Raw genomic sequence first — 72,089 nt, 5'->3', positions numbered from 1 at the left:
ATGATACGATTAATTGTTCCTTGAAATATTATGTGATATTCTTGTTTCATGTCTTCCTTGACTTCTAGATTACTATAAATAGAAAATTAAATGCTAGATACCATGATTTAGCTAATTATAATTTGATTAATACTTGACGGACTTGTGTGAAATAATTGATGCTCTAAATCTGGTCGTTATTATACTTAATCACAAATACGATGCTACGACCATTATTCTTGAGATTTTAAATTCTATACTTGAGTCGAAATCATATTTGAGACTTGTTAAAATACTTGAATAATAAAGTACTTGAGGTTATTGAATTGTTATTGGCTTGAAAGCCGTGATTAATGTTCAATTGGGACATTCACTTAGACATGTCTTTGATGTTATTTATGTTTCCTACCTTGCTTGTTAATGATATACATGTGCTTAGTAAGGAAGAGTGTAAAGCACGAGGGGTGATGTCTTGTCATTTCATATACATTATTATGTGAGGGAGAGTGTAAAGTACGAAGGGTGATGCCGTGCCATTTTATCTACATAATCATGTGAGGAAAAGTGTAAAGCATGAAGGATGATGCCATGCCATTTTATATTCATTATTATGTGAGGGAGAGTGTAAAGCATGAAGGGTGATGCCGTGCCATTTCATTTACATTATCATGCACATTATCATATGAGAGTAAAAACCACGAAGGCGATGTCGTGCCATTTCAGATATATTATTGTGTTTTATATTACTATATGTTCATGGCACGAAGGGTGATTCCGTGCAGGTGAGAACGAAGGATGTGCATTATATTGTGGTATCTTTTCTGAGTGTACGTATTCATGTCTTTACCTTGACTGTTAGTGTTACACCTATGTTTTCTATGTGGTTGTCGATGTTGTTAGGACTTGTCCTTTATTCATTATACTTCCTTGTTCATTATTGCTTCTTGTGTGTCTCTCACTTTATTGTTATTGTAATTGGCATTCCTCCCACCTAGTTGGTATTGTTATATGTATGCTCGGTGAGGAAGAGGTAAATGCACGAAGGGTATTGATGTGCCAATTGATTTGATATACAAACATACACTAGGTGAGAATGAGATAAATGCGCGAAGGTATTATCATGCCATCCAATTTGATATCTTAAATATGTTCCTTACACTAGAAAAGTTATGATAGAATGACATAAATGCACGAAGGTGATACCGTGCCAGTCGGTGTGATCTTGAACATATTTCTCACACCAGGAAAATTATGAATTTACTTCTGTTATTTCTCCTAGTAATCATTTACGACTTTGCATAGTTGTTTTATTGTACCTTTATCTTTTATGCCATATAACTGTTTCTATTACTAGTCTACTGCACAAATTATAACAGTGGGTATCTTTTTAACTAAAAATCCTTGTCACTACTTCGACGAGGTTAGACAATATACTTACGGGGTACATGGGGTCGGTTGTACTCATACTACACTTTTATACCTTGCGTGCAGATTTTCGATGCTGATGTTGCTATGTATAACAGGAGCTGGCATTGAGGATGTATTTACGATCTGGTTACAACTGCCTCTTGTCCTTGGTAGCTTTGGAATTTTAATCTGTTCACGTTTATTTCAATAGATGATGTATTTTATTTCACACAAGTATTGTAAGTTCTAATCTTAGAAGCTCATGATTTGTACTACCTATCCTTGGGGAGTGTATAAAAGTTCAATGATTTCATAAATTATTTTCTCAGTAAATCACATTAAATTGAATTGTTACTAATTGACTTACCTAGCGCTTTGGAATTGGTGCCATCACGACTAGTTAGATTTTAGGTTGTTATAGTTGATATCAGAGCCCTAGGTTCATATGTTATACAAGTCATGAGCAAATGTCTAGTAGAGTCTTGCGGATCGGTATGATGACGTCCATACTTATGTTTGAGAGGCTATAAGGCATTTAAGATAATTTTCCCATCTTTCTATCCTTATCGTGTGGCATTGATTCAGCTTGAAGCGTATATCTTTGAATTCCTTTCACTTACTTGTATGCATATGTAAACGCTTGGTATCAGTTGTTTATCGACGACTTGTAATTCTATGAACGAGGTATGAGATGCGTTCTCTATGTTTTGGTGATGGGCCATTTTGGAGGATATAAGTCCTGGTTTGGACCACAGCTTAAGATAGGTAGTTTCAGTTGTGTGAGCATGTTCTTTTGGACTTCTATGTCTAGTGGTATCCCTAGGAGTGGGACTGGTTGCTCGATGAGTGGTTGGATAGCGATATCATGAGTATAACATGACTACGAGATATGTTCAGATGGTTGGAAGGTGATAAGGAGAGTTCACTTGGGATGTAAAAAGGGCTATTGGGTGCTTGATTTTTGTGGATGTGTATACGGTCTAAAGTTAGGAGGATTTTGAGGGATTCTTTCATGTTATTACATTGGTAGGATAAAGTATATTTTCATGCCTTATTGATGAGTTCAAACTTAGGAAGATTAAGCGGTTGCGAAGTAGTTGTAGCTGTGAAAGGGTATATAAAGATGTCAGTTTGAGGCTAACAGGTGGGTTATCTCCTATAAAGTGGTCTACAGAAGTGTGATCCTTATAATGTTGTGTAGATGCCTTCTTTTCTACCAGTGGGTTATAGGCATTGCGAATTGAGTCTGGATTGGTTGGGGAAGTTGACTTGACTGTCACGAGGATGAATTTGACCTTAGCAGATGATTTGAGGTATTATATGGTTTGTGTTAGATGAGCTTATGAAGGATTTAGTTGAATTTCGGTGCGGTATTATGGCAATAAAAGAGTATGGGTATTGTGAGTTACCGAATATTTTATTATATGGTTTTGAGCCAAGTGGGGGAGCCTACTATTGTCGATTGATCGCATGGTTATGTGGTAAATACTAGTTTTGGTCTGAGGCGTACTTGTGGATCAGTTATGACTTGTAAAGGTTGAGATCGAGGATGACTCGAGAAAGGAAATTCCTGGATATAGGTTATATTGCACTTTATGAGTATATGAAAATCATGGAATGATTGAGTTGTTATTTTTGAAGGATGTAGTGCGCATGGAGTATGAAATTGATCAGTTGCATTAAGGTGGGATTTACTTCTTTGGGTATTGTTATGCTAATGGGGCATAAGTCGTTTGGTTGCTTGGGTGGTACAATTGAGATTTGGCAGAGTGGCTGACTCTCGAAGTTTCCAATAGATTCAAGATGTATATGTAGCAATTGAGAATTTTTTGGATTTGTATATGGCTAAGACCTGAGACTTGCATTTGATGGTGTCGTGACTTGTGGTAATTCTGTATCACTATGGGTTCTACATTTTAGTATTAGAAAGGTAAAAAGAATAATTTCAAATTAATATAAGGTCTCTTCAGAGTTAGTATCTTGGTTGTAGTACTTATGGGATGCTTAAGAAGGAATACAATGGCTTATGAGCCTTGGAGCGGCGCATTTTTATGCTAGGAACACTTGTGGTGAGCTATAAGAATCCTATCTAAACTTGGTCGAGGCACTAGTTGCCTGAATTAATTGTGATAGCCATGCGTTATGGGTGCGCATATCTATGGGGCTTGAGCCCATGTGCAAACACCAAAGTATGTATTCATGCTCGGGGAAATGCTCAGGCTATGATATGTTTAGAGTTGACTATAAGCTTAAAGCTATAATGTTTTCTCATAACTGTACCATCGTTGTGAACTGTTTGGGCCATACTTGAGGTTACCAAGAGGTTAACTCCCTGAATAAATTTGAAAATTAAATATTTCTATGTTAACTTGCTGATTTGAGCTATGATAGCACACATTGCACATGCCTACACTTTAGCATGTCATTAGTACCAGTCCAGGAGCATGAGAATCTTATTTCATTCATCACGTACGTGTATACTTATTTAACTTCTCCTGTAAGATATGTTTGGACTGGAGGCCTGTGACTATGCCGAGCAGATTATGTTATTAACACGTGAGTTGTTTGTGTAGTACGTGAGTTGTCCGTGCAGTTGATATTGATGTGAGCTCTTGGAGAACCGGTTATTATTAGATCAGGTTGTGCACCGCAGCTGTACTATGATGAGATGAAATTCCTCATGCTTATTTCGTGTGTTTTGCTCTTACTTGTTTGAAAATAGTTCATAGGAAATTGTTAAAAATTTACCTGTTTGCTTAACTTGCTCAGTAGACCTCTTATTAATTTTCTTACTATTATCTGTCATGTCTGAATTATTACTTGTTTGGTGTATGGAATCGCGTTGTGTGGGCCTTTAAATGACTTTTGGGGGGCTTGTCGGTTGGACTTCTTATATGCTGAGATGAGGTTTCTAGACCTGAAGATTTGGCGTATCGTATTGGGATAAGGAAGGTTTGGAAGAATGATGTCACGCCCAAACCTGGGGAGGCGTGGCTGGCACCCGGTGTCGTACTGGCCCGAGGGAACCATTCTGTAACTCATCTTTCTTCTAACTATCATGGGCAAACATGGCCACAACTTGTAATGTATAACAATAAGTGGGAAAATGTTACATTAATGAACCATTGTTCTTAAAACAAGAATACATATGGGCAGTCAAGTCCTCTGACATATTGTACATAATGAACCTGTGTTTACCAATCCTCTAAGGGGTCGTTTGGTTGGAATATGATTATACCGGTATAAGTTATATTGGGATAAGTTATTCTGAGATTAGTTATGCTGGAATTGTTGTTTATTCATTGTTTGGTATGTTATATTAAGAATGACAATTGCATAATTTTTAAGAAGAAGGTAAAAGTTATACCGGTGCTAATTACCCCACCTTTTATAAGGTATAAGTTATCCCAGTATTAAAATTAATACCGGGATAATTTATACCTGGTTTGCTAACCAAACAAAGTATTAAGGTGGTATTAAATTTTTATACCATCCTTATAACTTCTTATACCTCATACCAGACGACCCCTAAGAATATTTGATATCAAATGGGACAGGGTACCGGCCTACCTATAAGTCTGTAACAAAATTCTGATACGATGGCTCATAGACTCGACTGCACTCCGAATGAAGTGGAGTCTTACCGATCCTTCGTTGAATGCTAACCTCATCTACTATGAGTGCTCGTCAAATGGATTATATATATCTGTAGGTATGAATGCAGTGTCCCCAACAAAAGGACATCAGTACAAATAATGTACTGAGTATGTAAGGCATGTAAATAAGTATATAAAGGACATGGAAGAAACATGGAGTAAAGGACTCAACCTGTAAGTTTGGACAGCTTTGTAAATTATGAAATATTTATAAAATTATGCATATGCATATGAATGTCATATAATGCATAGGTCCATATATGCATAACATCATTAAACTTCTGAGGGCGTCCCATCATATCATCTCAGCCTCTGTGGGCAAAATCATCAACGTATACCAGCTGATCAGGTGGTGGTGCGTATATAACGTTGTAACCTTTTCTCATACCCCATATACATATACACGCGTATATAACGCCATCTGGTCATGTGTCAATGCACATGTATAAATGAATGCAATGCATAATGAAGTAACTCTATAAGATCTCTTGGGAAGTAATAGGATCAATATGCTTACTGAGACCCCTAATGCTTCTATGAATAGAGTCATTTATGAAAGTTGTGCATTTGCTCATTTCATTTGTATCGTATGGGTCATGTCACAAGGAAATAAGGGATAACCTTAACATACCTGAATTGCTCATACGAGCTCGTAGAAAGTCGTAGATGAAGAATCAAACTTGAATAAAGAATTATCCTCAAAGTGAGAACGTTGCTGCCAACGCTTCCTTATACCAAAGTACTTATTCTCAAGATCAAAGTATGAATTTTCTCAAATAAAAGAACGAACTCTTAGCTAAAAGTGTTGCTATATTTTGTTGGTACAAAAGAAAAGATCGGGAAAGACATAAAGTTGCTTAGCACTCCATTCATCCCCTGAACCTTTGCAAACGAATGTGAAAACTCCCATTTTTTTGCTCTTTCTTTGTTTCTCTCTAGCTAGATCACCCTTAAGTTTCTTAGCATATATATACAATATAAGATAGAAGTGAGCTCTCAAATGATGCATACATGTTTATGGACCATGGGGTCCACCTAGCAAGCTAAGCTCTTATCCTTTTAAATATGCCACCTACAATCCATTAAATGCTTAGTCACTTTGTTACTTTCCCTCATAGTGACATGCGGAGATGTTGCCCCCTCACCAATTATACAAATATGGCTTTAATAATATATTATGACATATATATCACTTCCTCCTCCTTACACGTGGAATCCTCCCCCATTCAATCTTCCTTTAATTGATGACATATGTGCACTTTGGTGCCACCCTTGGCCAATTTTATGCCATGTGGAGGCCCCTTAACCATCCTTATCCACTTAATTTAACAACCCTTTGGAGTCATTTATTGGGCTTAACCAATTTCCTAAATGTTCCATCTTGCTCTATGACTTTGGAGTCATTTATTGGGCTTTTCTTGGCTGCCACGCTGGGAAGTTTATCAAATCAAGCCTATCCAAATATTTTAATAACTTATCCACCCCAATAATTTGATGACTACGCCACCAAAACTCCCTAATCTTGCCACCTAGGTCCAAGACTTGCCTAATCAATATTGAATTCCCTACTTGTTGTCACCCCAATCCTTATAAAGTTGATTAGTCATGAGTCCCCCTTATCCTCATGATTCCATGTGGATTAATATAAATGACACTTATCCACTTATAATTAATTCCATATTTCATGACTTTATACCAATATTTAACCAATTATTGCACACAATAATTTCTAGGTCCCGATTCACTTAAATACTAATATATTTCATTTACCTTACTATCATGATCGCGTGGTATAGTACTAGTGCATAAATGCGGGGTATTATAGCTTGGATCATATTTTATTTCAAATTGACAACCTTTAACGAAACTCATCTTCTTTGATTTGTTTACCATCTAACCTTCATAACACTTACTTATCACTTGTTTCTCATATAATAAATACTTATAACCTCAAAAATGGTCTTCTCCTTGAACTTTTGTCAATTATCTTATGAAAACTCCAATGTAGAAAAGTACGAGATGTAACATCCTTCCTCCCTTTAGAAACATTCGTCCTCGAATGTTAACTCTTAGAGGCTTACAAAATTTTTGCCAAAGTCTCCTCTGTAAGTAAACTAAAACCCAACTTTTTTATGAAGTCTGGACTATTCACTACCTTCTGCACTTGAGTATCTCGTATTTTTTTTCACTACCTTACTTACTTTGCAATATCGCATTGTATCTTTCGTTGCTTTCATAACCTACCTTACACACATGTAGAAATTACATCTATGCCTTAAATATCTACTATGATACATGTACCTTTGGTGCATACAAAATCCGGTGGAAGCTTCATACTAACTTCTTACGACTCAATTCTATGGCACGATCTGGAAACAAAAGAAGGGTAACATTTCCTAAATGCCCTATAGCCTCAAAATTATAAATATGGTATGCAACACACCTATAAGTGAGACTCTACTAGGCATGGTTTTGTAGAATCCCTAGGACACGACCCGCTCTGATACCACTCTGTCACGCCCCAAACCTGGGTAGGTGCGGCTGGCACCCGGTTCCATACTGGCCCAAGAGAACCACTCTGTAACTCATTTTTCTTCTAACTATCATGGGCCAACATGTCCGCAACTTGTAATGTATTACTATAAGTGGGCAAACGTTGTATTAATGAACCATTGTTCTTAAAATATGAATACATATGGGTCGTTAAGGCCTTTGATATGTTGTACATAATGAACATGTGTCTACAAAGCCTATAAAATTATTTGACATCAAATGGGACAGGGTACCGGCCTATTCATAAGTTTGTAGCAAAATTCTGACACGATGACTCATAGATTCGGCTGCACTTCGAATGAGGTAAAGTCTTACCGATCCTTCGCTGAATGCTAACCTCATCTACTATGAGGATCGTCAAACTGATTATCTATGCCTACAGGCATGAATGCAACATTCCCAATAAAAGGACGTCAGTACGAATAATGTACTAAGTATGTAAGACATGTAAATAAGTATATAAAGGACATGGAAGAAACATGGAGTAAAGGACTCAACCTATAAGTTTGGATAGCTCTATAAATGATGAAGTATTTATAAAATTATACATATATGTATTAATGTCATATAATGTATAGGTCCATATGTACATAACTCCATTAAGCCTTTGAGGACATCCCATCATATCATCTCAGTCTCTGTGGGCAAAATCATCAACGTATACCAGCTGCTCAGGTGGTGGTGCGTATATAACGATGTAACCTTTTCCCATACCCTATATACATATAATATACATATATACGCATATATAATGCCATCCGGTCATGAGTGAATGCATATGTATGAATGAATGCAATGCATAATAAAGTAACTTTATAATATCTCTTGGGAAGTAATAGGATCAATATGATTTCGAATAAACTTTATCAAATTACGTATTTATTGAGACCCCTAATACTCCTATGAATAGAGTCATTTATGAAAGTTGTGCGTTTGCTCATTTCATTTGTATCGTATGGATTATTCCACAAGGAAATAAGGAATAGCCTTAACATACCTGAATTGCTCATATGAGCTCGTAGAAAGTTGTAGATGAAGAATCAAACTTGAATAAAGAATTATCCTCAAAGTGAGAAGTTAAAAGTGTTGCTTATACCAAACGCTTTCTTATACCAAAGTACTTATTCTCAAGATCAAACTATGAATTTTCCCAAATAAAAGAATGAACTCCTAGATAAAAGTGTTGCTATATTTTGTTGGTACAAAAGAAAAGATCGGGAAAGACATGAAGTTGCTTAGCACTCCATTCATCCCTTGAACCTTTGCAAACGAATGTGAAAACTCCCAGTTTTTGCTCTTTCTTTGTTTCTCTCTAGGTAGATCACCCTAAAGTTGCTTAGCATATATATATATATATATATATATATATATATAAAATAAGAGAGAAGTGAGCTCCCAAATGATGCGCACTTGTTTATGGACCATGGGGTCCACCTAGCAAGCTAAGCTCTTATCCTTTCAAATATGCCACCTACTATCCATTAAATGCTTAGTCACTTTGTTACTTTCCCTCATAGTGACATGTGGAGATATTGTCTCCTCACCAATTATCCAAATATGGTTTTAATTAGATACTATGATATATATATCACTTCCTCCTCCTTACAGGTGGAATCCTCTCCCATCCAATCTTCCATTAATTGATGACACATGTGCACTTTGGTGCCACCCTTGACAAATTTTATGCCATATGGAGACCCCTTAACCATCCTTATCCACTTAATTCAATAACCCTTTGGAGTGGATGAGTCATAGGAGGTGATACAAATATACCTACACGTATATGGTACCTTTACCAAGTATCTTTCCCTCTTAAATGATGTATAACAATCTCTTATCTTTGAGGTTCATGGGCTTTCACTTTTGGGGAGTACATAGCCAATACTTTTTTTTAAATAGGCCACATAGTCTTCACGAACCAAGAGTCACCATTTAGATGTTTGAGTCACTTTCACTTGTTGCCACGTGGGGGTGATGTTCCCACCTAACTTATCCACCAATTTCCTAAATATGCCATCTTGCTCTATGACTTAGGAGTCATTTATTGGGCTTTCCTTGGCTGCCACATTGGGAGGTTTATCAATTCAATCCTATCTAAATATTTTAATTACTTATCCACCCCAATAATTTGATGACTACGCCACCAAAACTCCCTAATCTTGCCACCTAGGTCCAAGACTTGCCTAGTCAATATTGAATTCCCTACTTGCTGCCAACTCAATCCTTATAAAGTTTATTAGTCATGAGTCCCCCTTATCCTCATGATTCCACGTGGATTCATACAAATGACACTTATCCACTTATAACTAATTTCATATTCCATGACTTTATACCAACATTTAACCAATTATTCACACAATACTTTCTAGGTCTCGATTCACTTAAATACTAATATATTTTATATACCTTACTATCATGATCGTGTTGTATAGTATTAGTCCATAAATATGGGGTATTATATCTTGGATCGTATTTTATTTCAAATTGACAACCTTTAACGAAACTCATCTTCTTTGATTTGTTTATCTCTGACCCTCATAACACTTACTTATCACTTCTTTCTCATATAATAAAAACTTATAACCTCAAAAATGGACTTGTCCTTGAACTTATGTCAATTATCTTATGACAACTCCAATGTAGAAAAGTACGGGATATAACAAATGATACCATATTTCTGCTAAAAATTTAGGTAATGGCCCTAGTCGGGCAAGTGAACTTCTTGGATTATTAATTAGATAAGTGGTTAAGAGATTATGCATGTTTCTTTCATCATTAGCAATGTACAAAGGTTTTGAACGAGGATTTATTGGATATGAGGTTTACTACTGATATCGGATTTGATTTGGGCTAAGCTATGGTAGTCAGCAGTTATTGTTGTGAGTATCTGAGTAATGTGGTGTATCACATGATTACATATTGAGTCATGGTTATGGCTTGGCATGACCTGTTCAAACTTATTCAGTATGTAAATGAGAGATTCAGGTCTTGAAAGGAATTTCGGATGCTGGAAATTAGGTTCTAAGGTTTACGGACTAAGGTTGAAGTAAGGATCTCCAATATTGTCGCATTGGCAAGGTTATATAGAGTGGGATAACGTGGGATCAACCCCAAGTATGTACATGGAAACGTTGCACAGTGATTTGACAGATTTGGAACAACGCTTGTCATGTCCAAGGACGAACGTATGTTTAAGTAGCGATAATTTGTAATGAACCGAATGGTCATTTTGAGAAATTGCAATCTGTTCAGCTATTTGAAGTGTTGAGTAGCTTTGTATAATGCATTGTGACTGTTTGAATCACTGGTTTTAGTTTTCAGGTATTCCCGAATTAGTTTGCAAGAATGAATTTCATGATTCAAGCTTTAAGTTGGAAGAGTTGATCAAGTTTGACTTTTTAGTATTTGACATCAGATCGGAGTTTTGATGATTCTGTTGGGTCTGGATGGTGATTTTGGACACGGGCGTATGCCCGAAATTTCATTTTGATATTTCTAGAAGGTTTCGGAACTAATTAGCAAAAGATGGATGAAGGTTTGGAATGTTCATTGGTTTGACCGAGAGTTGACTTTGATGACTTCGGATTCAGATTTTGGTTCCAAAAATTTCAATAGCTTCGTTATGTCATTTGGGTCTTGTACGCAAACTTTGAGTTTATTCCGAGTTGAATTGATATAGTTCGACATGAGGTTTGGAAATTGAAAAATTGAAAGTTCATTAAGTTTAAATTGTGGTGTGATTCATTATTTCGTTGTTGTTATGTGTGATTTCAGGCCTTGAGTAAGTCCGTATTATGTTATGGGACTTATTGGTTTGTTCGGACAGGGTCCAGAGTGGCTCGGGTGCGTTTCGGGGTAGTTTCAGACCATTTCTAGGCCATTTTTAGTTGATGGTTTTTGGCTATAGCAGTGTGCATTACTATTGCATAGAATTGGCTGTGATTGCGATGAGTAAAATGAAAAATTGACCTGTGAATTGCGATCACAGAAGGCTTTTTGCAATCGTGTGGAGAAATTTCTACTGTCAATGACCCAATTTTGAAAACTTATATCATGCAATCTATAAGGAATTTGAAGATGATCCAAGAATGAAAGTTGTATCCCTTGGTGTCTAGTTTCAGAAAATCAAACCATTTGTGATTTGGAGTTATGTAAAAAAAAAGTTGTGGCTATTACACTAAATGTTATCTGAGAAGAGTTTGGGAAGAGTAATAGAAGTTTGTTCATCGCGATCATGGGGAAGTGGCCGCGATCGCATATAGTAAAATTGTCTGGAAATTTTTGTGCTTTGCGATCGCATAGAATTTTCCACGATCGCGAGGGGTAAATCCCTAGGCAGCAGAATTTAATTAAACGAGACTTCATCTCATTTTTCCATTCTTGGAATTTTGAGCTCGGTGTGAGGCGATTTCTCGGGAAATTTTCAAGGAAAACATTGGGGTAAGAATTTCTAACTCTATTTTGGTTAAATTATATGAATCTATTATTTTTTATCAACAAATTAGTGAATTGGGTTGCAAATGGTAGAAATGTTTTAGACATTACATTGAGGATTTTGAGGTCGAGTTGATGTCGGAATTATGTAAATTTGGTATGGTTGGACTCGTGGTCAAATGGGTGTTCGGATTTTGTGACTTTTGTCGGATTCCGAGACATGGACACCCCGTTGAATTATTGGTTGACTTTGGGATTTTTATTAAAATTTGACATTTTTTATTTGGAATTATTTCGCTAGGCTAATTAATGTAATCGAGTTGCTTTTGGCTGGTTTTGAGCCATTCACAGGTTGATACGCGCGAAATAGAATTTTTGGAGTATTTTTAGCTTTCTCGACATTGGATTCAGCTTGCTTGAGGTAAGAATTTTGTATAACCTTGTTGAGAGAATTTTTCCTATTAATTGGCATTGTTTGCTACATGCGGGGGTGATACATATATGAGGTGACGAGTGTATATATATGTGACAGGGTTAATCATGCTCGGGGATAAATTATACGATTAATTGTGCCTTGAAATATTATGTGACATTCTTGTTTCATGTCTTCCTTGACTTCTAGATTACTATAAATAGAAAATTAAATGCTAGATACTATGATTTAGCTTATTGTAATTTGATTAAAACTTGACAGACTCTTGTGAAATAATTGATGTACTAAATCCGGTCGTTATTATACTTAATCACAAATACGACGCTACGGCCGTTATTCTTGAGATTTTGAATTCTATACTTGTCAATGATCATTTTTGAGACTTGTTGAAATACTTGAATAATAAAGTACTTGAGGTTTATTGAATTGTTATTGGCTTGAAAGTCGTGATTAATGTTCAATTGGGACATTCACTTAAACACTCTCCTTATTTTTATTTATGCTTCCTAACTTGCTTGTTAATGATATACATGTGCTTAGTAAGGAAGAGTTTAAAGCATGAAGGGTGATGTCGTGCAATTTCATATATGTTATTATGTGAGGGAGAGTGTAAAGAACGACAGGTGATGTCGTGCCATTTCATCTACATAATCATGTGAGAAAAAGTGTAAAGCACAAAGGATGATGTCGTGCCATTTTATATTCATTATCATGTGAGGGAGAGTGTAAAGCACGAAAGGTGATTCCGTGCCTTTTCAATTATATTATCATGCTATCATGCACTCTATCATATGGGGATGAGAGTAAAACTCACGAAGGGAAATTCCGTGCCATTTCAGATATATTATCGTATTTTATATTACTATATATTCATGGCACGAAGGGTGATTGTGCATGTCAGAACGAAGGACATGCATTATGTTGTGGTATCATTTCCTTTTGTATGTATTTGTGCCTTTACATTGACTGTTAGTGTTACACCTATGTTTTCTATGTGGTTGTCGATGTTGTTCAGACTTGTCCTTTATTCATTATACTGGCCTTGTTCGTTATTGCTTCATGTGTGTCTCCCACTTTATTGTTATCGTTATTGGCATTCCTCCTACCTAGTTGGTACTATTATATGCATGCTCGGTGAGGAAGAGGTAAATGTACGAAGGGTATTGTCGTGCCAATTGATTTGATATACAGGCATACATTTAGCGAAAATGAGATAAATGCATGAAGGTACTACCGTGCCATCTGATTTGACATCTTGAATATGTTCCTCATACTAGAAACATTATCAATTGAATGAGATAAATGCATGAAGGTGTTATCGTGCCAGTCGATGTAATATCTTTAATATATTGCTCACACCAGGAAAATTACGAATTTGCTTATGTGATTTCTCCTAATAATCATTTACTACCTCACAATGTTATTTTATCATACCTTTATCTGGTGTGCCCTATAACTGTTTCTATTACTAGTCTACTGCAAGGTTATAACAGTGAGTATTTTTTTAACTAAAAATCTTTATCACTACTTCGACGAGGTTAGACAACATATTTATTGGGTAAATGGAGTCGGTTGTACTCATACTCCACTTCTGCACCTTGCATGCAGATTTTAGATGTTGATGTTGCTGTGTATAATGGGAGTTGGCATTGATGATGTATCTGTAATCCAGATAAAGCTACCTCTTGTCCTTGGTAGCTTTGGAATTTTAATTTGTTCGCGTTTATTTATCCAAATGATGTATTTTATTTCACACCAGTTTTGTAAATTCTAATCTTAGAAGCTCATGAATTGTACTACTATTCCTTAGGGAGTGTATAAAAGTTCAGTGATTTCATAAATTATTTTCTCAGTAAATCACATTAAATTAGATTGTTGCTAATTGGCTTACCTAGCGGGTTGGGGTTAGGTTCCATCATGATTAGTTGGATTTTGGGTCATGATAGTTGATATCAGAGCCCTAGGTTCATAGGTTATAAAAGTCATGAGCAAATGTCTGGTAGAGTCTTGTAGATCGGTATGATGACGTCCATACTTATCTTCGAGTGACTACACGGCATTTAGGAAAAACTTCCCATTTTTCAATCCTTATTGTGCGACATTGATTCAGCTTTAAGCGTATATCTTCGAGAGACTACACGGCATTGCAGAGGTTGAGATCGAGGATGACTCGAGAAAGGAAATTCCTGGATACGGGTTATATTGCACTTTATGAGTATATTAAAATCATGGAATGATTGAGTTGTTATTTGTGAAGGATATAGTGCGCATGGAGTATGAAATTGATCGGTTACATTAAGGTGGGATTTACTTCTTTGGGTGTTGTTGTGCTAATGGGGCATAAGTCATTTGGTCGCTTGGGCATTGCAATAGAGATTTGAGCAGAGTTGATGACTCTCGAAATGTTTTCAATGGATTCAAGATGTATATGTAGAAATTGAGAATTTTTCGGATTTGTATATGGCCAAGACCTGAGACTTGCATTTGATAGTGTTGGGACATGCTGTAATTCTATATCACTATGGGTTCTATATTTCAGTATCAGAAAGGTAAAATGAACAATTTTAAATTCACATAAGGTTTCTTCAGAGTGGGTATCTCGGTTGTGGTACTTATGGGGTGCTTAAGAAGGAATACAACGGCTTTTGGGCCTTAAGGTGATGCGTTTTTATGCTAGGATCTCTTGTGGTGAGCTTTAGGTAAGAACCCTATCTAAACTTGGTTGAGGCACTAGTTGCTTGAATCAATTGTGATAGCCATGCATTATGGGTGCGTATATGTGTAGGGTTTGAGCCTATGTTCGAACACCAGGGTATTTATTCATGCTCGGGGAAATGCTTAGGATATGATATGCCTATAGTTGAATGTAAGATTAAAGCTATAATATGTTCTCATAATTGTACCATCATTGTGAACTATTTGGACCATACTTGAGGTTATGAAGAGGTTCACTCCCTGAATAAATTTGGTAATTTAAAATTTCTATGTTAACTTGTCGATTTGAGTTATGATAGCACACAATGAACATGCCTACACTTTAGCATGTCATTGTTACCAGTCCAGGAGCATGTTTCATTCATCACATACGTGTATACTTGTTTAACTTCTCATGTATGATATCTTTGGACTGGAGGCCTGTGACTATGCCGAGCGGATTATGTTATTAGCACGTGGGTTGTCTGTGCAGTACGTGAGCTTTCCGTGCAGTTGATATTGATGTGAGCTCTGGGAGAGGCGGTTACTGTTATTGGATTAGGTTGCACGCCGCAGCTGTACTATGATAAGATGAAATTCCTTATGCTTATTTCCTGTGTTTTGCTCTTACTTGTTTGAAAATAGTTCATAGGAAAATGTTAAAAATTTCCTTGCTTGCTTAACTTGCTCAGTAGCCCCTCTTATTAATTTTCTTACTATTATCTATCATATCTGAATTATTACTTGTTTGGTGTATGGAATCGCGTTGTGTGGGGCTTTATATGACTTTCGGGGTGCTTGTTAGTTGGACTTCTTATATCGACTGAGATGAGGTTTCTAGACCTGAAGATTTTTCCTATCGTATTAGGATAAGGAACCTTTGGAAGAATGATACCATATTTTCGCTAAGAATTTAGGGAATGGCCCTAGTCGGGCGAGTGAACTTCTCGGAGTATTGATTAGATAAGTGGTTAAGAGATTATGCATGTTTGTTTCATCATCAGCAATGTACGAATGTTTTGAACGAGGATTTATTGGATATGAGGTTTACTACCGATACCGGATTTGCTTTGGGCTAAGCTATGGTAGTCAGCAGTTATTGTTGTGAGTATCTGAGTAATGTGGTGTATCACGTGATTACATATTGAGTCATAGTTATGGCTTGGCATGACGTGTTCAAACTTATATAGTATGTAAATGAGAGATTTGGGTATTGTAAGGAATTCTGGATGTTGGAAATTTGATTAAGGCTTACGGACTAAGGTTGAAGTAAGGATCTCCAATATTGCCACGTTCAAGGACGAATGTATGTTTAATTGGGGAAGAATGTAATGACTCAACTGGTCGTTTTGAGCAATTGCACTCCGTTCAGCTATTTGATGTGTTGAGTAGCTTTGTATAATGCATTGTGACTATTTGAATCGTTGGTTTTGGTTTTCATGTATTTCGAAATTAGTTTGGAAGAAAGAATTTCACGATTCAAGCTTAAAGTTGGAAGAGTTAACCAAGTTTGACTTTTTAGTATTTGACATCAGATCGGAGTTTTGATGATTCCGTTGGGTCCGGATGGTGATTTTGGACTTCGGGCGTATGCCAAAAATTTTATTTGGATATTTCTAGAAGGTTTCGGCACTAATTGCTGAAAGTTGGACATTTGAAGGTTTGGAATGTTCATAGGTTTGACCGATAGTTGACTTTGATGATATCAGATTCGGATTTTGGTTTCGAAAATTTCAATAGCTTTGTTATGTCATTTGGGACTTGTATGCAAAATTTGAGTTCATTCCGAGTTGAATTGATATAGTTCTACACGAGTTTTAGAAATCGAAATATCGAAAGTTTATTAAGTTTAAACTGTGGAACGATTCATCATTTTGATGTTGTTATGTGTGATTTGAGGCCTCGAGTAAGTCTGTATTATGTTATGGGACTTGTTGGTATGTTCAAATGGGGTCCCGGATGGCTCGGGTGAGATTCGAGGTAGTTTCGGACCATTTCTAAGCCATTTTTAGTTGTTGGTTTTTGGCTATAGCAGTGTGCATTGCGATCGCATAGAAGCTGCCATAATCGCGATGAGTAAAATGGGAAAATTTGGCCTGTGAATTGCGATCGCGGAAGGCTTTTCGCGATTGCATAGAGAAATTTTTGTTGTCACTGACACGATTTTGAAAGCTTATATCTTGCAATCTATAAGAAATTTGGAGATAATCCAAAAATAAAAGTTGTAGCCCATGGTGTCTATTTGTTTGGAAATTAAACCATTTGTCATCTGGAGTTATGTACAAAAAGTTATGGCTATTAAACTACATGCTGTCTAAGAAGAGTTTGGGAGGAGTAATAAAAGTTTGTTCATCGCGATCACGAGAAAATGGCCGCTATCGCATAGAGTAAAATTATTCTGGAAAATTTTGTGCTTTGCAATAGCAAGAATTTTCCGCCATCGCGAAAGGTAAATCCCTAGGCAGCAGAATTTAAGTCCCAAAAATGAAATTACGTCTCATTTTCCATTTTTGGAATTTTGAGCTTAGTTGTGATGACCCGGCCAATCGTCTCATAAGTTACCGCTCTATTTCCCCCATTTATACTTCTTACTGCCTTGTTCAGCTGTATTTTGTGTTACCGGGTTGGTTGGCTCAGGTTCGGAGAGATTTTGGTAAAGCTTGAGACATTTATTCTCTTTTGAGGAAGCTTAAGTTGGAAAAGTCAACCGGATGTTGACTTATGTGTCAAAGGGCTCGGATGTGAGTTTTGGTGGTTCGGATAGCTTATGGAGGTGATTTGGGACTTAGGAGCATGATCGGAATGTGTTTTAGAGGTCCGGAGTAGATTTAGGCTTGAATTAGCGAAATTGGAATTTTGGCGTTTTCCGGTTGATAGGTGAGATTTTGATATAGAGGTCGGAATGGAATTTTGGGAGTTGCAGTAGGTCCATTGTGTCATTTGGGATGTGTGTGCAAAATTTCAGGTCATTCGGATGCGGTTTGATAGACTTTTTGATCGAAACCAGAATTTGGAAGTTTTTAGAATTCTTAGGCTTGAATCCGATGCAAATTTTGTGTTTTGATGTTGTTTTGAGCGTTCTAAAGGTTAGAACAAGTTTGAATATTATGGGATATGTTGGCATGTTTGGTTGATGTCCCAAGGGCCTCGGGTGAGTTTCGGGTGGTTGAACGGATGAAATGCATAGTTGAGAAGTTGCAGATTTTTGGCTTCAGCTGTTGCAGGTTTTTCTTCTTCGTGATCGGGTAGGGAGTCTCTTGATTGCGTAGAGCTTTGTGGGGGCAGTTCAGGTTGTGCTTCGCGATGACGTAACTTAAGTTGCGATCGCATGAGTTGGGCAAGTTATGAATCGCGAACACGTGGCTCTAGTCGCGTTCGCGTAGGTGTAAGGTCATGTGCATCGCGTTCGCGTGGGTCTATCCGCGTTTGCGTAGAGTAAATTTGGGGTCTGGGAAGCTTATGCTTCACGATCGCGATAAGGGTCCCGCGATCGCGATTAAGGAAATTTAATAGCTTGGCGGAATGTTTAAAAAGGCCATTTCAGCGATTTTGAACCTAATTTCTTCCATTTTGTGCGATTTTGAAGCTTTTTGAAGGGGATTGAAGAGAGAATCAAGGGGGAACACTTAGAGGTAAGATTTATGGACTTAATACTCAATCCTCATGTGTTTTCTAGCTAATTAATCATGAAATTTAAGCCTAATATTGAAGAACTAGGGCTTGTAATTGGAGACCTAAAATTAGGGATTTGAGGGAACATTTGTTGTTGGATTTTGGTGATTTTGATATGAATGAACTCGGGGAGTGATAAGGAGTCTATTGATGCAAATTTTATCGAATTTAGAGATGTGAGCCCGGGGGTCGGGTTTGGAAAATTGAGTGGTAATTTGATTTCTTTCGAGTGGGCTTTGTTCTCTTAGCATATTTTGATGGTTTTGCACTGATTTTGGTTAGATTTGGAGCATCCGGAGGCCGATTCGAAAGGCAAAGGCATCGCGGGCTAGAGTTTGGACCGGATTGAGGTGAGTAATGATTTTAAATATTGTCCTAAGGGTATGAAACCCCGGATTTCACATCGTTATGCTATATTGAGGTGACGTACACGCTAGATGACGAGCGTGGGGTCGTGCACCGTTGGGGATTGTGACTTAGTCCATCCTGAATAACTGTTTTACCTCGTAATTAATTAAAAATTATTTGCTATCATCATGTTTTGGGCTGAATGCCATATTTGGGCCTCGTGCCAACTGTTTTGGACCCTTAGGAGATTTTTATTGTTATTTCCTCACTGTTTTGATTTTATATCTGTACTCAGTCATGCTATATTCTACTAATTTCATAACTCAGCCATGTTTACTCTGTTTTCACACTTTAAATGATATTTTGGGTTGAGCATCATGTTTTATTATGCCCGAGTGGCTTTTAGAGATTTCTCACTGAGTAGGCTGAGGGCCTGTGTTGTGAGGACTATTATGGGATCAGGCTGCACGCCACAGCAATGTTGTATTGATTATGATTATGAGGCCGAGGGTTTGAGTTGTACGCCACAAGGTGACTTGATATGAGGCCGAGAGCCTATTGATTATGCCACGAGATGGCTTGATATTGGGGGCCCTTCCCGGAGTTTGTACACCCCCACTGAGCGCAGCTACTCATTGTGATATGAGATATAGCCAGAGGGGCTGGTGTTGTTCTATGTTATTGCCCGAGGGGCTGATTTTGTTGACAATGTGCCCGAGGCGCGGATTTTATGTGTTTATCTTTTCTAGCTGTTTTTCTTTTACTTGTTTAACTGTTACAAAAGGTGTTTTAAAGAAGCTTATTCTGAACTAAGGTATTTTTATAAGATTTCACTGTTTTCTTGCCTTTTATTGGTTTTACACTACTTCTTTATAGCATGTTGTTGTGCTTTACGTGATTTCTTATCGCTCAGTCTTCATTTATTGTTTTTACTCACTAAGTTGGAGTACTCACTTTACTCCCTGCACCCTGTTTGCAGATTCAGGAGCTTCAGGTCCCGCCAATGAGGGTTGATTGCTCAGTAGGCTATTCGGAGTCCACTAGGTAGCTGCTCGATGTTCACAGCCCAGTGTTTCTCCCTCCAATTTTATCTCCCTTGTTCTAGTTATGTAATAGATTGTATAAACTCTTTCATAAACTTAGACTATGTTAGATACTCATGACTGGTGACACCCCGATGTCGGGCTGTGTTTGATTTTTCGTAGTTAATATATTTCACTCTATTATGGGATTTATCATTATTAATGACTTAATTATGAATTATTATCTGTTAATTTAATTAGGAATTTGTGTCGGCTGGCCTTGTCTTCACGAGAGGCGCCATCACGATCGGGTCTGGGTTTAGGGTCGTGACATCGGTGTGAGGTGATTTCTTGGAAGATTTTTAAGAAAAACAATGGGGTAAGAATTCCTAACTCGATTTTAGTTAAATTACATGAATCTATTATTGTTTTTATCAACAAATTAGTGAATTTGGTTGAAAATGGTAAAAAAAAATTAGACTTTACATTGAGGATTTTGAGGTCGAGTTGATGTCGGAATTTGGTAAATTTGGTTGGTTGGACTCGTGGTCAAATGGGAGTTCGAATTTTGTGATTTTTGTCGGATTCCGAGACGTGGGCCCTGTGTTGACTTTTTGGTTGACTTCAGGATTTTTATTAAAATTTGGCATTTATTATTTGGATTATTTTTTTAGGCGTTAATTGATGTAATCGAGTTGCTTTACGCACAGAATGGAATTTTTGGAGTATTGTTTAGCTTGCTCGGCATTGGATTCGACTTGTTTGAGGTAAGTGTTTTGCCTAACCTTGTTGAGGCAATTTTTCCTACTAATTTTCATTGTTTGCTACATGCTGAGGTGATACATATACGAGGTGACGAGTTTATATGTATGTGTCAAGTTTAATCATGCTCGGGAGTAAATTATACGATTAAGTGTGCCTTGAAAAATTATGTGATATTCTTGTTTCTTGTCTTCCTTGATTTCTGGATTTCTATAAATAGAAAATTAAATGCTAGATACCATGACATAACTTATTATAATTGATTAAAACTTGATGGATTTTTGTTAAATAATTGATATACTAAATCCGGTTGTTATTATACTTAATCACAAATACGATGCTACGATCGTTATTCTTGAGATTTTGAATTCTATACTTGACTCGAAGATCATCTTTGAGACTTGTTGAAATACTTGACTAATAAAGTACTTGAGGTTTATTGAATTATTATTGGCTTGAAAGTCGTGATTAATGTTCAATTGGGATATTCACGTAAACACTTTCCTTGATGTTATTTATGCTTCCTACCTTGCTTGTTGATGATATACATATACTTCGTAAGGAAGAATGTAAAGCTCGAAGGGTGATGCCGTGCCATTTCATATATATTATTATGTGAGGGAGAGCATAAAGCACGAAGGATAATGCCATTCCATTTCATCTAAATAATCATGTTAGGAAAAGTGTAAAGCACGAAGGGTGATGTCGTGCCATTTTATATTCATTATTATGTGAGGAAGAGTTTAAAGCACGAAGGGTGATGCCGTGCTAATTACATTATCATGCTATCATGCACATTATCATATGAGGATGAGAGTAAAAAAGCACGAAGGGTGATGTTGTGCTAATTATATTATCATGCACATTATCATATGAGGATGAGAGTAAAAAGTACAAAGGGTGATGCCGTGCCATTTTAGATATATTATCGTGTTTTATATTACTATATGTTTATGGCACGAAGGGTGATTCCGTGCAAGTGAGAATGAAGGAAATGCATTATGTTGTGTTATCTTTTCGTTGTATATGTATTCATGCCTTTACCTTGACTGTTACTGTTACACCTATGTTTTCTATGTGGTTGTCAATGTTGTTCTGACTTGTCCTTTATTCCAATTGATGTTGTGTTGTCCATGCTTTCTATATATTTAACTTGCAATTATCATGCTTTTTCCATTTGTCTCATCTACATCTATACATTTTCCCAGTTTGTTTCTGTTGTCCATATGTACTGCCTTGTTCGTTATTGCTTCCTGTGTGTCTCCCACTTTAGTTTTATCATTATTAGCATTTCTCCCACCTAGTTGGTACTGTTATATGTATGCTCGGTGAGGAAGAGATAAATGCACGAAGGGTATTAAAGTACCAATTGATTTGATATACAAACATACACTGGGTGAGAATGAGATAAATGCACGAAGATATTATTATGCCATTCAATTTGATATCTTGAATATGTTCCTCACACTAGAAAAGTTATGAATTGAATGAGATAAATGCACGAAGGTGTTACCATGTCAGTCGATGTGATATCTTGAATATATTTCTCACACCAGAAAAATTATGAATTTACTACTATGATTTCTCCTAGTAATCATTTACTGCCTTGCATAGTGGTTTTATCGTACCTTTATTTGTTTTGCTCTATAACTGTTTCTATTACTAGTCTACTGCACAGGTTATAACACTGAGTATCTTTTTTATTAAAAATCCATGTCACTACTTCGACGGGTTAGAAAATATAATTATTGGATATGTGGGGTCGGTTGTACTCATACTACACTTTTGCACCTTGCGTGCAGATTTTGGATGATGATGTAATTGTGTATAGTGGGAGCTAGCATTGAGGATGTATTTGCGATCCGGTTACAGGTGCCTCTTGTCCTTGGTAGTTTTGAAATTTTAATCGGTTCATATTTACTTTAACAGATGATATATTTTATTTTATACCAGTTTTGTAAATTTTATTTTTAGAAGCTCATGATTTGTACTACTAGTTTTTGGATTGTTGTTAATTGACTTGCCTAGTGGGTTGGGTTAGTTGCATCACGACTAGTTGGATTTTGGATCGTGACATAATTTTTCTTGACTTTATTGTTGCTTGAGAGCAGTGAGTGCCTAGTTATGATGCATAGGCTCAATTCTTGACTCATGTATAAGTTTCTTAAGATATTTAATTTTTATTTCTCTTAATTGCATTGACTTGAGAATCCGGATAGATCCGGTTCTAAGTAAGTTAGGTGCCATGGTGTGAGCTACGTTTGTTGATATTCTATGCACGTCAATTAAAGTCTAGAACTTGCTCTGTGTATTTGCAAAACGAAATAGTAGTCTTATTCGGCTTAGGAAGTGATAGAGGTGTTCTTTGTTGAGCCAGATATATGATAATACCCACCTAATTAATGTGTATCTTAGTTAAATCATTTGAGTCTATAATCTTATTTCTTTGATAATCACACTACAAATCTTGCCTCTTTTTTTGAATTAGAATATTTATTTGAACCTTTTACCTCTCTTTAGCACTTGAATTATTATGAGCATGTTAAAAGCTAAGTGGAGGTATGATTGTATTTTTTAGTGGAACTATAGAAAAAGAAGAAAGGCCTATTATTTTGAAAGAAAAAAGTGAGAGCCACTTGTAGGGAATTGAGAAAAAAAAGAAGAAGAAAATTTGCTTGAAAAAGATTTGGAACTTAGATAGAAAAAAAAAAAGAAATAGTGTTTGTATATATTAGACAAAATTAGTTCTTGCTAGTGGTAAATCTTATTTTATTATGCTTTAAGAGTTGGGAGTATGGTGCTCTTATTTTGTAAAGGTTAGGTTGTGGTTTAACACAGGATTTGAATTGGTAATGTATATATATTAAAGTGCTTAGGGAGGTGTACTCACTATATCCAAATATATCATACTTCTCTCATAGCCTACATTACATCCAAATTAAGTCATACTTGATCTTTGACTGAATGAGCTCAAATTAGTAAAGTATAATACTACGGGCAAGCCTATGATACGTCTTCTGTGGCACATGAATCTTAATTCTAAGAGTGAGTAAATTCTTTCTATCTTGAGTTACTATTTGTTCTTGAACTTTATTATGTGTGGAACTACTCTATATTGTTTGTGTGAGGGCACATGACTTGCGAAGGAAAGGTAATGACTTTGGCCTCTGTGTTAAAGTAAGTAAGCGGGTTTTGAAAAATATGGTTGTGTTTGTGAGTTGAGTCTTGAGGCTAGGATGTTACGGTATGGTACTTAATAAGCTTTAAATATTATTGGCATGATGAGTTAGGGAGGTTGTTTGATGAGAATGTCGTTGTCTCTATTTAAAGTATAGTTGTATTGTTCGAGGACGAGCAATGATCTAAGTGTGGGATATTAATGGTAGACTACAATTATGAATATTTAGCTACTTTGCATTTATTATTCGCTACAATTTAAATTTGTTTGAGCTAAAATATGAGGAATATATACTCATTATGTATTTTTTATTTTGTAGGACGTGATTCCGAACTAAGATGAGTTTTTTGAGCTAAAATTAATAAAAGAAAACTTTGAAGTCTGTGTAGAAGTTTGAAAGTTAAGTCGAGATCAAGTACGGAGATTAAGGACGTGTACCTACGTGAACAAAGTGAAGAAATTGCTTAAGGCCAATTAGATGGCCTATCATGGCATGACAATCAAGGTGTCACACGAGGTGGCTTCCGAAATTCTCATCGTGTTAAGGAATTGAATCCTCTAAAATTGTGACATGCAAGTTGACGTGTTCCCGCTAGGTGGCTTTCCAATTCATCATTAGGCAAGAGAAAACAGTAGCAGAAATGAAATTGTCCAAGTCTCTGAAAAAAGGCCACTAACGCAGCGCAAAGTGCATCGCCCAATGCGGTACACCTGTGCCATTTTTCGCCACATTAATCTTAGTTTGACTCAGAAAGTATATTTTAGTCTACACTACAAACAAAATTTTTTAAGGGGATTCGACCTAGGAGAGTTTTGGAGAGCTACCATGGCTTGAAGACACAAGATTTCATCAATATTCTTGTCAACAATCGGTGCAAGACGGGAGTTTAAATTGTAAAGTTATCTTTGATATTTTTTATGTTCTTAAACTTATTTGTGATGACTTTCTCCATATCTATGGAGTAGTTCTTCCCTAGGGTTTTGACGGATATGGTGCTTTGAGCGTTGTTTGTAGATTTAACTCCAGTTTAATTGTTTAAATAGGCTTATGGATCTTTGAATTGATTGTGAAATTATTCACCGATTTATTTATTCGAAAGAGGAATATTTTGGTGATTATCTTTGCATTATTTAGTTTGGTTTAATTTAGTAATTCTTCTAAGTAATCGAGAGAGCTTTTTGAATTGTTGATTAAATCAAGTTAGGATACTATTCGAGAGACGTTTTCCTAAAGACGAGTCCATTAATGTGTTCTTGCATATTTTCACAGTGCTTCATATTAGTTCATTTTGTAGAGTATAGATTTAATCGAGAGATGAATCTTGTCTTACTTTTATGCTAATTATCGAGTGAATTCGTGAGAATCATTAGAACATTAGAAGCGAATTCAACTAGAGTTAGATCCCGAGTAGCTATCTTACACCTATCCTGTCGCGACCCTTATTTCTTATATTGATTATAATCCGATTTAGTTCAACTCTCACTCTCTGTGATCAATTTCAATTATTCGTAATCTTAATTTAGTAGTTAATTGTAGTTAGTAATTACCTCAATCAAGTGTTGATCATCCTGTATAGCAAAAAAACATAAGATATTTGAACATTGTTTAAATTCAATCTCTGTGGAGACAACAATTTTACTATACTATCTTTGGATAGCGAGCATTAATTTTGTGTTGTGTTTTGCGCTCGTCACCATCACAAATGCGAAACACAGGTCGTAAATGCGAACTGTGCCCCCAGCCTGCATAAGTCGCAAATGCGACAAAAATATCGCATTTACGATAATCCATCCCACTTTCGCACTTCCGAACCTATCTAAGTCTACTCCTCAGTCTCAAATGTGACCAAGCCATCGCAAAAGTGAATCTTGGGATGTCCGCAATTGCGAACATTTCTTTACAAATGCGAAGACTACCCTGCCTAGTCCCTCGTCGCAAATGCGATCATTTGATTCCAAAAGCGAGCTCGCAAATGCGAACTAGATATGCAACTAAACACCAGCAAATGCAAAACACCAGTTATCTTCATACCATCCAAACTCATTTGTATCGCATCTGAAGCTGACCCGAGCCTCTTTTGCTCCAAATCAAACATGCACACAAGTGTAATAACATCATATAAACTTGTTCGCTATCTCAAATCAACAAAATAACATCAAATTATAAGGATCATTCATAGAAACCCATGAAATTCAAAAGGAAACTCAAGGGTAGCTAGAAACACAACCAAGCGTTTGATTCCTACCAACCAACTCAGAATTATAACAAATTTTGTATACATGTTTTAAATAGCAAAACGGACCTATTTCAAGTCCCAAAACTAAAATCTGAACCCGATAATCATAAAGTCAACATACGGTCTAACCCAGGGAATATCCAAACATTCAATTTGCTAATTTTCGGTAAAACAAGTCAAATCAACCTAGGGACCTCCGAATTTAATTTCGGGCATAGGCCCAACTCCAAAATCACAAATACGAACCTAGTGGAATAGTCAAAATATCGATCCATGGTCGTTTATCCAAAATATTGACGTAGTCAACTCAAGATGTTTTTAAAGCCAAAAATCACATTTTTTTTTGACTTTTTATATAAAAAAAATTTCGAAAAATAATACGGACTATGCACGCAAATCAAAAAATATCAAATGAAGTTAATAGAGATCTCGGAACACGAAAATAAGGTCCAGTACTTTAAACAACCTATCAGGTCGTCACACCTTCACTTCATTCTTTCTCTTTTTGAAGTTTCAATTCACACCTTCACTTCATTCTTTCTCTTTCTGAAGCTTCAATGTAAAGAGTCCTCTATCAACGCATTTAATTCCATTTGTTAGAATAGTTTCCATTAAGTCTCTACAACTGTCCTTAATTTTTCTGAACTTCTATTTGTTTTCGAAAAACAGGATCATAACTGCCACCATCCACCATTATAAACTATCGACACCGCCACCACCTTCATCAATCATAATTACAACTACCAATTACCACTAGCTACTACCCAAAACCATCTTCATCAACCAAAACCACCACCAATCGCCATCTTCAGTCGGCATCCACAAGCACCATCGTTAGCCATCATCACTACTATCATATTATTTTAAAAAATATTTTATTAATAATACTAAATTTATTACATTTTATTTGAATTTATTATTTAGTAAATTCTAAATATAAATAAATTTTATACATTCAGATTTTGAAAAATAATCAGTCTTAATTATTTAATATTTAAATATTAATACACATATTAATATTCAGATATATATATTCAAATTCAAACGTTTAATCTTTATACCTTCCTTAATATTTAGATGTACATTTAAATTCAAATTTAAAAAACAAAAGAGGCCTAGGAAACCAATTAGCACCCTAAAATAAAATTGCGACACAAGGAGTTAGAAAACGAAGAAAAATAACAGTATTCGGTATGAAAAATACGTAAAATACATTTGACAGAGTAAACAAGTTCGATTTTGACTCAGATTCAATGATTGTGTTCTCCCGTCAGTCAAGGGGGAATAGGTTTGCGTGGACTTTGACCTAATGCACTTTATTTCTAAAGAAAATGAACTGAGATTCAACCACTGGGCCGGCAATGCCAAATTGCCAATTGAATACGCTTGTTTGAATTAGTCAATAAGCCAATTGGATGAGATTATTCAATTATTTAAAATATTTCTTTCTTATTTTGTGGTTAAGAGGAGGAAGAAAGATTCCACAACATGCCAGTTTTGACTTAAGCAGCTAAGTTATACAAATGAGTGTCAACAAAACCAGGAGGTCCCTAACATTATAAGAGGGAAATTTACCCCTTTTAAATATTATGGGAACCAAAAAGTAATAGTCTCAACAAGAAATTAAAACTAATAATTTCTCGTTGAGAAGTAAGGGTGGCAAAATGATTCAAAAAAATAGTTAACCACTCATATTATCCATTAAAAAATAAGTTTGATAATGAATTTTTTAAAAACGGATCAAATATGGATAAGAACCATATTATCCATTTAGAAAATGGATAACCAATGGGTCTAACTTTTACATTTGTAAAGCCTCAAATTGGGGTTTCCTCAAGTTAGAGAGACTAAGAATTCTCCCAAAAGTAATCATATATAAGAAGTCATGGATAATATGGGTAACCCATTATCCGCCGGTTAACCCATTTTTTATCCGTATTAAATATGAGTCGGATCAGATAATTGATCCGTTTTTCATTACCCATTTTCAACCCGAACCATATCTGACCCGACTCGTCCGTTTGCCACTCCTATTAAGAAGTAAGCATTTGCTCTTTACTTTACTACTTCCCGTTTATATGTTTTGCACGCTCTTAAGAAAGATATTTAATAATTTTACTGATAAAGTATTTATTATGTAAACTGCACTTTATCTCACAGTTGATTAACACTTCACAAATATTAGAGCTGTCTTCTTCTTCTCCTTTCTCTTAATAATAAAAAAGGAAAAGACAAAAAAAGGAAATATCATATATTGAATACGCTATAGCCTATAAGCCTTCTGCCTAAGATCAAGAAATAAAAATTAGCAAAAGGATTCAGAGTCCAATTCATTTGGATCAGAGTCAGGAAAATATCACTATTATTACTATTATTACTATTATTACCATTTTTTTCTCAATTTATGTGACATTTTTTTACTTTTAGCCGGTCCCAAAAAGAATAGTTTATTTTTATACTTAGTAACAATTTAACGTTTTTTAAATACTTATTTTACTATAATGAGATAATTTATACCTATTTATTTTTTTCTTTTTAAAATTTGTGTCCGGTCATACAATGTTACGTAAATTAGGATGGAAAGAGTCTTATTATTGTAAACACTGTATCCAAAGTCAAATTCCCCGAGTTTGTTTGACCAATTCGATGCAGCGTGCAGCCTATGAGGGTAAAAATTGCACAGGACGCCCTATTTGGTCGCCCCCATTTAACCTATACCCATTTTTTTTAAAAGGTTTTAACTTGTACCCACCTTTTAAACAACTTCAGCCCCATTTGTCTTCCTCCTTCTCCTCCTTCGTTTTCTTCTTCTTCTTTTTCTTTCTTCTGCTGCTGTTGGTGCTGCTATGAAACTTCAGTTCATGCGATGATTGTCATAAGTATGTTTATCAGATTATTTAAAAATAATTTATAAATAATTACGTAAGTTAGTAGACAATAATTTATGAATATTTTCACGTAATTCTGTTCTTTTCACGTTTATTGGTTCCAAAATTTATGATTTAGATAATGTTGGCAATCTGATTATTTTATAGTAGTAATACACTATGAAAGATAAGGTGATTATTTATCTAGCATGTTAGAAAGCTTTTTCAAAAACTTCAGCTTATATAGTGCTGAAGTTTTTACAAATGAATTAAATAACTTCAGCATCTTCTGCTGAAGTTTTTGAAAAAGCTTTATGACAAAACTAATCAATCCAGGACAAAAAAAATTCAACTATTTTAATGCTGAAGTTTTTACAAATGAACTAAATAACTTCAGCATCTTCTGTTGAAGTTTTTGAAAAAGTTTTATGACAAAACTAATGAATCCGTGATAAAAAAACTTCAGCTATTTTAGTGCTGAAGTTTTTACAAATGAACTAAATAACTTCAGCATCTTATCTAGGATAAAAAAAAAATTTAGCATATTGCCTTTGTTACTTCAGGGCCGTCTACTAGAATGCTGAAGTTTTGCGTGATTGGCTTTGCTACTTCAGCCCCGTATGCTGAAGTTACGCGAAAAAAGTGGGTATGCTTGCAGTTTTTTTTTGCAAAAACGGACACAAGTTAAAACGTGACCCAAAAGCGGGTATAGATACAAATCCCCATGAGGAGGCAATGATTCTTAAAGAAACGACATGAAATGACTAAAACACCCTTTAGTGTGTGTATATATATATATATATATATATATATATATATATATATATATATATATATATATATATTACTACTATTAATACGGGGGAATGGAGAGGAGCTTCTGGTCAATGTGAATTGACCAAAAAATAAGTCAAGAATAATCAGGTAGCTCTACATCATAGGGCTAATTAGGTCATTCCGTAAACATGCATAGATACGCGTGGACATTTTGAGGCAAAACTAAGGCCCACTTGAATTTTTCTTGAGAAATTTTCATAAAGCACTATCTTTTAGTAGTAATTAACTATTTATAGATATCATTTGCTATATTACGGATTATAGATACATTTTATGTGGTTATAAGATGTATTTGATGTATTTAAGTTGTTGTATTCATGAATATCGTAGCAAAAATAGGCGTGAATCAGGGAAGTCCAGCTAATCCATTGTTGTATTCGAGTGTATTTGACTGTACTCATGGAGTGAAACATGAGATTCAGTTATAAAAAAGATTCTCAACCGAAAAATACTCCAAAAACATCAATCTTCAAAGAAATTATATAATACATCTGAATACATATATTATATTTATTAAGAAAAACTTATGAATACATTCATGGCATATAGCGAGACAATGAATACAATAAAATACATAGGATATGGCGGGATACATTGAAATACAATGAGAAAAAAAGACAGTGAATACAATGAAATACATGGAATACAACGAGATACATTGAATTACAATGAAAAAAAGACAATGAATACAATGAAATATATGAAAATACATTGAAATATATTGATAGAAAATCAAGTTGCTCAGCCCCAAACTCCATCGTCTTTGTTCAAGAACAAACCCTAATTTCCGGCGAATTAGAGTTCAACAAACCATAAAAATAGCCAACGACTATTCATCAATTGGAGTTCCGGTAATCTTCACAATCTTCGTCTTCAATGTCACAACGTTACCGTCATTTTGCACGACGAAATCGTACTTCTTAGATCTGTCAGTAGCTAACGTGTTCAAACCAGGCACCAGCCATCTCAAACGACGTATTGCCCTGGGTATTTGCCCGGTGAATCGAAGCAACCAGGAGAAGAATCAAACCAGGAGAATACATTCATGACATATGAAGCAATACTGCAGAACCCCAAAATATGCCATTATTGGATTTCAAGCTATCCATAGATTGATAAACTGGAACTCCATGATACTCAAGCAAAGATCATTTCCATTCCGCCATCGAAAATTTTAATGGGATAGAGGAAGAGAATGAGATGTATCAAAGTAGAGAGACAAAGAAAAAAGTATAACTGATTAGTGTATTTAGTGGCTTTGGGCTAGGAGGTAACCAAAATTAAATATTTTGCTATAAACCTTAAAAGGTATCTATAGAATATAATTTTTTTAAATGATATTTATTTAAAATAAATAAGGTGTTAACCTTTGCTATAAGAGGTAAAAATTTCATTTTTCTTCCACATGCCGCCTTCAAACACTAGCACTTAATCTGGGGCCCACTTGAATAGGTGGATCTCTTGGAGGTCCCTTTTTTCCTTATTACTGAGATATTAATACGGCAGCTGATATAATTTTGCCTTTTATTTAGCTCCTTATTTACTACTCTTAATATCTTTACACATTTTAGTAAACTAGTATATAAAACAAGAATGAAACAACTTTTTGATATAATAAATCCCTCCGTTCACTTTTACTTATTCACTATTGACTTTGTATACCCCTTTAGAAATAATAAATAAAGTGTATAATTTACCATGATACTCATATTAATTGGTATATTATTTTAATGAATTTGAAAAATGATTTGAAATGAGTAATTAACGCTAAAGGCAAAACAGGAAAAATAAATTATTTTCTCTTGATAAGCGAAAAGTGACAAGTAAAAATAAAGATTTATTTTTGGAATACTTGACATATAAGAGTGATACTATATATGTGCATTGGCTCTAGCATGATTACACCAAAAATAGAAGCAAAAAAGAAGGGGGAGAAAAAAGGAAACAACAGAGACCTTGTAATGCCATCTAATGGAGGAATTAGGGGTGTACAAAGAAAACCGACAAACCGCACCAAACAGATAATTCGAGCCAAACCGAGAAAAAAAACTCGATTATGGTTGGTTTGATGTTAAAAATATTCGACCATAATTGATTTGGTTTGGTTTTAACTAAAAAAAGTCAAACCGAAACCAAACCAACCCGACATTACATGTGCACACATTTTAAAAATATTTTAAACATAAAAATAATTATTGTAGTGTAATTTATAAATTAGTTTAAACTCTTTAATAGTTCTCTCTTTTAATATATTACTTCAAGCGTGGACTTAAAACTTTTGAATGGTCAAATATGTTTTATATCCCATAAAAATTAGTAACTCAAATAAAGCCCAAAGAAAAATCAAAATAATACTAATGCCAACAAAAAGAAAATCAATTCAATACTAGAAATGACAATAGTATTGGATATTTGTTTTTTAGTTTTTGCATTAATTTAGATAGTGAAAATGCATAACTCACTTTTAATATTATTTAGTCATATAATTAATACTTAGTACTTATTAGTCGTACTTATTTTAATATGACTTAGTACTTTTAGATTATGTTTATTTTTACTATGATTTATTATTAGCAATATTTATCTTATGCAATTTGCTGAGTATTTTAGTATAATCATGACTCATTTCCTATATTTTATATTATTTTATTGGGTAACATCTTATATAGTTTTATCCTACTAGGACCTAAGAAATATTAGAGTACAAATTATAATTTTATGCTATGAAGATTTTGTCAGAAAAAAACCCAAAAAACCCGAGAAAACCGAAAAACTCGAGAAAAATCGTGATTGAAAAATCCGATTTTTGTTAGTTTGGTTTAATTTATAAATTTAAAAATCCGAGACAAATGGTTTGCTTTGGTAATAGAAAACTCGAACTAACTCAATCTATGTACACCCCTAGGAGGAATAATAACGTGAGCATTTTATAATAAAAAGGCAACATGCTTATTTACAAGTAGATATAAATTGCAAACATAAATTTGCTACACTCATTATCTTTCTGGACTCTTAATCTTTTTAGTGATATCAAAATTTTCATTTAGTTTTTTTTTCCCCATTTTCGACTCATGGATATGACTACAAGCGGCAAGCGGGTTGGGTCAAGCGGATATATTACGGGTCGAAAATAGGTAATGCAAAAATGGATAAATTATTCGATTCGACTCATATTTAATACGGATAAAAGGGGTTAACCGGCGGATATCATGACTTCTTGAATATATATGATCACTTTTGGGAGAATTCCTAGTCTCCCAAACTTGAGGAACTCCTAATTTTAAGGTTTTGCAAATATAAAAGTTAAACTCATTAGTTATACATTGGTTATCCCTTTAGAAAATGATATGATTGTTATCCATATTTGACCCGTTTTTAAAAAGTTCATTATCCAACCCATTTTTAGTGAATAACATGGGTGGATAACTATTTTTTTAAACCATTTTGTCATCCCTGGATATGACTTTAGATGGAGAGCAGAGACATACACAAAATTTTTAGTAAGCGGTATGAAAATTTAAAAGTGAATGAAAGAATGAATAAATTATTATAATGAAAACTGGTGTCATTTTTTATATTTATACCAAATATTCTGATTTTGAATACTATCTTTATATACATATTTAATAAAATTCTACGAAAAAGGGCCTAAAATGTCCCTTTACTATATGAAATAGGACATGTTAGCCCTCCGTTAAAAGTTGGTCTCTAATCTGCCCATGTCGTCAATAAATGGGCTCGTATTTGCCCTCTATCACTAACGGGAGACTATTAAAGCCACGTGGAATATATTTTTGCATTTTAAAAATCCAAAACCTGATTAAAAAAGCCACATGTATATGTGAGGGTAAGTTAATTGTATAGGGGCATATATGAGTCAGTTATAATAGTCATTTCTTAAATACTTCACCACTCCATATCAGTTTACTTAGACACCTATTTAACAACACTAAACTAATTATCAAAGCAAATAAACTCAGTCATAGATACAAATATTCAAATGAACGGTAATGACATCATTAAATCCTTGTTCAAAAACATAATGCTTCATTACATAACGAAAGACAACAATTAAGCTACAATACCACTAACATTACATATCATTTCCCCCTGATCCAAAGAACAGAACAAAACATCCCAATATCATACACATGAAAATTCACATCTTCTTCAGAAATTTAGCATCAAGCACAACTGAGTACTCTGAATCAGTCCCTTTCTTCATTATAACATTTCTTTTCAATTCTAAGACTTCTATTCCACCATGATCGACAAGCATCATAACATTCTCAAGATCGACAACTTTCCTTTGGAGAGCATTTCTTTCATGGATTAGAGCTTCTTTTTTCTTCTTTAAACTGCATATGAGATTTGAAACTCCAGGAGGAACCTCTTTATCTTGCCATTACCAATAGGAATATTTTTCATCCTAAAAATAAAAAATAAATAAAACAAATTTACAAGCAAATTGGAATAATAAAAAGAACCCATCAAAAAATTTACTTACCTCATGCTTCGGGTACTTGAAAAACTTTCTCCCAGCATTTAAAGGAGACCATACCATGAAATAATTGGCAGTAAGTCCACAACGACACCTCCTATTCGACCCCATTGAGCTATTTGAACATTCTGACATTGTCTTTTGTTGTCTTTTGTTATGATTCGACCCTTTTGAGCTATTAGGATTTAATGAAGTCATTGCCGTTTATTTGAATGTCTTAATTTATGACTAAATTTATTTGCTGTGATAATTAGTTTGGTGTTGTCAAATAGGTGTCTAAGAAAACTTATATGGAGTGGTGAAATATTTGAGAAATGATTATGATAACTGACTCTTATATGCCCCTGTACAATTTGAACAGGGTCTAACTTGCCCTGGCAAATACTTGTGGCTTTTTTAATCAGGTTTTGGATTTCTAAAATGCAAAAATATATTCCACATGGCTTTATTAGTTCCCTGTTAGTGATGGAGGACAAATAAGACTAACTTTTAACGAAGAGCTAGCCTGCTATATTTTATATAATAAAGGGACATTTTAGGTATTTTTCTGAAAAATCTAACGAAATGATATCTGACACCGCTTGTCGCAAGGTGTACTCATCCCCGACGGAGAGAAACAAGAAAATGTTGCATTCTTTTACGAGTATTATCACATCAGAAGTTGATGCTTTACAAGAATCAAATTATGAAAAAATAACGAGAATGTTTAGTTAACAAATAAAACATTATTGGAGATAGCGAAAGAGAGAAGGGAAATATGACTCTATTTTTCACTCTTAGATTCTATTGAATTGTATTGAATTCATTTTCAATTTTAAAGGGAATAATTACCTTATAAAACTAGAAAAAAAAATTCTTACCTGCTTGAGGCCAATTATTTTAAATTTAAAAGGTAAATCACTCTCTACTAAAATTAATTTTTTAAGGCTCAAAATCTTTGATAAAGAAAAAAATGAATACTTACCGCCCACAGCTACTTACTCCCAGAGATGAGCACTTGTACAAAAGAGGTGCACTTTTGTGAAGTAATTATTACCCCTCTTGTTCGAAATAAGTGATTTCTGACCCTTTTTTTTGTGATCTAAAATAAGTGTTCTTTTCAGATTTCAAGAATGAATTAATTATTTTTTTCTATATTGCCTTTGAAGTAAATAATATTGAAGTATATGTTAGGAGTATTTATGTGAAGATATAGCAAAGGTTAATATGATTAATTTTATTACTAATTAATATTAAAAAGTGAATTTTTTAATATGTGTGTAAAAAGTAAAAAAATCCCTTATTTTGGACGGAGAAAGTAATAGCCAATGCTTTTTCACCGATATGCATTTGTTACAAAAGATGACATTTTAATTTCCATTTTGTTTATTCCAATGTGGTCCTTAATTTGGACAATTTAGGAAAACAAGGATAGGCCGAAAAACACATTCACAGATTGTGGAGCAACAGGCATAGGAGGGAAGTTTCCATGAAACCAGTTTTGACCATTGCTCTCTCACTCCTCTCTTGTTTATATTGAGTTTCTTCAAACGTTAAATTCCTATTCACATCCTCTTCTTCATCCACAAAATCTCCCCATTTCATTTCTTAAAATCCTCCTTTCAAGAACCTTAGGGTTTATTGCCCCCTTTTACCTGAAAGTTTGAAAACCCAATTGGGTTTTTGGAGATCTGAGATTTTGAAGTTTTTCAGATTCCAAGGAACCCCACTTGCCGCTTTTCTTGATTCTCTGTAAATCACTTAGCAAAGTTGGATCTTGATTGCTGTTTGACTAGTGCCTAGTGGCAATCTTGAGACTCTTTTGGGTGGAGATCAGCACAGTAAAAATTGGAGCTTTATCTGTGAAAGTTGAGAATTTTTTTGCTGATTTGGTGGGGAAAGGCAAAATTTTGAGACCCTTTTAGGTGAAGATAAGCTTGGTCAAGTTTGGAGCTTACCTGTGAGAATTGAAGCTTTTTGTTGTATTTGTTTGATGAAAAAGTTATCATCTTGAGACCTTTTTGGCTGGAACTTTTGAAGATCTTGGATTTTGAAGAATTTGTTGTATTAGTTTGGTGGGAAAGTTAGGATCTTGAGACCCCTTTGGCTGAAATTTTTGAAGAAGTTGGGTTTTAAAAATCCGTCTCATGGGTAATTGTTGTGCAGCACCAAAAACTTCAGATACAGAGGGGAAGAAAAGGGGAAAAAATAAGCCAAATCCATTTTCTGTTGATTATGCCCATGGGAATGGTGGATACAAGTCTTACGTGTTAGACAATCCGACTGGAGCTGATATTGAGGCAACATATGAACTAGGTCGTGAGCTTGGCAGAGGTGAATTTGGGGTTACATATTTGTGTACTGACAAAGCAAATGGAGAAGTGTATGCTTGTAAATCAATATCCAAGAAGAAACTCAGGACTCGAGTGGATATCGAGGATGTAAGGAGAGAAGTTGAGATCATGAAGCATTTGCCTAAGCATCCTAATATTGTTACTTTAAAGGATACTTATGAGGATAATGATGCAGTCCATATAGTTATGGAGTTGTGTGAGGGTGGTGAACTGTTTGATCGGATCGTTGCAAGGGGGCATTATACTGAGAGGGCAGCAGCTGCTGTGACTCGCACAATTGTTGAAGTGATTCAGGTGAAGATTTGTTTTTTCTTGTTTTTAAGATAACCTGTGTTTTATTTAGTGGTATACTCTTCATAGTGTTGTTTAGATTGAACTTTCTATTAGCAATGTAGAATGTGAGAATTGTCTCAACGGTTTAATGATTTGCCATGCTTGCTTAATATGATTTTAGGGTGCTAGTGATATAGTAATGTATTTAATCATGTTGAGGAATGAGAAAACTAGTGTCATGCTAAGTAGATCAGCTTTCTATAAAAGGAACTATCTCTTGGCAATTAGGATTTGTAAAATTTAAAAAGGAGTGAGATAGCTTGAGCCTTTCTCATTTTCTCATTAATTGCCATTTCCGAGTCAGTTCATGGTGTAAGTTGTCCCACTGGGAAAATGACTTTTTGGTGGAGTAATTGGCATATGGTTTATTTGCACCATTTGTCCCATAGATCTTGTGTCTATTCAGTAAACAAAGATCAACTATCCGACACCTGTAGAATGAAATAGATTAACTGCTTGACAAGATGCAAATTTACCATTTCTTTTTGTCATTCTTCTCATCATTTCTGGTTAGTTATTCAATATTGAATAACCTTTTTTTTTTTGGGTTACAGATGTGCCATAAGCATGGGGTCATGCATCGTGACCTCAAACCTGAAAACTTCTTGTTTGAAAACAAGAAAGAGACAGCACCATTGAAGGCAATTGACTTTGGTCTCTCAGTATTCTTTAAGCCTGGTAAATTTCCTAATATTTATATCTTGCTGCATTTGAATAATTGAACATTATGCTCATTGTTAGCTGTCGTGTTGGTTTTACAGGTGAGAGATTTAATGAAATTGTGGGAAGTCCATATTACATGGCTCCCGAGGTGCTGAAGAGAGACTATGGTCCAGAAGTAGATGTATGGAGTGCTGGAGTAATTCTCTACATCTTGCTGTGCGGTGTTCCGCCTTTCTGGGCAGGTTAGTGTCCTTACTCTTGAAGGGTAAATTATTGGTGATTCACATTATGAAATAGTTTGCATGTTGCTGTTCTACTGCTGGTCAGATCCGACAAATTCTCCACCCAGAGGGCAGCCTGCATCCCACCCCACTCTCCATATTTCAGTATTAGGATCATTAACTCTCTTTGTTTCTGGGGATGGAAGACACTACAGGGGACTTACTACTCCTTGACAATTCTATGGGAAAATTTTGAAACAGAATGCCTGAAGCTTGTTACATCTTAGAAAGAAGAGTGCAATTTTACTGTCAATTCTAGAGCACGAGGGTACTTCTTCACCAGACTATTTGGCGATGCAAACTCTTTATTCCATATTCTCTTGTTGCTTATTTGTCGAGGGAAAGTAATTCTTCCACATCTGTCTCGTCTCTGACGAGCAGAAGAATTCTTAAAATGAGATTCTTGGAGTAAAAAGGGACAACTTTTAGTGATGTAGATTATATGGAGTATTATTTTTGTGTATTGCAGTTCTTTTTCTTTTTGAATTTTTGGGCCAGGACACATGATATTTACCCTTTGAAAATGACTTGCTGAAATGTATCTTGACTTTCCATCAGTACCGATCCTTCCCTATAAATTGATACTTTAAACTTCCAAAATAGCTTGCTCTTATCTTATAGTATTCATAAATAAACATTGCTGGTCAATAAATTTCTCATTGGAGTTTCTTTTGCTATATTAATTGTGTGATCCGAATGTCTGTTTCCAAGCCAACTGTGATTGACTAATAAATTATACTAGCTCCTTTAGTTTATACTCCACGATAACTGCTGAAAGGAAGAAGGTTATTAAAAGTGATGCGGTTATAGTATTTTATCTAACTACTGTTAACTTACACCATTTCTTTTTGCATCATTGCAGAAACTGAACAAGGTGTTGCTCAAGCGATCATTCGTTCTGTTGTGAATTTCAAAAGGGATCCTTGGCCTAAGGTCTCTGACAATGCAAAAGACCTTGTGAAGAAGATGCTTAACCCTGACCCTAGCAAGAGACTTACTGCTCAAGAAGTTCTAGGTAAACCACTGGCTAAATTAATTCAAGTGATTTACTTCTTATGCCAAGCGAAAATTCATCACTCCTCATAGTGTAACTTTCTTTGGTCTCCGACTGCTTACAGATCATCCGTGGATACAAAATGCAAAGAAGGCTCCAAATGTTTCTTTGGGTGAAACAGTGAAAGCAAGGCTCAAGCAATTTTCTATGATGAACAAGCTAAAGAAAAGAGCTTTAAGGGTGCGATTCCAACTCTGTAAAATGAGCAAGAGATTGATGTTTCTTCTTTTCTTTCTTTCTTTCTTTCTTTCTTTCTTTTTTTCGTTCTTTCTTTACTATGAATGTTTTTCTCATAGAAGCTGCTATACTTGGGTTGAACATTCTTCAATAATTGCCTTTCTACCTCACAGGTGATTGCTGAGCATTTGACAGTGGACGAAGTGGCTGGAATAAAGGAGGGATTCCAATTGATGGATATAGGTAACAAAGGGAAGATTGATGTTAACGAGTTGAGAGTTGGGTTGCAGAAACTTGGCCATCAAATTCCTGAAAGTGATGTACATATTCTTATGGATGTTGTAAGTGTTAAAATTCTATTCGGCTTGTTTACCTGTTTTATTACCTAGTTGAATCCTTGAACCATCTAAAAACACTAAAATAGACAAAAATAAATCAATATTCTGTTGCTGCTGTTAGGTTTCCTGCACCCAATCAAAGTACGTAATATAATGTTACTTGGGAGAAACACAGGAAACTAATCAGTGATATATTCACAGGGTGACGTTGATAAAGATGGATATTTGGACTATGGGGAATTTGTTGCCATTTCAGTCCACCTAAGAAAGATGGCAAATGATGAGCACCTGAAAAAGGCGTTTGAATTTTTTGATAAGAACCAAAGTGGCTATATAGAGATTGAGGAGTTGAGGGGGGCCTTAGCTGACGAGATTGAAACCAACAGCGAAGAAGTTATCAATGCTATTATGCACGATGTGGACACAGACAAGGTCAGTGATATATTCATGTCATAAAACTCATCTGGCCTCTTTCCTTGTATGTTTTGTTTACTTGTGGATGACGCCGTGTTGATTCTATGGACCTGGGATTGGGAAAAAGAAAATGGTGTCGTCTGTTTTATGTGCTTACATTTCATTCTCATGCAGGACGGACGGATAAGTTACGATGAATTCTCTACAATGATGAAGACTGGCACAGATTGGAGGAAGGCGTCAAGACAGTATTCACGAGAACGATACAATAGTCTCAGCTTGAAATTAATGAAGGATGGTTCCTTACAAATGAACAATGAGACTAGATAACTTAAGGCAGAGTATGACATCTCGAAGAACAGAACTCGCCTTTTGGCTTTCTAAATTTTTATGTTCTTTCCTGTTCAATTATCATTTTGCCATTTTTTGTTGTATGTATGATTTCTCCTCTGGGGGAATTATGTTGTTCTTTTCGTTTGTTTTTTATATCGACGATTTGAAGAAATATGGTGAAGGATAGAAAGGTGGCTATTTTGTTATTGTATATAGGTTGGCATGTATCATTGTATTTAGTTATGTAGACTAATTATTTAAGGATCAACATTTGAACTCGTTCCTTTTTTTTTTTTTTTGTCATGGGGTTGGATATGACAGCCAGTATGTTTGTAACATAATGTTTGAGGTAATATTAGTCCCACAGAGCACAAGTGACCATGAATGAGGTGTTACATTTCCATACATTACTAGCAAATAAAAAGTAATAATTCTTCATCAAATCTTGTTTAGTACATTATACATTAATCAAACCTACCTATATTTTTAAAAACCAAGCAGCAGAGTACATAGAGTGAATTAAAAATAGAGACTACTGACAGTTGCTTCCTATTTTATGTGCATCAGCTAATGACTTGATTCAAGGAGCCTGTCTACTGAGTGGGCATCCAACCTAAGTCTGCTGCAATAACATCGTCATCATCAGAACCCAATAATTCCTCCATTCTGAAGCACTCGTCGCTGCTTATAACTAAGGATGGCTCAGCATAATAATCTGATGATGTTAACATATCAGTAAAAGTGATAGGTGCCCTCTCTTCAATGTTATGCACTTGCTCTATTGACCACTGATCAGACGCAAATCCAGCATTAATATTTTCTTCATTAACCATAGCACTACAACTTCCTTGAGCCATTGGACACATGATGTTCTGCTCATCAATGCAGATAGGCAACTGGGGTTCTGCAGTATTAGATTTTTCTGCTAGCAAACTACCGAGGTACTCGTACACTTTCATATCCACATGATCAATATTGTTCATTATCTCAACCAATGTTGATGGAACAGTAGCCCTATCATCGCATTCAATATTACTATGGTATTGTTGCAACTGAAAGCCATTATTATCAGGCAAGTAGTGTCACACCTCCTTTTTCACCTACACCCCCGTAAAGGAGTGTATAAGGGAGTTTTTCCAATTAAAGGACAATCGAAACGGGATTTATGGTTAAAAGATTCAGAGTCGCCACTTGGGAGATTTATGGTGTCCCAAGTCACCGATTGAATCCCGAATCGAGGAAAAGATTGACTCTGCTTTACAGTCTGCGAACACAGAAATCTGGGTAAGTAATTCTGTTAACCCGGGAGAAGGTGTTAGGCATTCCCGAGTTCCGTGGTTCTAGCACGGTCGCTCAACTGTTATAATTAGCCTATTAACTGATTTTAATACATGTTTTAACCTATGGTTCAATTTTAAACTTTATAACCGCTTTAATTATTTTTAAGGAAAATTGCAACATTGTTAAAACACGTCTTGGACCACGTTGCATATGCACCCGCAGTCTTCAATATATTTTGACATTGTTGAGATTTGGATTTGATCACATAAATGCGCAGCCGAATTTAGAAAGATAATATTATTAAATGACGCGCCTAAAGCAGCTACGCGTTTGCAACTTTGTGAGGGCCATGAAATTTTGCTAAATGGCGCGCCTCGAATTCTAAGGATTTTTTTTAAAAAAAAAATTCTTATTTTTAATCACGAGGGCCATAAACTATTGGTGTTATTTAATATGGCACACCTCAACTTAGGTAAAAGAATTATTTAAACAAACACAATTTGGAATTATTGTTCGCACAACCACTAGAATTACTAAGGGCTTTTTTAAAAAAAACGTACAATTGGGCTCGAAATGCGGGCCCAAACGCTATAAGGCATGCCACTCCCATTCACAAGTGAACTTGTAATACAAGCACAAAAGAATCCAGTTCATACGAATAAAGAAATGACAACTGAGTTTTATGGCAATATGTAAAACCTTTGAAAGAGGAAAGCAATATGTTTGAACTTATGGAGTTTAAACCTTCATGCATTTTTGCGCTAGGCCTACTGTGGAAAATCCAGCAGTAGCAAATAACGAGCTATTGAGCTCGAGAAGCAGGCCCAAGTAGCAAATGGTAATGCAATTCCCATTTGCAAATAACTTCAAAGTCCAAAGCCCGAAAGGGACCTGAACCTTGCAAAAGCTAAAGGCCTGAGGAGCAGGGATTGGGATCGAATCCATACCAAAGCAGAACTAACATTTGTACTCAAAAAAATAACAAATAAGCTCAATGGACTTTCAAGCAGTACACAGTAGCTTAATACACAAGGAAAACTTCAAATGCTGTTGGCTTACATTACTCCCAAAAAAGCAACACATTCTTGAATTCAATTGTATTGGTAGCCAAACTATCAAAGTGTTCATGCTTAAATTTAATTCTAGGCTAACTCACAAACAAACATATAAATTTAATCTCAACTAATCCTTTCTCAATACCAACAGTAACAGAACCCAGGAGATTAACATGTCATTCACTTGAATCCCAAAAATCACACCTAAACTCTTCACAGAATCAAATCGACAAACAACATTGATTCATTTTACAACATTTCAATAACATGAGAAAAGCTAAAATAACATACATAGCATTGGATTTACTATATAATACTAAAGAAATGGAAGAAACAGAAGAAATAAAACTCAATATCAACTTGTATTCAATCAGGTTTCCCTTCGAAGTACATATTCACATTCACTTGTCATCCATGGTCTGAGAAGTACCTGGAATTCGAAGAGAAAATCAGAGAGAATGAAGGATCAACAGCTACAGAGCAGCAATCAACAACAATTTTTAACCAGTTTCAAGCCCAGAAAGTGAATAAAACAGCCCAGAAAAAACAGTTTCAAACCAAGTAATGAACCAGAAAACTTGAACCACACTTTATTTTAATTCATTTCAACTATCAGCTACCCAGAAATTGTTTCAGCACTAGGAGGAACTTCAAAAAATCACCAACAGAGCTCAATGAAATAGTGTTTGTTCTAGAATTTTCAGCTGTTTAGGATTTTCAGAATTTCTTAGCTCTCCAAAATCTAAAAAAAAATCCCTCTGGAACCCCGAGTAACTATGCCTTTATAGGCAAGTTACTGGGCAGCCTTAAGGGTTCAATTTTTTTTTCATTTTAGTCCTTTTCCTATTTTTCTTTTTGTTGCTTAGCCCTTCATTTACTGACTTGTTGGTCAAGTAAGTATATCATGCAGCTTCTGGGAAGCTTCCTAGGCAGTTACCAACAAATTCCCTACCCCTATTTCCCCAAATTACCCCTTTAGAGCCCTGTTTTTGCTGCAGCATACCACATGGGTCAAGTTGACCCAAGGCTCAAACCACGACGAACGGGCTTTCTTTAAAAATGGGTCAGAAATGACCCCAAGGCCGAAAACCAATCAGAAATCCATTTGGTATTTCATGAGAAGCAGAAGAAACCAATTAAATGATTTCAAAATCAAAATCTAAACTAAATGACCGACTTCCTTTTAAACTAAATAATGAGTTAGAAATAACAACATCTGATTAAGCTAATTATACGACTAGAAAAATCAGAAAACTTAAATGTCATAAATAACAAATAAGCACGGCGAGTGAATAATCTAAACAAAAATCAGAAAACAACATTCAAAAATTTGAAAGAAAAAACTGAGAAAGCAAACAGAACAAAATACGAGCATGGACCAATCGAGAAAGGAAAACCTAGGTTCAAACCTTGACCAATTTCCAGTCTATTTAGAGAGAAGTAGAAGAAGAGAAGAGGAATAGGAGGTGAAATAACAAAAGTGGACAGAAAAATAAAGAAAACTTACCAACTAAATTTGAAACCAACACTGGATATCTCGGTTTAACACAACCAGTGTTAATCACTTGTTCTTTGCCAAGAACAAACGACCAACACTGCTTTATGTCAAAATAACCCTTGAAAACTCGAAAATTCGGGAGCCTAAGGTCATGCATGCCACAGATTCAAGAAATTCTGATTTTGGGCTTCTAAAACTTCAAACTCCGATTCAAGATTCGACGAAAGATAGGGTGATTCGAGGGAAAACACATAGGGATTTGGAGTGAGGGAGCCCTGGAGGTTCTCCGGTGTTAGTTTGGGGTTGAACAGAGGTGGCGCCGCCACCGGAGAGAATAAGGGCGGCGCTAGGGTTTCGATCTTTGATCTGAAATTCGAGAAGTTCTGGAAGGATTTGAAAGGAGTTGTTTGGAGATTTGGGATGTGGAGGTGGAGAAGATTGTGGGGTGTTATTTTCAGGGTGGTTGGTAGTGGCGCCACCATTGGATGCTATGGTGGATTCATAGACGGCGTCTCTAGGATTAGGGCTCTAGGTTGAGAAAGACGAAGAGGTGGAGGGATTCTGAGGGGGGTAGGGTCTGTTTCGGACATATATATACTAACAGGAAACCAGTTCCTGTCCGTTGGATTGGGAACTATCAATGGCTCAGATCAAGCTTGACGAAACGACGTCGTTTTGGCTTTAAGGTGGAGCAGACCGGGTTAGGGGACGGGTCTGGGCTGGGTTTACATGGGTTTGGGAAGAAAAAATGATTTGGACTGGGGAATTTAATTAGTTTGGCCTAAAAATTTGACCCTTTTCCATTCTTTCCTTCTCTTTTTTTTTCAATTCATTTTTCCTTTACATTTCTTTTTTTTTTCAAAAATTAAAATTAAAAACTTAAATTAAATCCTAAAACTAAATTAATCTATCAAAAATACTAACTAATTCTTAATAATAACTAACACGACCAATTAAAACTAAATTTAAAAAAAAACTACGTGAAAATCAAAAATTAAAATTAAAGGGTGCAAAATGACTATTTTTGTGATTTTCCTTTTTATAAAACAACTTAATTCCTAAATAATTCTTAAAATGAAAAATTAACTCCTAAATGCACCTGCAACACATTTTTTATATTTTTCACTAATTAAAATGCACAAACCAAAACGCAAAAAATTAACAGAAAATGCCACAAAAACCCACAAAATTGCAAACAATGGAAAAATTATTTTTTGTTTTGAATTTGTGGGAGTAATTCATATATAGGGCAAAAATCACGTGCTCACAAGTAGTACGTGAATTGATTTGAAGTTGTCGAAGAACTTCCAACATATTCAACATGACTTTGAACTGAAGGTGCGATCTCTTCAATATTCTGCGCTTGTACATCCACTAATTGCAACTGATCAAACGCATTATTATGTTCGGATGATGCGAATTGATTGGAAGGACACAAATCGTGAAAACCTATCCCTTGATCCTCTGAAGAACTTGTAACATAGTCAAGCTCATGTTCTTGAGTTGTCGAAAGCATGGTATTCATAACATCAACAACGTTGTTTCCACTGTCCGCTATTTCCATATGATCTCCTAATTCCTTATGATCATTAGCATGTACAGATTTACGCTTAATGCAGCACAAAACATAGTCCTCATGCTGAATTATATTTCGTTGTCTTAACACCTTTAGTATGCTGTCATTAAGACTATACTCTTTCATATTCCAAACAATATTTTTAATTTCTTGATCGACACTTTTCTCCGTGCGGCTGTCTTTTTCAAGATATCGAAAACTTTTCTTGAACCCAACCAACTTTGACCCTTTAAAAACTGGTTTGTGTTTGTCAAGTCCTTTCCAACAGCCTCCTCCGATCAGCCCTCGACTGAACCTTGAACCACCCGCTTTTGTTCTCTTCAACTTAGTAAAGAAATAGTTTACCTTTGTATCATCTCCCAGAAAATTGTTTTCGAATATATCCGATGGCTTCTTTTTTCCGTAAAGATTCTCAACTCGAATATGATCAAACGAGAAACTCTTGCACGAAACGAATTTGAGTAGATAGCGAATAAGCTCTTCATCAGTGGGTCGAAACCTGAATCCCAGTACTGGATATGGACCATAATTATGGCTGCTGATAGTCATGTTTTTTGTTTTCAGTGGAAGAAATTAGCCTGAAAACAAAAAGGAAATACTTTCAAGAACGCTCTTCAAGAATGGTACTGAACAAAGGGACTGCTGAAGGTTTAATGTAATGTAATAAAGTTGTTGCCTATTGGTACTACTTATATAGGTAGGGTTGAGCCCTACGCGGGAAGCAACAGAAAGCCGACGTTAGGAAGAATTAGGAAATTTTTAATTCCACAGTTCTAGACATTTGTAATAAACACCCCTATAATATTTCTTATTTGTAAATGTAATGTTCCTTATATTTCAAAATTATATACTAAAATCACCTATATAATGAAAACGCAAATACTGAAAAACTTTTACGTTTATTTCTCTTTTATAAGCTTCATAGAATTTAATATGTATGAATTTTTAATTTATTTCGTTTTGAATGTGTGACTTCAGTTTATCTAATCTACTTGATTACACATATTACACCCCTTATATTTCAAATTTAAATACTTAAGCCCCCTTCCCTAATGAAAATATTAATATAAGTTAATGTTTGAGTATATGATTTTGTTGTACAAGCTAGGATTAAGTGGCCGATTTTGAAATATATTCCCATAGTTGGTTATGTTATAGGGGTATTCAATGTGATACTCTAATTATTTTAACTGTGAATTGTTTTCTTTGATTTGTAAACAACAGACAATTAAAATAAAAACTATCTTTAAATTGCGAGATATGAGCCTCCGAAGTCAGACCTATGCAATAGAGATTTCCTTCTTTGCGCACGCGAGGATCTCTTTGCGAACGCGTAGAACAAAGTCCCTGGAGCCAAATCCTTTTCTGCGAACACGAGAGGATCCTCGTGATCGCGAAGAACAACACCAGACACCAGCATCAGCTATTGCAAAACAGCCCGAAATGATCTGAAACCACCCCGAAATACACTCGAGGCCCCTGGGGCCCCGTCCAATCACACAAACCAGTCCCATAACATAACACGAACCTGCTCGAGGTCTCAAATCACATCAAACAACATCAAAATCATGAATCGCACCCCAATTCAAGCTTAATGAACTTTAAAACTTCAAACTTCTACATTCGATGTCGAAACCTATCAAATCACGTCCGACTAACCTCAAATTTTGCACACAAGTCATATTTGACATTACGGACCTACTCCAACTTTCGGAATTGGAATCCGACCACGATATCAAAAAGTCCACTTCCGGTCAAACTTCTCAAAAACCTTCAAATTTCTAACTTTTGCCAGATGACCCCAAAATGACCTACGGATCTCTGAATCCACTTCCGAATGCGCTCCCAATACCAGAATCACCATACGGAGCTATTCCCAGACTCGAAATCCCAAACGGATATCGATAACATTGAAATGCACTGCAACCCAAATTTATGAAATTCTTCCAAAATGCCAACTTCCACAATAGGCGCCGAAACCCTCACGGGTCATCCAAAATCTGATCCGAACATACGTCCAAGTCCAAAATTATCATACGAACCTATTGTAATCTTCAAATTCCGATTCCGAGATTGTTTACTAAAAAATCAAACCTTAGTCAATTGTTTCAACTTAAAGCTTCCGAAATGAGAATTTTCTTTCCAAATCAACTCCAAACTTCCCGAAATTCAATTTCGGCCATGTGTGCAAGTCATAATGACTGAAGTGAAGCTACTCATAGTCTCAAACTGCCGGACGACGCGCTAGAGCTCAAAACGACCGGTCGGGTCGTTACATTCTCTCCCACTTAAACATACGTTTGTCTTCGAACGTGCTGAGAACTGCGCTGGAGTAGTCTAAAATTACTGTTTAACACCTCGTGCACCTACCCGTGCTACCACAATTCAGTCGAGCACATTAGCTCGATCAAATCTGAAGATATCCTCTTTCATTTAGGCAAATAAGCCTTAGAGCCTAGTTCCAACATTCGAAATTCTCTGCCAAGCCTGCTTTCAACATGTGAATGTCGTATCAATCACCACACGTTGTACTAGAACATGATTGAATACCCTTGATGAATTCACACCATGCACCACATCATTCACAAGACCATAATAACACTCTTTGATCATAATAACCTATATTTTCTGAATCTGATGCTCACAATGCACCCCATGACATATATAAGTCCTTTTCCAACTCTCGCAATGCTGCCACGACGGAAGAGATGTGTAGAAATTTATAACCAACTACCGAGTCAACAATCGTTGAGTCTATACTCCTGACAAGAACCATTACCTCATTATGGACTAAATAATGGTACTTGATCTTTGACATACTTCATATAAATCCGATCGCAATCGGACGTTTAGTGGCGACAAGAGTCGCTACTAAATCATGCAAAGTCGCTACTATACACTTTTAGTGGCGACTTTCTGGTCGCTCCATGTATTACCATTACCAAATGTTTTTTGTGACGACAACTGAAAGTTCGCCACAACAAGTGCAGTAAATACCCACCCACAAAATAGGCTTGAGGTAGGTCGCCAGTGATGAACGACTTTTAGTAGCGTTGGCAGTCGCCGCAAAAGGAATTATACTTTAAGTGGCAGCTCTTGTCACTACAATAACATTTGGTTTAGTAGCAATATTGGTCGCCACAAATAGTAATTATTTTGTAGCAAAGTTTGGTCTCCCCTGAAACCTATTTTTTCCAACAGAATTTAATTTTTTAAAAATAATTAAGCAGCAACAATATTTTTAATAATATTACACAAGTGTATTAAAGCAACTCATTAATGTAAGAAGAGATATATCTCTTATCAAACAAAAAGATCAACAAACTTTTTATTAAAATTCAGAACATATAGGAATTGTCCATACACATGAAATGCCCCGGAAAAAAAAACAAGTCAGAGAAAAAAAGAGAGAACAACAACTAGTGAGCCAGTGTATCAAAAGAGACGAATGTTATAAGAACTGATCTATCACGTCATTTTCATCGTACTCGAAGAAACACATTTACTAAAGAGAACTCCCTTGCAACCCAAGAGGACTGAACTAGGATTTACATTGAATCCGAATCAGTATAAAATTCCGGTGTCTTTGATTCCTGCACTTACTTTCTGTGTGTTATATTCTGCCATTATAGCTGTTAGGTTATTGCATCTAGTCGACTAATTGAAAAGCCAGTCAACTAATAGAGATTAAGATTAAATATATAATTCACCCCCTACTTTCATAAAGTAGACTTATTGACTTGGTATGATGTTGATGCACTATTGAGTTGATTACTTAGAAGGAGATTTTGTGCTTTAATTGCTTGAGTACAAGCAATAGTTTAAATTTTGGGGTTTGGTATTTTACCAACTTATCTCGTCTTTAATCTTAGATTTTTGCTATGTTTGATTGATAAAATAGTGTGTTTAATGTCGTTTACTTCCACTTTATAAGTTTTATGTGATTTAAAAATAATTGGGAAGAAACCAAATGAAATAAGTCAAAAAGGAGCTAAAATGAAAATAAAAACAATGATTTACCCTTCGAGATTGCGAAGGAGGATCGCGAACACGATAGTCAGCTGATCAACGAACCTTTCGCGAGCGCGAAGGACGAATCGCGAACGCGATGATCAGAAAATCTCTTCTTCGCGAACGCGAGGCCTTGACCTCGAACACGAAGAAGAACTAGGCAGAAAAACTGGGCAGATTTGAAAATTTATATTTTTTTTTCCAAACCATTTAATACTCGACACAACTCATTTGGAAGAGATCTTTGGCATTCTTTGACTAGAGAATACAAGTCTTGGAGCTAGGGTTCTTGCACACACTTGGGACTTGAAGATTTGAATCTTTAGTTGAGATTTTCTTACCCATTTTACTCATTTTTTCGTTTTCTTGCTTTGTATTTAATATCTAAGTGTGTAATATTTATTTCAACACTTAAATGTTGTTTATGAGAATATTCATTATTAAAGTGTGGATTAAATCGCTTGTTGTACTTTTGTATTGAATGATTTTCATTAAATATTTTATGAGTTATTGTTTCTTTAATTATTCTTGTTCTTTAATGTTTCCAAATGGATTAGCTAACCCTAAGACTCACCCATTAACTTCGAATTAATCTTGGAAAAGATAATTTGTGGTTGGGAAAGATTAATTAACAAGAACTTGAGGCGTTAACCCTCATTTTATAGATTCTACCTAGGGATAGGATTGAACTACTTGTAGCTACATTTAGTGCACTTAATCTCTTAATTCTTTTAGGGATAATTCAATTAGGAAGGCTTGTTAGTCTTCGAAAGAAGCTAATAAAGTATTAATATCCGAGTCTAATTAATTTAAACTCGCTCATATTTGTAAAATCGTTAAATACATTGGATCGTTACTTGAGTGTAATTCCCCGTGTATCCATGCTTGTAGCCATTGATCATTTTACTTGCTTTCTAGGTTAGTTTATATTTTTGCATTTAGACATAATATTTTTTCAAAACCCTTTTAAATGTTTGGCTAACCATAATAAGCGATAGTTCTCTTACATTGTCTAATAGCCTACATGTTGTTCTGTGGGATTCGACCCCGACTTATAGTTGGGTATATTATATTGCATATGACCATTTCCGCTTACTTTTTAGTAGTGGATTGGATGTCATAAAAAATTCACACATAATTTAGTTACTTAAACGGGACAAATTATTATTATTTTTGTTTAATAATTTTGATGTTATAGTGAATAAAATTTAGCGGTCGTGTGTCATATTAACCTAATTTTTGGTGACTGTAGTTCAGGAATGTCAAAAAAAGGGCTAGCTCATTTACAGTGTCACAAACAGAACTATCTACTTCATAATGTAGTTTTTAACACAAGTTATGTACAGATAATAAAGCTTGAAGCAGCTTCCAAATGGAGCATATGCACACACAAGGCATGCTTCTTTAGCACATTTACATAATCAAGTAAAATTTAACAATTCACTTGACATATCAAATAGTAATAAAGATTAAGCCTTTGATTTGGCTATACATAATGTATATACTTAAGCAGTTGGATAAGAGGCATCCATGGCAATCCCACATAGCCCTTCTTTAGCATCAATGTCACGTTCCATCCTTATATATCCATTTTCACCCCAACTACTACCCCAAGAGTTCTTAATCAACCAATATTTAGTACCATCTTCAGCTTTTCCATATCCGACTGCTGTAACACCATGATCTAACTCCGTCCCACACGTTCCTGTAAAAACTCCACTCGTGTAGAATTGGAAGGAAAAGTCACTGGCGTCAATTGACACTGAAATTGGCTGATTTGCCACAGCATTGAGGAGTGCTTTCTCATTGTATTTGGGTACTTTTTCGTAGCCTTTGATATCTGCTACATGGGAAGATTCCTTTTTGGTGTTGCATTTTTCGTCAGCAGCTTTGTATGGGTAAGTTGTTTCAGTTGTTAAGCCTTTGTTTTTCACTATGAATTCGAATGCATCTTCCATGTAACCGCCTTCACATCCTTGATCTTCACTATTTCTGTCACAGTCCATCAATTCTTGTTCTGATAGCGAGATCAACTTTCCTGTCGAGAGTTTGGTAATCCCCTCTGTTGCCGCTATTGCAGAAAATGCCCAACAGCTCCCTGTTTGTTTGTAATAGAAAAAATGTTAGAGGACCACAAATTAACGATATTAATGTGAACTGATAGTGTCGAGTCACCTAAAAGATAATTACATGTACTTCTCAATAATAAGTGGAACTAGTAATCTGAAAAATAAAGGTAAGCAACTTGATATAACATGTTAGATTATATTGTCAGTGTATATAAATTAGATCTTTCATCGTTATAAAAATGTAAGGTTAGACCACTTACCACATTGTCCTTGATCCTTAATTGGTGTGACTGCACCCTTTATTCTCCAATCCATAGTTGTTGGAATTGCTGTCACATTTTCATATCTGAATGAGGTAATTTTTGGTTCACAAAATGGAATCTTCAGGCCATTTCGAGCTGCTCTAAATTCCTCATTAGTTAAATCTGCAAATGCATTGATTCCCAACTTATAAGGCTGGTTTGCTGCATCATTAAAAGCTTCAATTCGCTCTGCATTTTTCTTGAATATCTTGAAATGACTATCTTTTTCAGCATTGTTTTTATATACACGTCCATATTGAATCATCCATTGCTCATATTTTAGCATCAGGGGTTCATCAACAAGTGTTCTTGCTGTAGTTTTAGAAGCCCATATTCCAAGAATTGCAAAAAGAAGAATTAGGAACTTCATATTAAAGAAATTATTTATAAAGAAGTTAATTGTAAGCTGTAGGTAGTGGTGTATATGTTCCTTTGGAGATACTGGTATATATATATATATTCTTGAATTTGTATTTGCTTCTAGCTGAATGAATGATCTTCCATCAGATGTATTGGTATGAAAATAGCAGTAGTTTTTCTCAGTTTGCCGAGCCAAATATTGTGATTTGGACTAGCTAGTTCTTTGCCGTGGATGCTTGTTTGTTTAGTAATTTTACTCCAACAGTAAAAGATTCATAATTTGTTCTGCTTAATCGCTTCGACTCTTGTTTTATGTGTTTATCTCTTGGGTAGATGAAGATCTAATATATTATTTTTTTTATAGCTACGCATAGGTTAGAAGGATGTTTTGTCTCGAACTCAACCACTAAGCCACTCTTCTTTTTATTTACTATATATCTGTTGCATAGAAACATAAGGAAAAGAATATGTATGATTGAGGAAGCCGGCACACAAAAACCTTTTGTTGTATAATAAAGATTGTAATAAATAAAGATACTGACGCTAAGTTGAGCAGAGATCCAAAAAGTTTTAATAGAAAAAAGCCAAAACATAAGCAATTACTCATATTAGCCCAGCAGATGATGTTTGTACCCATGGGAAACAGAAACAAACTGAAGAAACATTAAACTATGATAATGACTAGAAAAATGGCAAATGTAGCAGCAGAACAAAGACATGAGGTGATGAGATGAATCTGAGTCAAGACTTGACAATATAATTTTGGCGTCTGATGGGGTTCATAACCACGGGAGGACCAGCAGTACGAGGCCACGCCTGGAATTTTTTGTCCGTCTCTTTCCACCATTCATCGGTAGCAAAGGTCTTTGGAGCAGTACCTGTTTTCAATTAAATGACACAAAATAACTATAGTGTATGTCTCAATCCCAAGCGATCCATGTTGATCCATTTAAGTCAGTCTTGGATCATGCTCTAGCTCTAGAAATTCTTCACATTTAATTAAAGGGCTAAACAGATAGAGGAATAGAAACTTGCCTCCAAACAACTTATGGTCAGAAGTAGCAGTGTCACAAACGTATGCAAATGCAAAGGATGCAACCACAGAACCAACTATGTACTTCAGTGCCATTATATTGTCAAACACCAACAACTGCAACATAACCAAAAAACCAATAAGACTCCAAATGCATTGATCCCCTTTACTAGAAAGTTACCCGGCGTAAATAAGGTAAAATTATTATTTTTATACATATATACAATTTGAATACCCTTAACATTTTTGGACTTTTTAAAAATCCCCTTATCAGAATCTTGGCTCCGCCATTGGGGACAATAGTATAGATCCTTTGTATATCTATTTTGCACAATTTATTACAACCAAAAATGAACTTTCTTTCGATTTTAAGCAGCTTTAGCAAATTAAACACAATACTAATAAGATCTCATGAAGAAACTAGCCATAGGCCCATAACTAACGTTGTGAAAAGCAGTGGTAGATGGAGTTTTTGTGCAATGAGCTTAACAGAACTCAGTATTTTTTGGTATTATAGATACGTATGTGAAAAACTACTAAAATTTTGACAATTATTAAGTATAATTCCAAAAATATAATGAGTTTCAATGCGAATAATCTTAAAAGATTAAATTTAAATCACCCTTGCTGAAAAGAGGCAAATAACTTGCATGCCAACTACTCATATGTGACACGCCCGTGCGCGCACACACAGCAAATCATCCTGTTCTACCGTTTCCATGCATGTATAGTAGTAACAAACAGATAACAGAAGGAGGGGGTAAGGGGCAACTTACTGCGATGAAGTGATTAATCGGAATAGAGGAAAAGTCCCAACAATAATGATCTTCTTCTTTGTAAAAAACAAAAGCTAAGGAGAAACTTTTGAAAAGTAGTTGCCTGGTGGAAACGTTCAACGTCGTTAAGCTTTTTTCTGCGCTATTTTCGCCATATGGCGGAAGATATACCTTATTTTTATGTCACCTTTTAACCTATACCTTATTTTTAAAAACTATTGATTTCGTAACCAACTAACAAAAAATCCGTAATAATATGACCATTATATCCCTTCCAAAACATATAAAAGTTGCATCAAGCATACCCAGATTCAAATTCTAGATCTCATCCGTATCTCCTCCATCAGTCCGTCTCTCCTGAAATCGCCTCTCGCAACCAGATTCAAATTCCAAATTCAAATTCAAATACATTGTAAGTATTCAAATTCATCTCCAGAATTCAAAATAGTTTTTGAATTATATGTTTTCTGATTGATTGATTGAAGTTATTTGACGAACTTCACTGATATGCTGAATTTGCATTCTAAATCTGTTTGACGATGAATTCTAACATTCTAATCCGACAAATATGCTAAAAAATTATATTAAAACATTATATGATTGTTTTAATATTTAAAACACCTATGCACAAAAAACTTCGGCATAGGTGCTGAAGTTTTTTTGTTATTATTTAAAAGCTGAAGTTTTCCTATTACACTGGGTAAAAAAAACATCAATTAAAATTTCATATTGCACAAAAAACTTCGGCACAGGTGCTGAAATTTTTTAGTTAATCTGTAAAAACTTCGGCTAATGGAGCTGAAGTTTTTCTCCTGCACTATGTATTTTATTATCATTTTTTGGAAAAACTTCATAAAAAAAAATCAATTAAAATTTCATAATGCACAAAAAACTTTGGCATAAGTGCTGAAATTTTTTAGTTAATATTTAAAAACTTCAGCAAGAAGAGCTGAACTTTTCCTCCTACACTGTCTATTTTATTATTATTTTTTGAAAAAAACTTCATACCAAAAAATGCTTAATATTCAGATTAGTTTTTGTTAATTCCTGCTGAAGTTATTTAGTACGTTTCTAAAATCTTCAGCACTTAAGACCTGAAGTTGTTGTCCCTGCATTCATGAATCCTTGTCATACAGCTTTTTCAAAAAAACTTCAGCTGATATGCTGAAGTTATTAAGCTTATTTCTAAAAACTTCTGCAAAGCTAAAATTTTCTGTGCAACATTCATTAATTATGTCATACATCTTTTTCCAAAAAATTTCAGCAGAAGATGCCTAAGTGATTTAGTTCATTTGTAAAATCTTCAGCATAAACAACCTAAAAATTCTTCTGTTCACTTTCTTAATACTTGCCACTAAAAATGAATCTGCAGGATGAGTTCGATTTGCATTGTTATAACTTTCAATGGGAGTTAGACCCCTGATTTCAAATACTTGGATCATGATACAAAACTTGTTCTACTTAATAAGCACATATCATTCAATACTTTCCTGAAGAAAATTAGTGAAGTTGCAAATATTGATTCAACCAGATATGCACTAAAAGTATGGTTTGATATCAAACTAAATACAAGCAAAGGAATGCTTGTAACTTCAGATGAAGAACTCAGTACCTGTATATATTTGCTTACAACTGATTCACCCTACAAGAATTGCCATTTCATCATCGAAAAAATACAACCTTCAGAATCTGCAACATTCAAACAATCTCTTGCATATGCGATAGATTCAGAACCTTTTGAACATGAAGTAGGACAACCAATAATGGAAGTAGACAACGAGCTACAACTTTCTAACATTACAGCTGCTTCAGAATATATAATGCTGCAACAATTACCCCCTCCTCCAATAAATTCAAACCAGTTTGTCAATGACCAAGAAGAAGAAGGACAACTAATAATGCAAATTGATAACCAACACACAATCCAATAAACCTTTTTGTTACCTTCTGCAATGATAAGCAACAATGAAGATGAAGTAAACATGGAGAATATACCTATAACATCAGATAGAATTGAAGAAATTCCTGAAAGTTCTTGTGCTTCTAAGAAATCAAGAAAAAGGGTGAGGAGACAGCTGAAAGAATCTCCACCATGTAAAATACTTAAGCACAATGCGTTGCCTGAGAAAGTAAGAGTTGGATCAATTTTTGAGAACAAACAAAACATGACTAAATTTTTCTGCAGCTTGAAGATAAACCAGAAAGTTGAATTCACTGCTGTTAGATCATGTTCAAAGAGATACGAGCTGAAATGCATCGTGGACAAATGTGGTCGGAATGTATGTGCTACCAAAATAAAAAATTCCACACTATTCAGGGTGATAAAATATCATAACATCCATGAATGCTCGGTTGATGCAAGAAAATTAGATCAGAAGCATACTACATCAAATTTTATAAGTGAACAAATTATAGAACATGTTCGAGATAAAAAGATAGAGGTTACACCAGCTTTTGTAGAAAATGAAATGAAAAAAAAATTTGGAATTGACATTGGTTATCACAAGGCATGACGTGCTATTCAAAAAGTTGTTGCTTGCATAAGGGGGTCACCTGAAGAGAATTACCATATTCTTCCTTCATATATATACATGATGGTGTGCAAAAACCCAGGAACGTACACAAGCATAAAAAGAGATGCGCATAATAGGTAACCATCAGCCTGAAGTTTCAAATGTTCCTATTTGAAAAACTTCACACCTTATGATTTGTTTTTTTGTGTTTCACTGTACAGATTTGCTTACATGTTCTTTGCTCCTACGACATCAGTAGCTAGTTGGTCCTACTGTAGACCCGTTATTGCAGTAGATGCAACATTTTTAAAGTCCAAATATCGTGGTGTTCTATTTGTTGCTGTATCAAAGGATGCAAACAATCAAATATTTCCTCTATGTTTTGGTGTAGCAGAATCAGAAAACAATGAGGCATACATTTGGTTCTTCAGGGAAATGAGAAAAGCAATTCAAGTCCATCGTGAATTGGTTTTCTTGTCAGATAGAAACCAATCGATTGCAAATGGAATTAGAAAAGTTTTTCCTGAAGCTCACCATGGTATCTGCCTCTATCACTTTGAGAAAAATTTAAAGCAAAGACATGCAAAAGCCACAGTAATAAATCTTTTTCAAAGTGTTGCAAGGTCATACAAACGTGAAGATTTTAATTAGTTAATGTCCCAACTCAAAAGTATTGATAAGAAAACATACAATTACATAATGGAAGAGCCTCCAGAGAGATGGGCTCGATCGTGGTTCCCACGGCAACGTTATGATATGCTAACAACAAACATGGTAGAATCAATGAATTCCGTTTTACTAAAAAGGAGAGAAATGCCTATTTTAAGAATGTTAGATTTCATCCAAAAAAAGTTAGGAGAGTGGTTTTACGAACGAAGAAAAAAGGCAAATGAAATTTTTCATAGAGTATCAATATGGGCAGAAGAAGAGATGACTAAGAAGATGGACTTGGCTTGTAAAATATTTGTGAGTATGTTTATTAACTTCAGCTTTTTATATCTGTTGTAGTGATTTACTGCTTACATTTAAATAATTTCATACTTTTTCTTTTTGAAGCAACAATACACTAATATAGTTTGTTTTAATTTTTTATTCCTTGTTAGGTGTTCAACCTTGATTCAATGTTGTTCAGAATAAATAATGAAGGAATCGAATTCATTGTGGACTTAAAGAAGAGAACTTGTGACTGCCTGAAATTCCAACTCGATGAATTGCCCTGTCCACATGCAATTGCTGCTATTAATAAGAGATATCTGTAGAAATCTGATTACTGCTCAAATTGGTATTCAAAGGAAACATGGTTGAAAACATATGAAGGACATGTGAATACCGTGGGAGATAAAAAATCATGGGATATACCACAAAATGTACAATCTGAGATCACAAAATCTCCCGATGTAGAGATTTTACAAGGAAGAAGACAAAAAAGAGGCATATACCTGTGACTGAATCAGTACCATTCAAGTCTACCAAATGCAGTCGATGTAAACAAGTTGGGCATAACAGAACATCTTGCTTGTCTTCTCCAGCACCTCATCCATATTCAAAGAAACACACTGAAAAATACTCCAACCTTCAATAGTCCTTTGTCTGAATTTAGACTTTTATTATTGTATGACATATTTGAAATGTGATTTTTTTAATAGGAATAAAAAAATAAGAAGCTCTTGGACTATTTTATATACTGCTAAAGTACAAATCACTTATTTTTATTGCGCAGACTTACAGGTTTAGTTGCATTTTAAAAAAGTACGCAATGACTTCTGCGAGAAAAAACTTTAGGTTATGTGAAATACATATCCTTAACACAAACACACACACACATACACACACTCTCACACACATACACATACGCATATAACACACAAAAGAAAGGCATGTACAAACAAAATCTTCAGCATCTCTAAGCTGAAGTTATAGAAAATGAACTTAATAACTTCAGCATATTCATTAATGAATATGCTAAAGTAAACAAAAAAGCACATCATAAAAACATAAAAAAGAATTACAAAAACTAAACATAAAAACCAACTAAGAAATATAAAGCAAATACCAACAAATAACAAGGATAGTGCAATAGAAAGGTAAGAAGAAAAAGGATGAGAATTACATTGATACAAAAAGAGATGAGAACAACATACAAAGTACAAACAAAAACATCAGCTCTCAGGGCTGAAGTTATACAAAATGAACTTAAAAACTTCAGCTCTATGGGCTGAAGTAAACAAAAAAATACAACATTAAGACATAAAAAAAGGATTACAAACACTAACAATCACCACCACCACCACCACCATCATCATCACAGTACTCCTCAATTTCTCTAAATATCTCTTCATCATCAGTATCGGAGATAACTATAGGGTAGTCGGGCAAAAGACCACTGACTCCAAGGAGTCAATCTTCAACTTGTCGAATTCATCACGCAGCTGACTTTGTTCGACGATTACTCTGTCCATAAGAGAAAGAAGAGTCTTCAGGTTGTTTTGCAGCTTGGAATAGTCGTTCCATCTGGGAAACTGAAAACTATCAAACTGCTGCATAACCTTGTCGAACGAGGTTGAATAATCTCCACAACTACGTTCCAGGTTAAGCCTGTTCTGGAATGATTCATTGGCAAAGAACTGTGGCCTGATTCTCTCCCAATCAATCTTTATTTGATCCCACAAAAGCATAAGATTAGCCATCGATTTGTTATTGTACCACTCACACTTCAAAGTCTCCCACTTCTACATGATTTCATCAAAATTAGGCTTCCTACTTCCGCTTCCATCAGACATTCTTTCTTTAACAAAAGTTGAAAGACTAAGGATGAATATAAATTTAAAGAAATATGATAGAAGTCTATGAATGACTATGAAATTTTCAAGTGAAGTGATTGTTAATATAGACAAAGAGTTCACCTAATCCATTTAATATCTATAAATGTAAAAGTAACTTTTCAGGTGTTTTTACTGTTTTACGTTCAGAGAAATTGAATGAAACAAGATAAGTAGGTGGTAAAACAAGTATGTGGTAAATGCAAAAAGAAATGTAACTTCAGCCCTAATAAGCACACAGTTTTTCTATAGTAAAAAAATAACTTCAGCCTGAAAAATAACTTTTTGGATCATTTACTATATGGTCAAACAAATTTAAATGAAAGATGAAGTAGGTGACAAAATACAAAAAGTAGATAGTAAATGCAAAAAAGATAAGTATCAACTTAAAAAAATACCAAAACATGCTGAAGTTTTTGTCATAAGCTTTTTCAAAAACTTCAGCCCAATGTGCTGAAGTAATTTAGTTCATTTATAAAACTTCAGCACATAATAAGCTGAAGTTTTTCATCGTGCATTCAATATTTTTGTTGTAAATGCTTTTTCAACAACTTCAGCTCAATGTGCTGAAGTTAGTTAGTTCATTTCTGAAAACTTCAGCACTTGATGAGCTGAAGTTTTTATCCTGGACTCGATATTTTTTGTTGTAAAGCTTTTTGAAATAACTTACGCAGAAAAAACTTAAGTTTTTGTCCTATATTTGACACTTTTGTTATGACTTTTAACCAAAACTTCAGCTTAAAAAGCAGAAGTTATTTACTTCATACTTAAGTTTAGCATATTTGAATCAATCCAAGTATACTAAAAAACTAATTAATGCGAATAGAACAAAAATTTAAAAGACATCACACAAATCACACAAAATAATGTATATTCACACAATCCAATTTTGTTTTCACTTACATCCTTGAAAAAAAAAAGAAAAAATTAGTTTTTTGTTTATAAGTTATTCTCTATTCAAAAAATTGACAGAGTGTCTTCATATTCGCCATAGTCATGTCCTAGTTGCTCTTATTGGGTTTCTTAACAAAATTCCATGAACCTTCACTATGTCTTCAACTGATTCACAAAAGCGGCAATACGAGCACCTTTCTTTACCACCTTGTATGGACCTCTGAATTACATTTGCCATATTATTGCATTTTCCACATATGTGCATCTGTGAGGGCTCACTAAGTGTGAAAAGCCGTTCATGCAAATTCGCTGTAGCACCATGAGCTATAAGACAGTCACCCTCCATTTTACCAAATTTAATTCCACCAAAGCGTTTTCTGTCACACACAGGTTGACAAAGTTTAGTACTATGATTTTTTTACCAACTCCCGTCTTCTTTCATAAGAAAAAATAAGAAAATGTTGGCAAAGACATGCTTACTGGTGTGCAGCTGGGAATTCGTGGGAAGCAAAGATAATGAAGGAGAAGTCCAAAAATCTTCATATGTGACGGAGAGTGGCCACATCATCGAGCCCCGGGACAATTTTACTAAAAGTTATATTTTTGTCAACTAGTAAAAAGAGCAAATTGTCCAGAAGCTCGAGTGTTTGATCTGGCCACTTTCCTTCACATATGAAGTATTTAGACTTTTCCTTCATTATCTTTGTTTCCCATGAACTCACTGCTACACCCAATAAGCATGTCTCTGCCAATATTTTCTTATTTTTTTTAATATAAATTTAAAGAAATATGATAGAAGTCTATGGATGACAATGAAAATTTTCAAGTGAAGAGATCATTAATATAGTCAAAGAGTGCACCTAATCAATTTAATATCTATAAATGCTAAAGATATTGTTAACTGTTTTTTTTCCCCAGAGAAATTGAATGTAACAAGATAAGTAGTTGGCAAAACAAGTAAGAGGTAAATGCTAGTAGTTGGTAAATGCAATAAAAAAATAGCAAAAAATAAGGCCACAAAAAGTAGGTGATATAGGTGATAAATGACAAAAAGTAGCTAGAAAATGCAAAAAAGATAAGTATCAAGTTAAAAATATAGCAAAACATGCATGTTTGATTTAAAAGTTTTGAAAAAACTAGAGAATGCATGTCAAAAACTTCAGCACGGTTAGGCTGAAGTGTTAGCAAATAAGCTAAAAACTTCAGCATTTTAGTATGAATAAAGCCGAAGTTTTCCAAATTATAGTACAAAAACTTTACTATAAAAAATAAGTTAAAATTTTAGGAAATACAGTTGAAAACCAATTCAAAAAACAAACTTAATAACTTACTTCATCCGCAAGATCAGAGTTAGGATCCATAAGCTCGGTAAAGAATGATTTTCGAATATCAATTCCAGCTAATCTGAATGGATTGGAATCATATTCAATGGCATCCATCTCCAACCACTCTATAAATCTTAGCATCAATCCACTGTCTTTATTAACATAATGGAAGGGACACCTTCGTATATTCTTTCCTACTTTCCAATCTTGCCCCATTTCCTTTCGTTTATGAAATACGTAAGGAGATCTCAACCAAATACTCTCCATACGAATCCTTTTCCCTTTTTTTTTTCTGGTTTTCCTTTTGCTTGCTCTTCCTGCTGTTCCATCACAACTAACTGCTGTTGTTCACCAGCAGGGAGAGAAACCACAACCATAGTGGCGGATACTTGATCAACTCCCTGCTGTTCACGACGTTCTTGTCTCTCTTCACGAACAACAACAACAGTAGAATTACCTTCTGGATTAGTCCCTTGTGTACTACCAAGTGAAAATGAACATAAATTGAAGTTGGGGATATCACTGGTGTCACACATAGGAGAACCGGAAATCTTCCTTCTCATAGGATTTGGAAGAGGTTGCGATGCATCAGATGATATCTGCAAAACCAAGGAAAATATAAACATAAATAAAACTGATACAAAACACACATTAGGCAAAAAAATAGCTTGTAATCGAATTGCAAAAAATAACTATCTGGTCTAAGTGTTGAGACATAGATGGTGTTTGCATTCCAACAAATCCATTTCCTTTACCTTCAGATATGCCTGTATCTTCATGCGAAAAAAATAAAAAAAATATAAATAATACTGACTAAATTTTATAAAATAATACCAACACACTTCACACCTATCTGTGAGCCAACAGGTGTGAATAAATGCATTTCTCCTTTTTGATATAGCTGCATAAGCTTACCAAATTCTTTTTGAGCTGCCTCGAGTCTTTCTGAAAAATCATTCAAAAACATAACAAAGAAAATAAAATATGTAAAGTTTCAAACTGTAAAAAATATACTTCGATCAAATGTAATAAATTCATGATCTATAGAATACCTTGACGTTTGTCTTCCGTTGTGGTTTCTCCAGGCTGCATAACTTTCTCGATATCAGCATTTCCATCTTCATTCAATTGTGCACCAACGTCGAGGAGCATTGAAGTATTGTCTGGAAGGTTTTTCTCAACTCTACCTTCATTTAATTCAGCATCATCAGAGATTTTTTGAGCTGTGTCAATTGAAGCACAACTAGTTTCAACTTCCACTGCATATTCATAAAGAGGGGGAATAGATCAACTAGTTTTTCTATATATATAACATAGTAAAAATTTATACCTATAGTGAAAATTTCACTACAGGACATTATCAAAAAGATCAGTTAAAACTTCAATCTCTAAGAAGGCTGAAGTTTGACAGTTACAAAAACAAAAACTTCAGCTCTAGAGCTGAAGTTCGACAAGTACAAAACAAAATCTTCAGCTGATGTTTTGTTTCATGTTTTGTGTTTTTTTGTTATATATTTTTATGAACTATTATAAACTTCACACTTTATACCTGTAGTAACAATTTCCTGCATATCACCACCTAAAATTTCCTTGCAAATAGCTAGTGCTCCATCAAACAAATTGCCCTATCCAATATCGCTTTCTAAAGAACAACTCGATGCATGTTTTTCAGTACCAACAACTTGATCATCTGCACCTTGTTGTTAAACATGTTCATCGCATTCACTATCCGCTTCCTTACGTGTAGCATTATCATCTGCGACTTTACGCGATGGATCATGAGCAGCATGTTCTTCAAATTGATTATCTGCACATTGCTTGCTTCCAACATTCTCAGTTTCTAACTGTTCTTCATCATTTCCATTTCTGCTCGATATATCAGCACTGGAACGTTCCTCTTCAACTTGTTTCTGAACATGTTGATCGCCTTCAAAAGCTGCTTCCTCACGTGTAGCATTTACATTTGCAACTTTATCTGATGCATCATCAACAACATTAATATCCGATGGAGGTTCGTAACAGTCGATCACCCTATCATATTCTCGATAGTTACTCAAATCAAAATTGTCATCGTCCATTTCATTTGATTTGTTGACAATCTTAAACAACTGTTCAAACTTCTCATCGAAATATTCCTAGAAAAAAATTACTAACAATGATTAATCTGAATAACATCAGCAGAAATAAAAAGACTTCTCTATAAATTAGCTTACCTTCACTTTTACAAAACCCGCATCAACAATAGCAGATCGCTCATCCTTTTAAACTTATCGAAAACTTCGTTCACGATCGTGCTTCTTTCTTTTTCTGCATGCCTTTGAACCTCCGTCGTTAACCTCTAGAATATATACACAACAAAAATTCAGATATAGAAGAAGACTTCAGCTCAAAAACATGTTGTACTTTTACAAAAACAAAACCAAAAAACTTCAGATCAAAACTTACAGAACATATTGTCTCAAGTAATTCATTGTCATCAAAGTCAGATGTAGAACGGGTAGAACGACTCTGGGTACGAGATGATTCACCAATAAAAGGAGTTCGATTCGGTTCTTTTGATCGACTCCGACTAGTGGTGATTCACTAATGACATGAATTCTATTCGCTTCTTTTGATCGACTCATAGTACGTGGTGTCACACCTCCTTTTTCCGTACCCGCGAGGGGACAAGGGAGTTTTTTCCAATTAAAGGACAATCGAAAGGGGATTTATTTGTTTATTTCAGAGTCGCCACTTGGGAGGTTTAGGGTGTCCCAAGTCACCAATTTTAATCCCGAATCGAGGAAAATAATGACTCTATATTACAGTCTGCATACCAGAAATCCGGATAAGGAATTCTGTTAACCCGGGAGAAGGTGTTAGGCATTCCCGAGTTCCGTGGTTCTAGCACGGTCGCTCAACTGTTATATTCGGCTTGATTATCTGATTTTATACAAGTGTGAACTTGCGTGCAAAATTTAACTTTTAACCGCTTTTATCATTTACTGTTTTTATCAAGAATTGCAACGTTGTGAAAATGTATCTCGAACCGCGTTACAATCAATGTACCCGTGGTCGTCGACACACTTTGACTCCGTTGAGATTTGGATTTGGGTCACATCAAATGTGCACCCGAGTTTAAGGAAATTAAATTATTAAAGGCGCGCCTAAAGCGACTAGCGTATTTATTTTGGGTAAGACCGTGGAATTTTACTAAACGGTCCATCCCGAAGTCCAAATAATTTTTTAAAGCAAATATTTACTGAGGGCCCCGCAATTTGTATTTTTATTTGGCGAGGCTCATCTCATTCTTATTATTATTTTTTTTTAAAATGAAATTGCAACGTCATGGACACGCATCTCGAACCACGTCACAATCAATGTACCCGTAATTAGAAATACATTTCGAATCCGTCGAGATTTGGATTTGGGTCACATAAATGTGCACCCGAGTTTAAGACGGTAAGGTTTATTAAAGCGTGTCCTAAAGAGACTAACGTGTTGTTATTTTAGGAGGGTTGTGAGATTTGCTAAACAACCCGTCCTGGAAACTAAATGCTTCAATAATATACATTTAACAAGGGCCCCGCATATGCGCGTTTTGTTTATTTTCATCGAGGCTCATCTCGTTCTTATTTTAAAAGGATATCCTATAGCAACTACGTTTCTTGTCGTGTTTGTCTCTATCAATTGAAAACAGTAGATAATCCTAATTAATTACATGCTTGCAAGTTGTTTGTAATGGAATTCGGAAATGCTTAACAAATCGGGACCGAAGCTGCGTGCACAGTCGGCCAAACAAATAATCATGGGCCCAAATCCAGCCCACGCGCGGTTGGCCAGACCTGGGCCACTGCTCGTTCGATGCGGGCCTGCCTGGTCTGTCTTCGACCTGGGCTCGACCTTCATGAGGTTGAGGCCCTGAATTTGTGTTCTTTATCTTGAAACATGATTTTAAGAGTCATATATGGCAATTTATTGGAAAGGAAAGAACTTAATTTACAGTGTACAAGTTTCATGCTTGGACTACATTACAGCATATATGGCAAAGTAAACTAAATCTGAGATGCAACCTAATTCATTGAGACCACTTTTATCTAACAGCATACATATATAATTATCATTCGATACCCTATATTGACCTCAACTAGGCTTGTTAGCTAACTTCAGTATCCCAAAATATGAGCTATTAGACATTACATGACGTTCAACACAACAGTACATGTATATAAACAACATCTGCAGATCTTCTCTTTTATACTCATTGCTCAAACTTTCGAGTTACATTGGTAGTGTAATTGTGTACCTGGTATGGAGGACAAAGAAGGAAGGAATGATCAGCTAGGCAGTATGCAGTAAACACAGCAACAACAGATACTCAGCAACAACACAGCAACAACCAACTAAACCAAATGTTTTCCATAGCCACAGACAACCAACAATGATCTCCCAGAATACAAGGACTAGCAAGTAGTCGAGTGCCAAGCCAGTAATCTCAGGAAAGAGTAAAGAAATAGCAGCAGTAACTGAGGGTTCAAATGCAGTAAAACCACCAGTTTAATCAACCACAAACAACTCAGTCAATGCAAGCAACAGAACTTGGCCAAGACAGATTGACCAAAATGCATTCTTATACCACTTTCAGGCAGTGTTTGGTTACAATGTCTTACTCGAGCCTCTCTTATGTTTTCAATCTTTTCTTTTAACTCACCACTCTTTCTTAAGACTTAAAGATTCCAGCCTTAAGACTAAAAATTCCAACCTTTTGTTTTCTCTTTTTCTGAAGACTAAAAGTCCAGCCTAAGACTCAAAACTCCAGCCCTCTCTTATGTTCTAAAACAGCTTATTTATAAGCTAATCGACCTAGTGCAGCTAAGCTGCCTGCATCCTCAACTTTGCAGTCTGCCCATCCCTATTAAGCCCATCCTAAGCATCTTTTGATGCCAGCCCTTTTTGTTCCCCACGCCTGGCTTTCTTTAATCAAGAGTTATGGGTTCATTTTAGTATTCATTTTAAATTCCCATGCTCTTATGTCTTGTTCCCCATTGGCATTAATTTAATCCCAAATTAGTACCCTACTTGTCAGCTCATTTAAACTAATCATTTTTGTTCTTTTCAAACCCCAGACTACCCTTGCTAGCCCTTGATTATCACTGCCCTGCCCATTGCAGTATCAGGGCACTTTGGGCTTTAACCATTTGATTTCAGAATTGCCCCAGCCTGGCTTTTTTAATTGTTTACAAGGTAGTTACAAACTAATATTCATAGGCAATGCCCAATTCAAACCACAATACAGGCTCATTAGTCATGCGACATTATTAGTTCGTTCGTTTCATTAGTTATAGAAAACTAATCGACGACATTTATCGAGTCGACTATACTAATTATAGCAGGTAATAATCAATCGCTCACATAAACAATACATTTAGGGACCTAAAGGGCATCAGACAATTTTTGTTCAATTACTGGGGCCTATATGAGTTAACTTATCTGACGATTAAACTAATCGACGATCATGTTTACCACAGAGTACATTCAGAATCATACACAGAACACAATCGACCAAACAAAAAGGTCTTTACAGAGATGAAAGAAATCCGAATGAAAAAATAACAAAAAATAACAAACAAACATAATGACACATGCTGACCACTTAATCAAAACTATCACAAAAGAAAGGAAAACTTACCGAAAATGTTTAAATCAAACAGACCCAAATCTGATTCAACTTCGAACTTTTGAGGCCGAACAAACTTTAACCAGGGTGTTCTCACATGAGAACACCTTGATTAAGGTCTATTAGACCTCAAACCCTTGTCAAGACTGGCCGGGTTCCCCAGGTGCATGTGTTTCAAGTTCTGGATTTTCAGATCTGGATTTTTAGGAGTTGTGGGTAGATTCGGACCAAACCAAGCTTGGTTTGGTCACGAGGAAGGTCAGGGGGTGTCTGGTATGAAGATGGGGTAACTTGGCATAGGTACGGGTTCGACTCAAATCTTCAAATGAAGATTCGAGACGAACGAAAGTGATTCGAGGCAAATGGATAGTAGATCCATGTTCAGGAGAGGGAGGGGGTCTTAGGGTGTTCAGGAGGCAGTCACCGGCGTTCGTGCCGCCGGGTTCTGGTGAAAGGGAAGCTAGGGCGGCTGCTAGGGTTTGGGGGGGGCTTCAGTGTTTGGATGAAGACGATGAGTGGGGGGGGGTTAGAATAGGGGGCGTGGGGTATGATAGGAGGCTTATATACGGGGAGGCTGATTCAATCTTGGCCGTTGGATTGATTAAAATTGATGGCCAGGATTGGGAGGCTAGACCATACGGTGCCGTTTGGTTAATCAAGGGGTCGGTCAAAAACGGGAATGGGTCGGGTCATGAGGGCTAATAAGGGCCATCGGATCACTGGAAATGAACGGCTCAGATTAATCATCCCTGAAACGACGTAGTTTTGGTGTTGAACTACGTCGTTTTGATGGCCTGGGGAATGGGTCGCTTGGGCTGCTGATTTGGGCTGCTTTTGGGCTTAGAATATTCAAAACAAATAGGCCCAAGTCCGGTTAATCTTGCACTATTTTCTTTTTGTTCCTTTTTCCTAATTTTAAAATTAAATAAATAGAAATTAAAACAATTATTAATTTAAACCTTTAACACAGTTATCACTCGCATATTGAAATATTCAAGTAGGTTTAAATCACCACCTAGATGCATTTCATATTTTTTGTGGATTTTCTTTTAACGACCGAATTTAATTACCCTGACATACACGCTTTGTATTTTGATCGGTAAGACTAAATGCAAAATGGACAGACCCGCAAATGATTAAAAACACATGTAACGGAAAACTTGAAACATTGTATAGCGCAGTCGTTTGTCGCTATTTTTTATTTTCTTTTTGGAGCGATTGCCGGTAAAGCAAAAATCACGTGCTTACAGCTGCCCCTCTTTGCCCGAAGACACGAAGGGTATTCGTGCAAAGATAAAGCGAGCGATTTTTGCCCGTCCGAATACTCCGTGTGAAGCATTTTTTTTTTTGAGAAAGATTTGACCGAACCTTTGCTTCAGAGGTTTCCTACATATCCTGGGCTGAACAGGAATCAGGTCAATGTAGTTCGGGAAATTTTGGTAGCTGGGACTACCGTGCGACTGTAGTGTTTGCTGTCGTTGTGCGCTGTTGTATGCTGCTGTAGGATGCTACTGCTCAACCGATCTCCCTATTACATTGCTCAAAGGAAAACAAGAAGCTAAGCTAAACTGAGGATCCTGAAATCTCATCCATCTTCAACTTGTTCTTGTTGCCTTGCTTTCTTGTCGGCTACCACTTTCCTCCGATGCCTTTATCTTGTGACTTTGGGAGATGATGCTGGTCCTTTGCTGACGTTTGAATGCCAGTTTCATCACTTTGCTTGATCCGCTGGGGACACGACTTTCTTCTTTAAATTTTCCAATGGTTTCTTCAGTGGTATGTTTCTTCATCAGCATCGTCATACTGGGCATGCTACAACGCTCCCAAACTGCTTCTTTTGAGATGCGTTCCTTTTTCCTTTTGAATTGCGCGCTTGCCTCTGCAGTTGTCTGCTTCTTGGTGCTGGGGATTTTATTGTTTCCTGCTTGGGGATCTCTGTTGTAACCTTCCGTCTTCAGGTGGGGCTACTGATTCCAAAATATATTCCCGCATTATACTGGTGGGCGACCTAGAACTTAAAAATGTATTCCCGCATTATACTGGTGGGCGACCTAGAACTTAAAAATGTTCCCGCATTATACTGGTGGGCGACCTAGAACTTAAATGTATTCCCGCATTATACTGGTGGGAGACCTAGAACTTAAAAGTATTCCCGCATTATACTGGTGGGCGACCTAGAACTTAAATGTATTCCCGCATTATACTGGTGGGAGACCTAGAACTTAAAAGTATTCCCGCATTATACTGGTGGGCGACCTAGAACTTAAATGTATTCCCGCATTATACTGGTGGGCGACCTAGAACTTAAAAAGTATTCCCGCATTATACTGGTGGGCGACCTAGAACTTAAAAGTATTCCCGCATTATACTGGTGGGTGACCTAGAACTTAAAAGTATTCCCGCATTATACTGGTGGGCGACCTAGAACTTAAAAGTATTCCCGCATTATACTGGTGGGTGACCTAGAACTTAAATGTATTCCCGCATTATACTGGTGGGCGACCTAGAACTTAAAAGTATTCCCGCATTATACTGGTGGGCGGCCTAGAACTTAAAAGTATTCCCGCATTATACTGGTGGGCGACCTAGAACTTAAAAGTATTCCCGCATTATACTGGTGGGCGACCTAGAACTTAAAAGTATTCCCGCATTATACTGGTGGGCGACCTAGAACTTAAATGTATTCCCGCATTATACTGGTGGGCGACCTAGAACTTAAAAGTATTCCCGCATTATACTGGTGGGCGACCTAGAACTTAAAAGTATTCCCGCATTATACTGGTGGGCGACCTAGAACTTAAAAGTATTCCCGCATTATACTGGTGGGCGACCTAGAACTTAAAAGTATTCCCGCATTATACTGGTGGGCGACCTAGAACTTAAAAGTATTCCCGCATTATACTGGTGGGCGACCTAGAACTTAAAAGTATTCCCGCATTATACTGGTGGGCGACCTAGAACTTAAAAGTATTCCCGCATTATACTGGTGGGCGACCTAGAACTTAAATGTATTCCCGCATTATACTGGTGGGCGACCTAGAACTTAAAAGTATTCCCGCATTATACTGGTGGGCGACCTAGAACTTAAAAGTATTCCCGCATTATACTGGTGGGCGACCTAGAACTTAAAAGTATTCCCGCATTATACTGGTGGGCGACCTAGAACTTAAAAGTATTCCCGCATTATACTGGTGGGCGACCTAGAACTTAAATGTATTCCCGCATTATACTGGTGGGCGACCTAGAACTTAAAAGTATTCCCGCATTATACTGGTGGGCGACCTAGAACTTAAATGTATTCCCGCATTATACTGGTGGGCGACCTAGAACTTAAAAGTATTCCCGCATTATACTGGTGGGCGACCTAGAACTTAAAAGTATTGAAATTGCTTCCCCGTTTTTCGAGAAAATTTTCGACAATCGGCAGAAAATTTTCTGCCCCGGTTTTTGGTGACTTCCATGGCGTTGCATCTTGCTGCCATCATCAATTCTTTGCTCTCCTGCAACAGACAAAAGGATTTAGTCAGTTTTAATCGTGGTGGTGCCTTTCTGGCGAGCCATTTTTCTCTCTTCCCCCTTTCTTGCTCTTTGTACCCATAATTGGTTGGCGGGCAAGGTTGCCTGTTGGGGGTCTCTAGCCTGCTGGGGATTGATTTTCAATTTATCCCCTTTTCTTCTTTCTCTTTAAACACATGATGTGGGAGTCTGCTTCTAACCCCCGAAACCACTCCCTTTTGGAGCATACTTCTTCCAACATTTCCGAGCACAATCCCTGGATTGCCTGGGGCCGGCCTTTAAGACTGTTTGTATTATCCTGCATTGGATGAATTCCCCTTCGGTTTCTGGTAGTAAGCTTTAAAAAATCCTTTAAAGACACATTTTAGGAAAAGAAATAAAGATATGGAAAGGAGAAAATCTTTCTGAACCAATATTTTGTGGGAGGAGACAATCAAAAGAACTTATCTGGAGGACACAATTGGTCCCCGTGATCATGGCGTGCACCATAGATTCCGACCCAGTCTATTTGTATCAATTGATTTGCCCGATGGTTTGACTTGCTGGGGATGATAAAAGAGTGTTCATTTCGTTTCGAATGTGGTAGCTTTGCTGATCTGTCTCGTCGCCTCATAGTGCCCTTCGAGGGGTTTTCACTAATGAGACTCTCTCTTTTCTCTCATCTCCCGGCGCCTTATGGTGCCTGTGAAGGTTTTCACCAATAAGACTCTCTCATTTCATATCCCTCATCTTACATCGCCTCTCGGTGCCTGTGAAGGTTTTCACCGATAAGACTCTCTCATTTTATTTCTTTCGAGGAATCAGGGCGTTGTAGATACGACCTTCTCTTCTGGAAACTCCTTTGACTATCAATCCATTCCCAGTCTTACGATCCTCTTCTTTGCTGGGGATTGGTGTAC

The 72,089-nt window shown here is 35.7% G+C and overlaps 4 protein-coding genes across 5 annotated transcripts; 1 reads left to right on the top strand and 3 right to left on the bottom strand.

Moving 5' to 3' along the window:
- The first annotated feature begins 36,006 nt into the window (after window positions 1-36,006).
- LOC104218586 (calcium-dependent protein kinase 32-like) lies at window positions 36,007-40,784 on the top strand. Its single transcript, XM_009769116.2, has 8 exons — window positions 36,007-37,207; window positions 37,801-37,924; window positions 38,008-38,151; window positions 39,053-39,205; window positions 39,309-39,424; window positions 39,595-39,762; window positions 39,961-40,191; window positions 40,348-40,784. The coding sequence occupies exons 1-8, from the start codon at window positions 36,707-36,709 to the stop codon at window positions 40,501-40,503; spliced, it is 1,593 nt and encodes a 530-aa protein (XP_009767418.1). The 5' UTR covers window positions 36,007-36,706; the 3' UTR covers window positions 40,504-40,784.
- Window positions 40,785-45,604: 4,820 nt separating this feature from the next.
- Window positions 45,605-46,465, bottom strand: LOC104218590 (NAC domain-containing protein 78-like). The gene has a single exon (XM_009769120.1). The coding sequence runs from the start codon at window positions 46,463-46,465 to the stop codon at window positions 45,605-45,607; it is 861 nt and encodes a 286-aa protein (XP_009767422.1).
- A 4,967-nt stretch (window positions 46,466-51,432) lies between these two features.
- Window positions 51,433-52,668, bottom strand: LOC104218589 (senescence-specific cysteine protease SAG39-like). Its single transcript, XM_009769119.1, has 2 exons — window positions 52,257-52,668; window positions 51,433-52,025 (listed from the first exon to the last, which is right to left on the bottom strand). The coding sequence occupies exons 1-2, from the start codon at window positions 52,666-52,668 to the stop codon at window positions 51,433-51,435; spliced, it is 1,005 nt and encodes a 334-aa protein (XP_009767421.1).
- A 567-nt stretch (window positions 52,669-53,235) lies between these two features.
- On the bottom strand, window positions 53,236-54,571 carry LOC104218585 (uncharacterized). Of its 2 annotated transcripts, none has more exons than XM_009769114.2 (3): window positions 54,468-54,571; window positions 53,694-53,808; window positions 53,236-53,536 (listed from the first exon to the last, which is right to left on the bottom strand). In XM_009769114.2, the coding sequence occupies exons 2-3, from the start codon at window positions 53,785-53,787 to the stop codon at window positions 53,400-53,402; spliced, it is 231 nt and encodes a 76-aa protein (XP_009767416.1). In that variant the 5' UTR covers window positions 53,788-53,808; window positions 54,468-54,571; the 3' UTR covers window positions 53,236-53,399. The 2 variants fall into 2 exon arrangements, with proteins under 2 accessions (XP_009767416.1, XP_009767415.1); XM_009769113.2 differs by lacking the exon at window positions 54,468-54,571 and adding an exon at window positions 54,314-54,425.
- Between the last annotated feature and the right edge of the window lie 17,518 nt (window positions 54,572-72,089).

The sequence above is a fragment of the Nicotiana sylvestris genome, chromosome 12, assembly GCF_000393655.2.
Source record: "Nicotiana sylvestris chromosome 12, ASM39365v2, whole genome shotgun sequence".
Lineage (NCBI taxonomy): Eukaryota > Viridiplantae > Streptophyta > Magnoliopsida > Solanales > Solanaceae > Nicotiana > Nicotiana sylvestris.
The sequence above is the reverse complement of the archived record's forward strand: the minus strand, read 5'-3'. Positions and strand labels throughout refer to the sequence as shown.

Coding starts and splice junctions, on each gene's coding strand:
- LOC104218586 (XM_009769116.2), top strand. CDS start 36,707: ATGGGTAATTGTTGTGCAGCACCAAAAACTTCAGATACAGAGGGGAAG. Junction 37,208..37,800: donor CAATTGTTGAAGTGATTCAG/GTGAAGATTTGT, acceptor TTTGGGTTACAG/ATGTGCCATAAGCATGGGGT. Junction 40,192..40,347: donor ACGATGTGGACACAGACAAG/GTCAGTGATATA, acceptor ATTCTCATGCAG/GACGGACGGATAAGTTACGA.
- LOC104218590 (XM_009769120.1), bottom strand. CDS start 46,465: ATGACTATCAGCAGCCATAATTATGGTCCATATCCAGTACTGGGATTC.
- LOC104218589 (XM_009769119.1), bottom strand. CDS start 52,668: ATGAAGTTCCTAATTCTTCTTTTTGCAATTCTTGGAATATGGGCTTCT. Junction 52,026..52,256: donor TAAGGATCAAGGACAATGTG/GTAAGTGGTCTA, acceptor ACAAACAAACAG/GGAGCTGTTGGGCATTTTCT.
- LOC104218585 (XM_009769113.2), bottom strand. CDS start 54,343: ATGCAAGTTATTTGCCTCTTTTCAGCAAGG. Junction 53,809..54,313: donor TTTGCCTCTTTTCAGCAAGG/GTGATTTAAATT, acceptor GTTATGTTGCAG/TTGTTGGTGTTTGACAATAT. Junction 53,537..53,693: donor TGACCATAAGTTGTTTGGAG/GCAAGTTTCTAT, acceptor AATTGAAAACAG/GTACTGCTCCAAAGACCTTT.